The sequence below is a fragment of the Quercus lobata genome, chromosome 5 (genome assembly GCF_001633185.2).
Source record: "Quercus lobata isolate SW786 chromosome 5, ValleyOak3.0 Primary Assembly, whole genome shotgun sequence".
Lineage (NCBI taxonomy): Eukaryota > Viridiplantae > Streptophyta > Magnoliopsida > Fagales > Fagaceae > Quercus > Quercus lobata.
The window spans coordinates 17759173-17826067 of NC_044908.1; the positions used below are offsets into that span (position 1 = coordinate 17759173).

The following is a 66895-nucleotide window of genomic DNA, read 5'->3' on the forward strand; positions in this document are numbered from 1 at the left end:
GTTGGCAAAAGGGATGAAGTTCCCAAACTCCCAGGTGTTTAGGAAGGCTTTGAGGGAGTATGTGATTCAGAATCACATTGATGTCAAGTGGAAGTTGAATGAGAAGAAGAAGATTTCTGTACATTATAAGAACAATTGTGGATGGAGGTGTTATGCCTCAATGGTGACTGGAGAGTGCACATTTGAGATCAAGACACTTTATCCTAAGTGTACCTCCCCCCTATCATTTAAAAATGGGCAAGTTACATCAGCCTATGTGGCAAAGAGGTATTTGGAGGATTTTGGTAAGAATCCTAATTGGGAGGTCTCAGGTGTTAAGCACCATGTGATGCAAAAGATTTTAGTTGATTTAAGTCTTAGTCATGTGTATAGATCAAGGAAGGCAGCTAGGGGGCTGATTACTGGGAATGAAGAGGCTCAGTATGGCCTACTTAGAGATTATGCAGAATTGATATTAAGGACAGATGTAGGAAGTAGGGTGATTTTGCAAACAGAGATGGAAAATAAGAATGCAGAGCCCAAGTTTAAAAGGATCTACATTAGGTACAATGTTTAGAAGGTTGGCTTTCTAGATGGTTGTAGACCTTTTGTTGGGCTGGATGGATGCCACTTGAAGGGTAAGTTTGGTGGGCAATTATTGTCTGCCACTGCCAAGGATGGAAATGACAATATATTCCTAGTGGCAATGGCTGTGGTTGAGCAAGAGAACAAGGATAGCTGGACCTGGTTCTTGGAGCAGTTTGCTGATGACATTGGCAGGCCAAATGAGCTCAATCTGGTATTCATCAGTGACAGGCAGAAGGTATTATCATCTAGCTCATGTTCATGACTTCATTACATGCTTACCTTTTTACATGCTTACTTGCTAACATTGAATGCTTACTTGAATGCAGGGCCTTTTACTTGCAATGGAGACTCTATTCCCAACTGTGGAGCACAGGTATTGTGTGAAGTACATATACAACAACTTCAAGGTTAACCACAAGGGCATGAAGTTGAAGAGTGTACTGTAGAGGTGTGCTGGCACAACATCAGCCAGGGAATTTGAGAGAGGGATGGACCATCTTAAGAGTCTGGATGAAAAAGCTTGGCAGTACCTGGCTGATATAGAGCCTGCACAGTGGACCAGATCCCACTTTTCTTCAAGAGCTTTGACAGATTGAATGGTAAACAATCTGAGTGAGAGTTTTAACTTTATGATTGTGAAGGCTAGAGACAAGCCCATCTTATCAATGCTGGAGTGGATCAGAGTTAGGCTTATGAGCAGGTTGTATATAAAGAAGGCTGGTATAGAAAAGTATGGTGGCAATTTGTGTCCAAGCATACAAAAAAAGTTGGAGCAGTTAAAATTAGAGTGTAAGAGTTTCTGTGCAGTTCCTTCTAAGAGGTTTGTGTATGAGGTTGACAATGAGAGGGAAAGGCATGTGGTGGACTTGGTAAATAGGACAAGCAGTTGTAGAGTATGGGACTTGACAGGAATCCCTTGTAAGCATGGAGTTGCAACCATTATTGTGAATCGTGAGAAACTAGAAGACTACACCCATCCATGCTACTACAAGGATGCTTATGTGGAGACATACAAGACACCCATACCTCCCATGCCTGGCTAGTCTGAGTGGATGTCAAGTGGCCAACCCAAGCTTGTTGCACCTACTGTCTATAAGCCACCAGGCAAGCCACCCATGAAGAGGAAGAGAGATGCTGATGAGCCGAACCCTTATAAGGTGTCTAGAGGAAACAGGCCAGTAAGGTGTGGAAGGTGTCAACAGGAAGGGCACAATGTAAGGCCAATGTCACTGGTGAGACAGCATGGGAGAGGAGGCAGAGATTGCAGAAAGGGAAATCTATAAGTTTTTACAAAATTTTTTTATTCAAATGCAAAATTCCAATAACTGACACTGTAAAAACATGCTCATATTTGGTTGCAGGGAAGTGGAAGACCTTCTACACACAGACAAGGATCCTAGACCCCATCTTCATCATAGACCCAATCCTCAGCTTAGCCCCCACCAACACATCAGCCTTACATTATGGCCTCATCCAACTAGGCAATAGGGTCACAGCCATAAGCTCCAGCTCCACAGCCACAAACTCCATGGTTAGGGCCACCAGCTCCATGGTCACAGAACCCAAGTCAATGGTACTCTTCAGACTTCAGGTACACAGTTAGAGGAGCTCCTTGGTTCTCTTTAAGCCAACCAACACCACACACCCCTGTAGAAACATGGGACAGTAGACCACTATCATCACAGGTATTGTAGTGTTAGGTTTGATGTTTTATTCATAAAACTGTGATGCTGGTAGCTAACATGTGAATTCTTGTACTTTGTAGCCTACAAGACCACCTGCTACCAGAGGAGCTGCTTTGAAAGGAAGGGGTGATGCAGCTAGAGCTCAGAAATGTAGAACAAGAGGTGGAAAGGCCAGCTGTGGTGGGAGAGGCAGGGGCAGTAAATGAAGACTACGTCAAGACACTTTTGTTGCTATGTATAATATATTAGGGTTATGTAGTGTTAGGGTTAGGCAGGGCAGACAATGGCAAGACACTTTTTGATATAGCTGTTCAAACACTTTTTGTATTTTTGTAAGTTTTGTAAACATTGGGCAGCTGCAACTGTTTTGGTTGTTGTACCAAATGCCTTATATTTATTGGTGATTGATGAAAGACTATTCAATGCCACCTTCAAATATGTATACAATTTCCCAACTTAATGACAAGTGTTCAGAATTATTGTTCTAATTATTGCAGTTTGTCATATGCGTTATTATTATATGAGTTTGTTTATGTGTGCAGGGTGTATGTGTTGAATAGCAGGTGTATGTGTTGAATGGCAGGTGTATGTGTTGAATTTGTTGTCTTTTCTTGCAAGTTGACAGATTGTCATGCACTTTAAATTCACTTTTAACACAATTGTCTTCACACAATGCACTTTAAATTCACTTTCAACACAATTGTCTTCACACAATGCACTTTATGCACAAACCAACACAGCTCACAACATCCAACAAAACACCAACACCAACAGCTCACAACTCACAAGTAGCCAATTCACTTTAAACAAAAATACCAACAGCATCTAAGATAAATAACACTTTATCTTAAAAAGGCTTATATTATTAAGTGGCTTCAAGCTTATATTACATAGTTCTCATTCTCACAAAATTCTTTCATAGTTCTATTACAATACAATTGAGGACCAGCTTATATTACAACCCATCAGGCAGACTCAATCTCATCATTCCAACATTTTCACTTGAGCCAAAACATGAAAACAACATAACCAAAACAAAAAAAAACCATGACAGAATTAGTGCAATTCTGCACTTTCTCTCTTGCTTTAAAGCTCTCACTGCTATCTCCTTGGCTTGAACAGAGGAAGCTCGAAACTTTCTCTCCCTCTCAATGGCTTTTGCTGCCCTGTCTTGAGCAATTTTTACCATTTGGGTAGCTTCTGCTGTTGCCTGGGTAGCTTCTGCTGCTGCCTGGGTAGCTTCTCTTTCCCTTTCACATGCAAGTTGTAGCTCACTCCGCAGTAAATCCAACTTTTGTTGCACCAAATGGGCAGCTTCATTCCCACGCACACAAGTGGGATTATCAATCCATCTAAAGAAAGGGCACTTGGGACCAATCTGTTCATAAATTGAATTGAACACATCACATTCCAATCTCATGTGAATAAGCTAGATTAAGCAAAAAGTATACTTACCTTATATCGGTTACAACCCAGAAACCTTCTCCCAAAATTATCCACTGTCAGACTTGTTCTCAGCGCACAAGTCTCATATGTACACAAATGCCCACATGAACCTGAGTAATTTCCACTCGAAGAAGACATCGATTATCAACTTCCTGTGAATCAACGCTATCATCAAAACTTGAAATCCCAGCTCAGAACCATAAAGCAGAAATGTCGTACTTAGTGATGATCTATCTTCGAATATTCAACGACTCAAGACAACCCAAAGTCAGAACCTTACCCTCACACGAAAGCACGATCAGAAAAATCAAAACCCCAGCGTTACAGGGATTTTCGCGTTTGTAGGGCTCATGAGGAAAAGAGAGTGAGTTCGTGTTGTTTGATCCGCGTAATGTTCTAATTTGGCATAAAAGGGTGTTTTTCTAACGTCTGAGGGTGAGGTGGGTAACGGGGGGGTAACGGATTGATGTACAGGTGGGCAAAGTGATAAGTTTTGAACCACAGGTAGGCAACGTGAAAACGGGCCAAATCTCAAGTGGGTTTACTGTAATTATCCAAAAAAAAAAAAGAGATACATAGTCTTAGACAAGATAAAATACATTTTTCAAAGGAATTAAGATACATTTTTTTAAAAGGGGTTAAATTAAGTCTGCTACTTTGTCAAATGATTTAATATGGTCCGTCTATCCAAATCTGTAATCAAACTATACCTATTAAAATTTTTGCAAGATGTACTTGACTTGACCCCTGCAGTATCACACTATATTTGTGCTTTTTTATTTTTTATTTTTTAAGAAACCTATATTTGTGCTACCTAATAGATCAGATCAATGTCTTCAATAAAATCCTAATCAAGAGGTACAAGACTCAAGCTCATTGCTTCTTCCTGCTTTCTACCACACCTGACTATAGCCAAAAATAAAAAATAAAAAAAGCCTTATTTCTTTCTTATGACGAAATCAATGATATATATATATATATATATATATATATATATATGTTACTCAAACTACTGTCGTCATTATAGATAAGTGAAATTATGAGAGGAGGATTATAATTTATATGTTTACATTGTGACGTGTTTAAAGACTCTGAATGGGTAAAATTTTTAAATCGTCCAGCATCAGGTATTTCCAAAGCTAAAATTTTTTTGTTGAAAGTGAATTTTGACAAATTCACAATTGAATTATATTTTCTTTTTATCTCTTTCATATTTCCTAAATTTCTAAAAAATTAAAGATTAATAATTATGTCATTAATAAATTGCTGAAATTGCAAGTTTTTGTAATTTAAAATTATATATAGAATATAAGCTTATTGATCATATATTAAATAATATCTGATTGAAACAAAATTTGACATGTATATTAAGAGTGTAAGCAATCTAAATGTTAGATTTTCAAAATATGTAATAATATTAATTTTTTCAAAGGAAGTTGTAGTTTTAGGTTATAACTAGTTTTGTCGCTAAATTTTATCCACTCCTAAATCTAGTCAACATTTTTGGATATTTTAACCCAATCTTGTAACTAAAAAACCCCAAATTTCAGATACTTATAAATATGCAATCATAATATATCTTAGATACTCATAATATCTTGTAACTCAACCCAACCCGGTAGGTTAGGTTTGTTTTTAGGGGTTGATGAGCTTGGTTGGGTTACCAATTTTTTCTTTTTTTGTTACCGGTCAAGTCAGGTTTGGGTCAAGAGATTTGTGGATCCACTTAATCCAAGTTGACCCACCTATATTTAACATATGTTAAAAATGTATATTATATATTTTTGTTGATTAGTTTTTACCTTTCTCCCTGATATAAAATATAACCATATTTGATCTCTTATAATTGAGTTAGGAAAGAAGTATTTAATATCTTACTAACTAAATGTTATTTCTCATAAAAAAAAAAAAAAAAAACTAAATGTTATTTGGTTTGATAATTTATGTATGATGGTGCTACTATTTACAATTTTCACAAAATGGCAGAGAGCAACAAATAGTTATAATATTGCTGCTATATATTCTATTTTGTTTCTAAACTGTAGACCATATGATTATCACTATCTGGTCCACCATCACAACAACTCTTTTATTTATTTGCATAGCGTAAATTGAAGATCCAACCCTGAATACAAACCACACAAAGGCGGCAATTTGATAACGGGCCATTTGTACGCAACCGCCTATTATTTTTATGCACATATTGCGTACAATTTTCCATGTGAGAATTTTGGTACCTATTTGCTGGTTACTACCTTGCCAAGGGAGTTTTTCCAGTATGCACAAAGTTCATTCCACTGATTTGGTCTAAATCTATCTCAAAGCCCTCATGCATCCGAGCCAATTCCATTGCCAAACATTGCTTTAATTCCATCACTACATAAGTCATAGTTGGCCTTTGGATGGAATTGGGAGACACACAAGCCATTGCCACTTCTATTGCTTTCCAAACAGAATTAATGTCAAGGTCTCCTGCTAACCTTGGATCCACAATATTCTTAACATCCCCTCTTTCAAGCATGGAATTAACCCATTTAATTATATGAAGTTTCTCCGGAGCTTTAGTGATTGCAAGTCGTCCTGTGATTATTTCCAATAGAACAACTCCAAAGCTGAAAACATCACTCTTCTCAGTCAACCAGTTTGTTGCATAGTACCTGTAAGCCAAAGATATTACATAATCCATACCCAAGCAAAAAGATAACCAGGTAATTAAATGATCTAATTCCATGTTTTATGGTTAGTTTTGTAGTTTGAATTAGGTAAACTTAAAAATATTAGTATCTCTGACCAAAATGTGTGTTTGACAATTTCTTCTTCTCTAGTTACTTTAATAGCAACGGGTTTTTTGAAAACTTCAAGAATTGTCGTATATCAACGAAAATTTCTTATGATAACTATGTATGATATTTTAGGGACTTTGAGTAATTGAATTTGTTGGGAAATTGTCTCAAATTTCAATTGTAACTTGGAAAGTTAATTAGGTTTCTTAGTTGAAGAAGAAAAAAATTAATTTGGGTTTTCTTTATATAGAAGGAAAAACTATTCCTTGGTATAGAAGAAAAGTCTATTTTTTGGTGTGGAAAGAAAGTTTATTATTTGTTAAATTTATTCCTTGTTAAAGAAGTAATGTATTCCTAATTCAAGAGGGAATAGAAAAAGAGTTTTATAAATAAACAAAGATGTAAAGAATTTGATGGATTTGGCCCAAGGGTCCTTCCTATGGGGAGATGAGAAATAGAGCGTGAAACCAAAAAAGAAAAAAGAGATTTTCGCTTGGGAGGAACGCAAGAGGAAGGAGAAAACAAAGGGTTGCCACCTTAGAGGAGATAACTAAGGACGAGAGAGTAAAGGGTTGCCGCCTTCTAAAAGATAGTCAAGGAGGACAGAGTAAAGTGTTGTCGCCTTCAAGAAAATAACCAAAGAGGGGAGAGTAAATGGTTGCCTCCTTCAAGAAGATAGCCAAGGAGGAGAGAGTAAATGATTGCCGCCTTCTAGAAGATAAACAAGGAGGAGAGAGTAATGTTTTGCCGCCTTCAAGAAGGAGCGAAGAGAGAGATAGAGAGTAAAGAGTTGTTGCATTTGAGAAGATAGCCAAAAATGAGAGAGTAACTTATTGCTGCCTTTGAGAAGATAACCAAGGAGGAGAGAATAAAGTACCACCTTCGAGGAGATAGATAAAGAGGAGAGAGTAAAGTATTGCTGCCTTTAAGAAAACACAAAGAGAGTATGTGTGAGAGAAAAGAAAAAACAAAATATTGTAATTGATTTGAGAATAGTGAAATTGATTCGGAGTTTCTCCCGTGAATTTGTTCCCTTCAAAGAGAAAGGATTTTTCTTGTAAATATTTATGTTTCTATGTGTGATTACTATTTGAGATTGACAATATTGACGGTAATATCATTCAGGACCCAACAGAATTGATATATAATTTATTTGAATTAAGTTAAGAGAATTCAATAGAAGTTTCAAACAACTATTTCAGAATGCATCGTATGAGGCATGTGAACTTTTCTTTAATTAGTATAAAGTTGTTAGAAATAAATATTTTATATATAAAAATTATTAGTCTTTCTTCGAAAAATTGACAATACAATCTGACAATGTAGTGGACTGGACCATGCCAATATAGGTAAACATTGGCTCAGAAACTAGTTAATTATAGGACTTACCACGTGTTTCTCAGTATTTTGAGCCCAGTCTAGTGGCGGCAATCCATGCAAGCTAGGGTGGTCACAAGACCGCCTGACTTGCAGAAAAATCTATATATACACTTACTTAAAAAAAATATTATATGCTAAACTAATTTATTGTGACTATCCTAATAAAAATTTTGAACACCCTGACTTGAGAATTACAAAAATTTGGGTTTAACAAAAGTAAGAGTTGTACAACTATATTCACAACATTTTCATAATAATTTTACAACAAATCCAATATAGTAAGCTGTTACTAATTCTAATTTGGGCCAAATACTAATATTATTTTTTTACCCACCAATAATAGCTTTTTGCATAAAATTTATTGTAAAAATGTTATGAACATAACATTACTCCAAAATTAATTCTACCTCCAAATATAATTCTTAATCCTTATTTTTTTTATAAATTAAATAACAATAATAAATATTAGCTCAAATAACAACAAATATAAACCAAACAAAAATAAGAAAAGACCAAACAATAACAAGTGAAAATTATTCAACAAAAAGCCTATTATAAAACAAAAAGATAAAATTTGTAACTTGTTCAACCTATTCAATAAAAATAATTTCTAATTTATTTTTCTTTAAAAAATGTTACCAATAAAAATATCGTGGTAATTTAAATTTCTTAGTGACCACCCAAAAAAAAAAAAAACACCATTGGCCCAGTCACGAATATAGAGTGTGACCATAGTCGTATAGATTGCTAGTATATGACCTTAGTATATGTATGAATTTATTTGTTGCTTTATTGAAACTATTGATTTTATTGAGATGATGTTGCTAAGTATATGATTTTTACATTGCTTTGGTAAATTTTTTTTACAGTTTCTTTTATGCTTAATCAAGCTTGTTAGGAAGTTGGTTACTTGTTGAGTAGTCAAGCTCACTCCATTTTTATTTTTAAATTGTGATGGATAATTGTTAAGGTATGGTTTTTCACATAACATTTATGTTGACTTTATTCCATGACAAAAAGTTTTGTAATTGCATTAATTTATTTCCTTATATTTTGTGGGATGTAATTGTAATGAGTTTGGTATTAAGTTGGTAAAGATTGCTTAAGACAGTAAAGTTCGTAACATGCTCGCAACCAAGTCGTGAGTGGACTGGCCCACTAAAGGTCACATGAAAAGCACATGTTGGAAGTTGAAGAGTTAAGTGCCAAGCTGTATTTCGCGAGTCACTTCGCAAATTGGCTAACCCATGAGTGACCCGTGAAACTCTCAGCCTAGATGATTTTAAGTGTGACTCTTATACCTTTCACCCATATTATATATACCCTGATTACCCACAAAATTGTAAGGATTGGAGGCTACATAAAAGAAAACCCTAGAAAGGTTTCTACAACACACCCACCTTGTTAGAGAGAGCTACTCATCCTTAAGTGAGAAATCCTTGTAGTCTCTTCTCCTTCCCTCTCCCATTGATATACCTTGAGAGGAGATTTGTACCCAAACACAACCCACACATATTCAAAGTGTAGAGAGTGTTTTGAAACTTGTGAAGCACTAGGGATTTCCCAAAAGAAGCCGGTGAGGCTTGGCGGATGCAATCGGGTGGTATTGCGAAATCCGGATAACTAGTGAAGACAAGACTCCGAGAAGTCCGTTGGTAGTTGGAACTTAGAGGGCTCAAGTACTTTGGGTAGTTTAAACTTGGAGGGTCTTTTTGATATCCTTGTACTCCAACTTATTCACTAGTGGATCATTTTGACTTAGAGGGTCACAGAGAGGTTTTTCACCAAGTTCCTCAATTTCTTCTTTGATACGTCTCAGTGTTATTTTGTATTTGCATCTCTCATCCCGTACTCTTTAAGCTTTACATTTCTTATTCATTTTATATGCTTATGCCTTAGAATATTATTTTAGTTATTGCGTATCATTTACTCTTATTTAGTACTTAGATAAGTTAGAGTAAAAGCAATTAAGCCGTGTTTTTAAAATTGGGGGTCTAAACAAGTTATAGTGTTTTACACTATTTGAGCTTTCAATTGGTATCAGAGCAGGTACACTTCTTTTGGTTTAAATATCTAAGTATGATCATTGACTCTGTGTGTATTGCCATGGATGGTGCTTTGTGTGCTTCTTTTCATGTTTTGGATTGTTGAATGTAACATGCCATGTGTTTATGAAAATGCCTCTATGACTATTTATCCTCATGCTTGTGATGACATGTTACATGAATCTTTGGGTGTTGTTAAAATTTCCAACGTCAAACTCTTTAAGAAAAAGTCTAAGAAGTTTCATGAGAATTTAAGCAAATTCATTTGTGAAAAGGATGATTTGATTGCTAAGCTCAATGAATCCAACAAATTGGTTGAAAAGTATAAGAAATTTGCTGAACATTCTTGTGAAAAGTTGAAAGAGTTTGAATGTTTGAATATGGACTTGGATGCTAAACTTGTTTTGTTTAACAAACTTGTTGATGATCTTAAATGTGAAAATGAATCTCTTAAAATGCATGCCAAGTTTTTGATTTTCTAAACCTTTTGCTAAAAATGATGAAAATATTTATTGCAATAATTTTGTGAAGCCCGATTTTGTGTCTATTGTGAGTTCTATCTCTAAAGACGAATCGGTGTACCTTCCTCCACACAAAAGAAACCATAAAGTGAAGAGAAAAGCTCTTAAGCCAAAACCTTTGTTTAGGTCTCATCCTAGGGATTTGAATGGTTCTAAGTTTGTTCTTACGTGCCTCTGCTACAGTGTGATTGACCACATAAGACCTCAATGTTTCATGTTAAAGAGAGAACAAAACCATGTTGCTAGCTAGATCCCTCCCTAAAAGCCTAATGGACCTAAACACATTGTTTGTCACCATTATAGTGCCTTTGGTCATCTAAGACCTCATTGCTTTAAGTTTCAAGTTCTTAAAAGAATCAAAAGAAAAGAGAAATTTGAGCTTCTTGGAAGTTGTGCTAAGAAAGAAAAACCGGATTTGAGTGAAAATGGTAAGTTGTTGAAGAAAGTTTTAATGCTCTTAACTCCTTGTCTATGTACATCTCCAGTTCTTGTTCTTCCATCTTTTGTCTCACTTCTCATGAGATACTCACTCTAAACACTTGTTTCGTTTGGGTGAGGAAGGATTCCTATAATTGAGTTTTTGCTCTTTTGGTCCTTAATCTATTTCTTTCGATCTTTGTAGGACTCTTCATGCATAGAATGTTATATCCTCATGCTTTTGTGCATCTTGCATTTCTTTATGTGCATTGTTTTTTGTTTTGATCTTATTTTATTGCTTTTGTTTTGTGTGAGTAAAATCCAAAACCACATAAAAGTGAAAAATTCAAGAAGTTTGATCGAGTTTGTTTGAGCACGTATCTCATGTGAGTTTGGCCTAGTACCTTTGTAACACCCCAGTTATTGAGTATTTTGGAGGAAGATTGAGGGGCAAATTGGTAATTTACTCAAGATATTTTTGGGGCAAATTGGTAATTAAGCTTTTCAACTTAAGTCAGCACCCCCCCCCCTTTTCTTCCTCATTTCACATTGATATCTCTCTCCCTCTTGACCGGCTGCCCCTTCTCTCTATTTCTCTATCCTTCTATCTCACCCACCCACCAAAACACACATAAACACACTCTAGCTCCCATCTCCTTCACCATTTATTTCCCTTCTCTAGTCAAAACCTCCCTATTAGGGAGGATTATGTCTCCATTGATTCTCCTAGTAGAGCCAAAACTCCATGAGATTTTGAAGTGCAAGAGACCCAAAGTAAAAATCTAAGTTTTCTCTTAATTTCTTCCATGAAATCCTTTGGGTTTTGTTAGTTTATGATGTTTATGGTATATACTTGATGGGTTTGGTTAGTATTGGAAGTTTAGAGGGTTATGAGGATTTAGGCAGCAAGAGTTTTTATTAAATCCGAAAATTTCAAACTATTTGGGGGTGTTTGCTTTCGTGGGATGTTTTGGTTGTCTATTTTACTAGTGGGCATTTGAGGTTTGGTTGCCTAGAACAGCTATATGGGTTTTGTTGTTGCATGAGTTGATTCCAAAGTGTTTACTTTGCATTTGAATGGCTTTGACATATGTGAATGTGGGCATGTGCTTATTGCATGCCAAGTATTTGGTAAATTGCCTATATGAGTTAGAGGATCGAATGACTCGTGTTGTGATGACTACTATATGAGGTTATTGGTTGCATTCATAATTGTTATCATGTGCTAAAACATGTAAATTTGAGGTTAATCAAGTTTGAAAGTTTTTGGCATAGTATTAAGATTATAGTAATTTTACTTTGGAATCATAAATTTATCCCTAATAGATTTGAGTCAACTGCAATATATGATTTTTAATAAATTATAGAAAAAAATTTTGAGCTGAATTTTTGGTAGTACATACTAGACACATAAAGGCTTCTCCCTATTTAATTTCAAGTTAATCAAATAACTTTTTGTGGACTAAAATTTTTTTACAAAATGGCTAGCCTGTTGTGTATTGAATCTGAAAGTGCAATGAAAACGCTGAGATTTTGTGGAATTTACTTCAAATCTTTGTTGAATGGATTGATTTGTAAATTCATGTGATTTGTTCGACATGTGTTTTGCTTAGTTAAGTCTATTAATGGTTTGGTTTAATCATTTAGTGCTCTAAAGAGAAACTCATGAGATATGCTACCCCTATTATGAATTGATGTGTTTTATCTTATGTTTATATGTGCACATTGCTTGCAGTAGAGAATTAAAATACTTTGATTTTGTGCTGTGGTACTATGAGTTTGTATGCTTGTTTGGTTCCCATTTGGGAATGGGTACTTGTCTTAGATTGGGCAAGCTAGGCTTTAGTGCATTTGATTTGTTTTAGGAGATCCTATTCGATTTTGGAGACAAAGATGATGATAAACTTTGCGATAGGCCTTGTTATTAATAGGCTTGTTCCTTATGTTTCTAGGTTTTGAGATTCTTGGTGATGGACCTAGTGATGGGATTGGTTGATTTTGTGATGGCCGGTTGAGGTAGAATTGGTTGGCTTTCCAAGGTAAGTAGCTTTAATGGGTTTTTTGGAAAGTAACCATGTTGCATAAATGTTGTTTTTGGGTTAAACACATTTTGGAAAACTATTTGTGGAACTATATCTTTTAAAAAAAAACTTTTGTGTTGTAACCTTAATGTATATGACTATTTATGAAAAGTGCATCATGTTTAATATTGTATATGGGGAAATGCATAAATATTTGGCATGGGAAAGAAAAGCATCTTTGATTAAATTCTTGAGAATGGATTTTATGGATTTATTGCATTATTCGCAAAATTTAAAGATGCTTTGATAATTGGGAGAGTTGATACAAAATCTATTGACAAGAAATGAGTTTGAAGGCTTTGAGAAGCTTGTGAATATCCTTGGATATTAAAAGGTTTTGTGAAACTACTTGGAAATGAACTGTGTTCTGAATTCATGTAATCTGTGAGCTCTTTATGTTTTACCCTTATGCCGTGATGTGTGATTACCCGATAATTACCTAGTTAGATACTATAATCTGTGTGACATTGGTATCTTAGCACCCATCTTTGTGACGGCATATGAGTTCCGTCTTTGTGACGGCGTTGAGTTTCGTCTTTGTGACAGCGTTGTCACATGGCCTTGGGTTGGATTCTCTAGTTTGGAATAGTATTGTTATTACTCATAGTGTATATTATGTAGTTTCATATTGAAATATTTTAAGATAGCTTTTTGCTGCATAATTTTAATCATTCTTGTAATTTTACCAATGGAAATGGATTTGCTAGATTTTCATTGAAATTCCCGAAGTATAACATGTTTTGTAATATGCCCATTACCATGAGACTTGCATTTCCCCCACCTCTATTAATTATGCTACTTACTGGGCTTTAGCTCATCCCACTCTCCAATAGTTTTTCAGATAAATTTGCTATACCTCCGGCATGAAGCTTGTTTTATTGGTGGTGATTGGAGCATTATGCTAATTGAGAGATTTATGCTATGATTGGTTGGTGACTCAACTTTCTGAATTTATTGAGGCCATAGTTAATTCTATCGGAGGTTGGATTCTTGAGGTTTGTTAGCCTTGGGCATGGTAGGCATAGATTCTATCGTTGAGGTTGCCTATCCTAGGAAAGATTGTGATATGATGTTGATCCATTTGGAGTTTTGGAATTTCATGTATATTTGGAGATATTATTTGTAATTTGTATTGTTTGTAAATGTGTTGTAAAGCTCTGACTTGTAATATGAAGATTTTAGTATGGTTATTTATCCTTATCATGTGTTGAGGGGGGGAAAAAAAAAACTCCTACGTTTTTGCTCTTAATGGTTCTTCTCTCACGCTTTGGACCCTTTTGGGTTTGGGGCATGACAACCTTTGTACTAATGGGATAGTATATTTACGAGCTTAGTTTGTTATGTATGCACTTATATTGATTGTGAGTGAAATCTAGAAATCTATGTTTGATTGTTGTAAATAGATCTTCAAGTTTGTCATGAATGTCTAGCTAATAATCTTGATTGATATTGATACATGCGTAGACTTGTTTTTATATATCTCCTCACATTTAATTTTATGTTAAAAAGTTCTTCAAACATCAATCTCTAAAAGGAGAATGTGTTGAAAAATTCTTGCTTTGAAAACTAGTTAGACTAGGAAAACATGGAGTAAAATGTATTCAAAATGTATGATGCCAAAACCAAAGGCTTATTCTTCAAAGAAATATAAAAAATTTCATGGCATCGATGCTCAAAAATTAAGTTGTATTGATCAAAGTATGAAAAATGGAAGTCAAATGAAAAACTTTCTATCAATGTAAACACTTTAGTGAGGAGTCATATACGTTCATTTCTACAAATGAGATAGGTCACTTGACTTCGTGTTATATGTATAACTTGATTGAATTGATCATTAAAACTTCATGCTAGACTATGGACTAATTCATACTTGATACTCACACACAATACACAAGTCTAATGTTCAATGAATATCTAAAAATGTGTGTGTGCTTAACCATATTTGCATTAAACCAGCATTTTTTTTTATCATGTTTGAGTTATGTTTAATTAGTATTTATGCTTTGTTGTCCTGATCACATCATGTTTATATGTTGAACATGCATGCATTCTTATGCTGTTGTGTTTTTTTTTTTTTTTTTTTTTTTAAGCATGTTTGGATGATCATTCGTTTTGCTATGTGATCATTGTAGTCATTTCCATATGACTGTCATGTGTTTGATCAAGTTGCTCATATGTTTCACATCTTGTTTACATGATCACTTTTTGCTTGTTACATTATACTTGTCATCTTATTACTTGCTTTACCTTGAGGGTTTAATGCGTTTTGTGCAAGTGTTTTAGGTTACAAGTATATATATTCTAAATTCATCACATGTTTTAGATTTAGGTGTGAGTGAGTTTTACCATTGTTTACAAACTCACATTTAAATCTAGAGCCTGTTATATGGTGTTTCTGTTACGGCATAGCCAAAAGGGGAGATTGTTAAGTTATGGCTTTTTACATAACATTTATGTTGGTTTTATTTCATGACAAAAAAGTGTTGTAATTGCATTAATTGATTTCCTTATATTTTGTGGGATTTTAATTGTAATGGGTTTAGTATTAAGTTAGTAAAGATTGCTCAAGACTGAGAAGTTCGTGACTTGCTCGCGACTGACTCACTAACTCGTAAGTGGATGACCTGTGAAAGGTCACATGCAAAGCATATGCTAGAAGTTGAAGAGTCAAGTGTCAGGCTGTATTTTGTAAGTCACTTCATGACTTGGCTAACCCGTTAGTGACCCACAAAACTCTCTGCTTGGATGATTTTAAGTGTGATTCTTATAACCTTCACCCATACTATATATACCTTTATTACCCACAAAATTGTAAGGAGGCTATACAGAAGAATATTCTAGAAAGGTTTCTACAAGACACTCACCTTATTAGAGAGAGCTACTCATCCTTAAGTGAGAAATTCTTGTAGTCTCTTCTCCTTTCCTCTCCTATTGATATACCTTGAGAGGAGATTTGTACCCAAACACAACCCACACATATTTAGAGTGTAGAGAGTGTTTTGGAGCTTGGGAAGCATTAGGGATTTGCCAAAAGAAGCCGGTGAGGTTTTGCGGATGCAATCGGACGGTATTGCGGGATCCGGATAATTAGTGATGACAAGACTTTAATAAGTCCGTGAGTAGCTCGAGCTTAGAGGGTTCAAGTAATTTGGGTAGATTAGGCTTGGAGGGTCTTTTTGCTATTCTTCTACTCCAACTTATTCACTAGTGGATCATTTCAACTTGGAGGGTTGCGGAGAGGTTTTTTCCTAAATTCTTCGATTTCCTCTTCGATAACACATCTCAGTGTTATCTTGTGTTTACATCTCTCTTCCTTTTCTCTTATATATGCTTATGCCTTAGAGAGTTGTTTCGGTTATTGTGTATTATTTACTCTTGTTTCGCACTTAGATAAATCAGAGTAAAAGCAATTAAACCATATTTTTAAGTGTGACTTGCTCGCAATTGACTCACGAGTGGATGACCCACGAAAGGTTACATGTAAAGCATGTTGCAAGCTGAAAAGTCAAGTGCCAGGCTATATTTTAAGAGTCACTTCACGACTTGGCTAACGCTAGTGACTCACGAAACTCTCTGCTTGGATGATTTTAAGTGTGACTCTTATACCCTTCACCCATACTATATATACTCTCATTACCCACAATATTGTAAGGAGGTTATACAAAAGAAAATCCTAGAATGGTTTCTACAACACACTCACCTTGTTAGAGAGAGCTACTCATCCTTAAGTAAGAAATCCTTGTAGTCTCTTCTCTTTCCCTCTCCCATTGATACACATTGAGAGGAGATTTGTACGCAAACACAACCCACACATATTCAGAGTGTAGAGAGTGTTTTGGAACTTGGGAAGCATTTGGGATTTGCCAAAAGAAGCTAGTGAGACTTGGCAGATGCAATCAAGCTGTATTACAGGATTCAGATAACTAGTGATGACAAGATTCTAAGAAGTCTATTAGTAGCTCGAGCTTAGAGGGCTCAAGTACTTTTGGGTAGATTAGGATCGGAGGGTCTTTTTGGTATTCACTAGTGGATCATTTTGACTTGGAGGGTTGTGGAGAGATTTTTTTGCAGAGTTTTTCAATTTCTTTTTCGATAACACGTCTCAGTGTTATCTTGTGTTTGCATCTCTCTTCCATTTTTCTTTAAACTTTACATTTATTGTTCATTGTATATGATTGTCTTAGATAGTTGTTTCGGTTATTGTGTATCATTTACTCTTATTTCACAATTAGTTAAATTAGAGTAAAAGCAATTAAGCCATGTTTTAAAAATTGGGGATCTAAATAAGTTATAGTGTTTTACACTATTTGAGCTTTTAGTAACAATTAGTTTTGAGGCTTTCATTAAGGGTTTTATTTTTTATTTTTTGAGAAACAGGCTTTCATTGAGGTTGTCGCATTAAAAGAAATTATGAATTTTGGAATAAGATCAGACTTTTAGTGTTTATTATTTTATGCACTTGAATTTTGGAAATTTTAATTTTTAATATTTGAAGATTAATTCTTTTGACATATGAATTAATTGAGTTTTTTTTTTTTTTTTTTTTTGATGAATAATATTTGAGGTTAAATATTAGTCTTTGAGAAAGGCTTTAAATATTTGTAAAATGAAATCGTATTAAGTGTGCGATCCTTTTTGTATGCTTAGCTCATTCGTTGTGTTGGCTAGCGTGACAAACACGTGTCAAACGATAATTAAAGAATAGAAAAAGATGAACAAGAAATTTTAGTGACCATCAAATATATATATATATATATATATATAGAGAGAGAGAGAGAGAGAGAGAGAGAGAGAGAGAGAGAGAGAAATCTCTTCAAAAGAGCATTAGGTTCTGTCATGTGAAGCATTTATTGAAAAGAGAATTGAAATACTCTTAACTCACGAGATAAGAACAAAAAAATACGGACTTTTGGTTATTTTTGGTTAAATGTTTCAAGACTTTCCAATTAAAGAATAATAATTCTTTGTAAGACTCTGTTTTCTTTGATTCAATGTTATACGATAAACCTCTTTCACTTCTACTCGTTTATATATAGCCCACAACTTTTCATGCCATCTCATCACCAATACATCTCGATCAAGAATAAAGTTATTTATCTCAACGTTTCAATAACATCTACTTAGCTCTAACTTTCTTGTCTCATCTAATCTCAACCAGTATGAGTTGGCTATAACCAAAAAAAATGACTTGCATTTTTGATTGAGTGACGATGGCTTATGGTTTTGATGTTGAGGTTAGATGTTGTGAGTTTTTATTTTTATTAACATCTTTGGTGTGGAAAAGTCATAAATGTATTTTGTTTTAGAACTATAAAAATATAGAAAGAAACTTTCTAGTTGATTATTGATGACATTAGTTTTTTTATTTTTTATTTTTTTATTTTTATATTACATTTTAGAACTCAAAATTTATAGGTTTCTTTGTAGTTTTTTATTTTTATTTTCAAGTGCAATATTAATATGAGCCATGATGATCAAAGTTAAAGTCAATGATGATTTCAGAATGTTTTTTAATATTATTATTTTATGTGGAAGCTTTGCTAAAGGCAACTAAATCTTGATAAATAAATTTTTTTTTTTAACTATTTTTCTTTATTTTATCACATTCTTTGTATGCCGGTACTTACAAATGATTTCTTTTTGTTGAGATAATGAAATGAGTATTTGATATTTGAGTCTTGGTATTTGGTTGTGAAAATGAAGTGGTTGAGGAAGTGATTGGGAAGTTGCTTGAATTTTGTATAATTTTAGCATATGAAAGTATTTTATGCTTTAAATTTAAATTTAAAATTTTCAATTTTCAAATTATAAAATTATTTAATAAATTTTAAAAAAATAAATCCTACAAATAATAAAATATGCTAGTCTCTTACAAATATTGAAAAACTTGACTATTCCAAATTCAAAAAATTAGATTAGCATAGCAAATCCACTCAATATTAGGAAACAAATTCTATTACAAATATTTTTTTTATTATAAAATATGAATTAAGAAAATTGAGTTCCAAAACACTCAGCAATATTGTGGTAAAATATAAATATTATGCAGCAAAATGAGTATTATAAATAGATCTATAAAAATTTAAAAATGATTTCAAACGAATTTACTAAGTTCCCACAAATTGCACGGGAAATTATTTAGTTATTTAATAAATTAAGAGCCTTGTATCTCAGTTGATTGACGTCTCTTAAATTTTTAATGGACTAATTTAGGGTTCAAATCCTCATCTCTCCTTTTATAACTATCGAATTATCAAAAAAAAAAAAAAAAAAAAAAATTATGCAATGCAAATACTTACTCAGGGTCAAGGTATCCTGGGGTGCCAACAACTTTTGTTGAGACATGAGTGCCACCTTCGCTAGAGATAATTCTAGACAACCCTAAATCAGTTAGTTTGGCTTGGAAATTTTCATCCAATAAGATGTTTGTAGACTTCACATCACGGTGGATAATGGGTGGCTTGCAACCATTGTGCAAATACTCTAATCCTTCAAAATTGAAAGTTCAACTTCAAACACAATAGTTCAATTACACCAAAGACACAAACAGAGAGAGAGAGAGAGAGAGAGAGAGAAGCAAATATTTACTTGCTGACCTTGTGCTGAGTCCATTGCTATTTTGAGTCTAGTTTCCCAACTCAAGAAACTTGAATTTTTATCCGCGCTCACAACTCCTAGAAATAAGTCACCGGAGTACAATGACTTCTCGTAAAGAAAAATAGATCCAACTAAATAATTATAGTTCAATGAACTCATAAGCATGATCAATACCTGACAGATGCTGTGCCAAGTTTCCATTTGCCATATACTCATAGATGAGCCCCATATTGGTGTTTTCATGGCAATATCCAACAAAAGAAGTCAAGTTTTTGTGATGAACTTTCATAAGAAAATTGGCCTGCAGATTAAGGTCACATCTTAGTTCATATATCATGTGAACTCAAAAGATTCCATATAATAATTTCTTTTACAAATATACATAAGTGAGTTTCAAGGTTTTTCTTTTATTAAAAAATTTTTTATTTTTAAAATATATTAAGATATAATCATAAATATTTAGGTCAGGATTTGTAGATACCATGGACTATTATGGCTTCTAATATTGGCCTACCATAGTTTTAAAGTTATCTTGCTAAGTTTAATATGGTTGCCTATAACCTATAATTCAATATAGTAAAGATATAATTGTTCTCTTCAGAAAAGAAAATAAAAAATTTAAGAACTTTCTATTGTGAACATAGGTCATTAAGCTGAACTACACCAATTCTCTTGTTTTCGCTCTCTCTAGCTTTCTTTCACTACATTTTCTGCTAAAATCTAGAGCATTCTCATTCTGGCTTAATGGAACTCTTAAATACATAAGGAGTTTCTTGAATCCAAAAGAAAAACCTAAAATTCACCAAATAAAAAAAAAAAAAAAAAAAAGAGAAAAAACCTCTTTTGAAAATATGAGTTCTAAATTTTCATTTTACATAGTATCGGTCTATTTAAAGGCACCGAAAAAAAAGAAAAAAAAGAAGTGTCTCCAAAAAACTTAATATGTAAGTCAAAATATTCCTAAATAAATCATAATTAATATCATACCATAATTGGACTCTAATTTGACTATAAAAGCCTTAAATACATTTAGAATCAAGAAAATTAAATTTTCTTCCTCAAAAAAGAAAATTCAATTTTACATACTAAAATTCTGAAAATTAACTGAAAATAAATAATAATAATAATAATAATAAACGATACAAATTATCCCTCATATGCTCCCTTGTGGATGCACATGACGCTTTCTACTCTACAGACATCCTTCACGTGTTTCATATGTGCTTAGAGCCCTCCTGCTCCAATTTCATCTTAGCAACATGCCTGACTTACTATTTGGCTTCCATGATATGTTCAACTTGGCGACGACATGCCCGAATTACCATAAATACCTTGAAATTTTCAGAGATCTTTAAGCATAATAATCTTTATGATCCAAGATCCAATCCATGAAGTCTTCTTTATATGACACCCCATGAAATTATGGAATATCATTAAAGTTGCAAATATGTCGGTTGATAGATTGACTACAAGCACAGTCCTTGACATGTATAACTCTACCATTGTCGCGATCACTTTTGCCTTTAAAACCAAGATCAATGAGCATATCTCGAATCTCATAGAACCCGCAAGTCATCATCTCATCATGAGCTTGAATCACCACTATAAGCACTCGCATCCTGTTTGTTAATTTGTTTAGACCCCAAACAGATTGTTTAACCTAATGAATTAGTTAAGTAGTTATTTAGCTTAATTCTAAGATCTAGGTTAAATAATAATAAATCATATCATGCAATGCGGAAAAATAAAGAAGACAACAATATGATTACTCAGGAAAACCAATGAAACTAACAGTTTCAAGGTAAAAACTTGAGGATAATTTTACCTAACTATCCTCAAGGTAAACAAAATCACTAAAAAGAGTTGAAGTTTACAAAAGATTTAACTCCTAAACCTAATTCTACCTCTAGAACTTATTGACAGGATCATGTGCAGCTCGGACTTTACGGACTATTCTCTCTTGAATTTGCTAAATACAAGCTCCCATGCTTATGACTTTGAAATCCCCCTCAAAGGTTTTAGATCAACAGTCATTGTTGATCTTGTAGCAGTAACTTGATTCCACCAGTTGTTGTAGATCTCTTGATTTGGTAGATACTTGTTGAGTTAGAAGGTACAAAACTCACAAGACTTTCAAGAACCTCTAAAATGTAGTTAGGGTTATTCTTTTATACCAAGAAGTGTTTCACTTAAAACCCCAAACATTTTTGTAGTGTCTGGACTGAAATAGAATTCTGCAGAAAAAATTCTGACTCGGTCAAACCTTAATTTCGATTGGTCGAACCTCACTGAAATTGACTTCTCTTTTCTGTAGCTTGTAAGTTCTTGAATCCTGATTTGTGCTATCATGAGCAATGTCTAATACATAATCTAGACATGTTTTGATCTCGCTTTGCCGACATACATAAAAATAAAAATAAAAATATTTAATCCTAAACAATTAGAGCCTAACACACCCCACGACCATCGTCAATAGGATGGTTGTTTCTATCTTCACTTTTTGCCATACTAGGATTCTAACGAGCTCTCATAGGACGGAAAGCGTGACACATAACAGAAACATGAAAGGGCTAGAAACTAATATACTAAAGAAGCTTTGATTCTAATTGACGTATAACAGAAATGTAGTAAAGGCTTAGATCTAGTGCTAGCTTAACAAACCATAAGGTATCACTTGAATCTACAAGGAAAACTTGGAATCCTTGGAATCCACTTAGGGAAAAGACCCTCTTAAGAAAATTTTAATGTACATTCAAATTCTAAATTTTTGTTTTACATATTGCAGGCCTATTTAAAGGCTCCAGAAAAACCTATTTGCAAGTTGTTGAGGACATTTTGGCGACATGGACCAAAAATGCAAGAATTGTCTGGTGACACAACTAATTACACAACTTTGTGCACCTTGGGTTCTTTGCAGTTGTGTCAGTAGAATTTTCCCATAACAGAAACATGAAAGGGCTAGAAACCAATATACTAAAGAAGCTTTGATTCTAATTGACGTATAACAGAAATGTAGTAAAGGCTTAGATCTAGTGCTAGCTTAACAAACCATAAGGTATCACTTGAATCCACAAGGAAAACTTGGAATCCTTGGAATCCACTTAGGGAAAAGACCCTATTAAGAAAATTTTAATGTACATTCAAATTCTAAATTTTTGTTTTACATATTGCAGGCCTATTTAAAGGCTCCAGAAAAACCTATTTGCAAGTTGTTGAGGACATTTTGGCGACATGGGCCAAAAATGCAAGAACTGTCTAAATCTCACCTTGGGTTCTTTAGAAGTGATTATATGTGGAGAGTATAAAGCCCAAAATTCCAATCTTTAGTAAATAAAGGCTAATGGTTCTTTAACAAGAAAGAAATCAACATGCCATAACTGAAATACAAGAAAATGCAAAAAAAGTACACAGTTATGAAACTTCAACCCACAGTCAGCAAGAAGAGGAAATTAAGAGAGGTTTTGAGGAAGAGAGGAAAGATTCCATTATACCTGTATTTCCACTCCTAAACATCAGAATTGTGAGTATGTTGGTTGGGTGAATGGGCTTTTACTTTAATGTTTTAGCAATGTGGGTAAAACGTAGGTTGGTTCCTTTTGAATCTAATTGGAGCCTTTTGTATTGAGTATGGGTTACTCTAAGTGATTTTTTTTTGGTCAATAAAAAAGGGTTTGAACCCCAAGGTCTCAATCAAAGAAGTTATGGTTAGATTTGCTTTAAGTGGGTGAGAGAGTTGATTTGCTTTTTGCATAATTTGAGAAATGAAGTGGCCTAAATTGATGGGTTGATGTTTCCTAGACATGGTAGGCCCTTAGAGTCTGCATTTGGTTGCTATAGCAAACAAGGTTAGCCACTTAGGGTCAGCTATGTGTTTTAGGCAAAAAAAAAGTGTAGAGCTAAAAAGTTAAGTCATAGTCAGCTAGAGCGTAAAAATTCTTTTGAGGTGGAATTTTAGGATACAAGACCTCCTCCATGAGCCTGAGGTATTGCCAATGTTCCTTGCCCACTTGATAGCACACATGGATTGGGTTCAAGCAAAAGGTCCGAAAGAAATCTATCCATACCCAAGGTTTTGAAACCCAGACTGGATCGTATGGTCTGACCGGGTTAACCGGAAACTGCTCCTTGAAACAGTTCTTTAAACACAAAAAACCAGAAATTATATTTTTACTGTGAACCTCTCAAATCACGGTCAAACCGCATGGTTTTCTGAACCGGACACGGGTTTTTGGGTTTCTTCCTCAGAAAATATCTTCGTGAAGAGCAGTTTCAGGTTGGCCTGATATGTTCTTTAGGAAGAATGAGTGAGATGAGGATAGAAAGAGGGAAAGTGTGTAAAGGATGAAGCTGTGAAAGAGATACTTACCTTAAAATCTGTTATAATTTGCTTGAGAACTAAGGAAGACCGAAGATGAGAGACTAAGAAGTAAGGAAGAGAAAGACACAAAATTTCAAATATGAGAAGTAGATGCTGGAAAGAAAAGTAAAAGTGTAGAAGAAGTTATCAGATTGCTTGGGAAATGTGATTGTGCGGATGAGTTGTCCTTTTTATTATTATTGAAAAAAAAAATTTTAACTTAAAAGTTAAAATGGAAAGCCCAAGACTTGGCTGGGTGACGTGCTCAGTGAGGTAAATCTCATGAGTTGGCAATTTTATTTTAAAACAAAATAGACATTTTTTATATAATATTGATATCATATTTAGCTGAAACTATCGTGTGTGTGTGTGTGTGTGTATATATATATATATATATATATATATAAAGAGGTAAATAAGACGTGCCTATCAAGTATTTTAATACTATTTTATATTTCTCATTATAACTTATACTTGAATTGTTAATTATAATTGTGATGTATTGTTTTATGCTTTATCATTTATCATTTTTTCTTATTTAAAAGTTGTAATAATGTATTGGAAAATTATTTAATTTTTTCATGTTTTTAAAATTAATATTGCTCTTTTTTATAAAAAAATTTATCTATTATTTGTATTTTATATAATTATTAAATGATTTATGACGTCATCACGGTTTGACCTTGGTTGAACCTCGGTCTGACCTTAAAAACCTTGAACCTCCCTCTTTTCAAGTTCTATGAATGGTCCGGGTTTCAAAACCTTGCCTATACCCTCCAAACCAAACTTTTCAATTTCCCCCAATATATAACATGAGCTAGGGCCATGTTTAAAAGAATAAAATATAATATACATATGAATTAGGCCCACAACAAGGTCGGGCTTGTAGACAATGTGTCACGTAAATGGTTATCAACACAAGTCAAAAAATGACAATAGAATCTTCTCTATAAACATTGTTCTCGACAGGGGGTAGTGCCTACACTCTCTCTACCGTAGTAGTAAGTTTTCCTTCACTTGCGAAGGATGGTGAGGTCCCTCTAGTAACTTCATTTACTAGGAGGGTTTTGTTTTTTGTTCTCTATATTGTCTTTTGGAGTTGGGGTGGTTAGTGTATTTGGATGGAGGACCTAACATCTAGATGGATGAATCTCTCACTGATTGAGGTAGAAGGGTTGAAGGTGGATCTAACGAGAAACAAAAAGAAGGTGGGCACCATCTTGGCAGTGAAATTTTGCACTGTCGGAATGTAAACATGGAAGTGGTGGCTAAGACTTTCCGACCCATCTGGCGAACTAAGGGAAATTTTGAGGTCTGATGGCAAAGATAATGTTCTACTGATCGCCTTTGAGATGGAAGTGGATGCAGAGAAGGTACTTCAAGGGCAACCATGGGCTTTTGATAGACATTTAGTGGCATTGCAGCGATAAGATGGGGCGGAACCAGTCCATTACTTGGCTTTTATGTTAGCCACCTTTTCGGTTCAGAACCATAATCTCCCTTTTCAACTATTAACGGTCGAAGCAGCGCTTAGTATTAGAGAAACAATTGGAAAGGTGAGCCGGCCAAAGGATATTGGGGAAATGAAGGGAGGAAACTTTATGAGAGTTAGAGTCGAGATCGATATTACGAAATAGAGGTAGGAAAATCTCAATCAGGTAATGGTTGGGCAGCGTTCATATATGAGCGTCTGCCAAATATATGTTACTGGTGTGGACTTGTCTCGCAACACAAGGATTGTGATTTATGGCAACAGTCAAGGTTTGCTACATAGAGGTCAACAGTTTGGGTCATGGATTAGAGCCCCTCAGTTCAACCATGTGAAGAAAACAGTTGACGAAGGAAAGGCCAGGATGGATGCAAGTTTTTGACTCTATTATAGTGGTGCCGATGGAGGTGAATGGCAAAGGAAGAGAGTTAGTGGACGACAGACAGAGGCATGAGCTTGAAGGCCGTGAATGACGGAACAAGATCCCAGATTTTGAGGAGATTTCTCAAGACATTGATGATGCTATCCATAATGGGCCTATAATCCCGATTTCAAAGCACGTTGATCCCGAAATCTCAGCAAATCAGAGTGTTAGTTGCTACAATCTGATAGATATTGCAGTTATGGAGGCTGATCGTGTTTGGGAAAATCAAACTCAAGATTTGAATGGAAAGTTGAAGAATATGGATGGTGGCGCTGTGAACAAGAACGTAGCATTTAAAGTGGGCTGGGTTGAAATGGGCTTGGAAGGGGTGAAAAATAAAACCAAACCCAACAAGAGTTGAAGTAAAGGAAAACAAAAAATAAGGCCCATATGTGGACCGGTGTTGTCTCAAAATAAAGAAGCATATAAAGGAGAAATGGGCTTAAGTGAGGGCACGTGGAAAAGAGTTGTGACCCATAGCCCATGCAACTATGCAAGCCCTTCTTTGGACATGGAGATTGGTTCGAAGAGAAAGTCTGAAAGTTTAAACATTGAGATAGCTGAGGTGGTAACAATTGAAAAGAAGACGAAGGTGGATACGGAGAATGACTGTTTAGAAACGGTGAAGGTTGCTAGGCAACCCCGTTGAGACCAATGAGTCTCTTAAGCTGGAACTGCCAGGGGTTTGGGAACCTCCAGACAGTTAAAGCATTAGAGAAGGAGGTTAATAAAGAAGAACCCAACATTGTCTTCTTGATGGAGACGAAATCGAACAAGGAGTGGATGGAGCAAGTGAAGGATCGATGTAAGATGAAGCATGGATTAATCATCCCTAGTGATGGAAGTAAAGGTGGTCTGGCCATGTTGTGGAAGGAAGGGATCAAAGTGGAGGTCAAGACATATTCTCAGGAACATATAGACGTTTGGGTAGAAGGGGGATGGAATGGGAGTCACTAGCACCTCATGGGTTTCTATGGTAACCCTGACACAACGAAAAGACTGGAGTCATGGGCTAAGTTAAAATTTCTCAAGGGTACGTCATCACTTCCTTGGCTCGTTATTGGTGATTTCAATGAGATTACCGGTCTATCGGAGAAGGAAGGAGGGCAGACTAAGGAGGCAGATGGACATTTTTAATGATGTCATAAACCATTGTGGCTTTCAGGAGGTGGATTTCATAGGGCCAAGGTTTGATACAGAGAATGACTGTTTAGAAACGGTGAAGGTTGCTAGGCAACCCCGTTGAGACCAATGAGTCTCTTAAGCTGGAACTGCCAGGGGTTTAGAAACCTCCAGACAGTTAAAGCATTAGAGAAGGCGGTTAATAAAGAAGAGCCCAACATTGTCTTCTTGATGGAGACGAAATCAAACAAGGAGTGGATGGAGCAAGTGAAGGATCGATGTAAGATGAAGCATGGATTAATCATCCCTAGTGATGGAAGTAAAGGTGGTCTGGCCATGTTGTGGAAGGAAGGGATCAAAGTGGAGGTCAAGACATATTCTTAGGAACATATAGATGTTTGGGTAGAAGGGGGATGGAATGGGAGTCACTGGCACCTCATGGGTTTCTATGGTAACCCTGACACAACGAAAAGACCGGAGTCATGGGCTAAGTTAAAATTTCTCAAGGGTACGTCATCACTTCCTTGGCTCGTTATTGGTGATTTCAATGAGATTACCGGTCTATCGGAGAAGGAAGGAGGGCAGACTAAACCAAGGAGGCAGATGGACATTTTTAATGATGCCATAAACCATTGTGGCTTTCAGGAGGTGGATTTCATAGGGCCAAGGTTCACATGGCTGTATCGAGGGCAAATGGTACTCAAATTCGGGAAAGACTTAATAAGGCGCTAGCTACCAAGGAGTGGATGGATGTATTTCCCACAACAAAGCTTTACCACCTTTCGTCGTTGGCATCAGACCACTCACCACTTTCACTTCATTTGGTGAAAAAGAGGAGGCAAAAGAAAATAAAGAAATCTTTCCGTTTCGAATCGATGAAGCTAAAGGATAGTAGATGTGAGGATATTGTCAAAGCTGCATGGGAAGAGGGATTACAAACAGGGACATGTGGTTTCTTGAGGAGTTGCCTAGAGCAATGTAAACACGACCTAGATGCATGGAACAAAGAGGAATTTGGCCACGTGGGAAGAAAAATTGCTGAACTACAACGTAGGTTGGAATGGTTGGAACTACAACCAGCAAGTCCAAACATGATCAGTGATATGAGGACTACTAGAGCTGACTTGAACTATTGGTTAAAGAAAGAAGATGAGATGTGGCGCCAAAGATCAAGGTTGAATTTTTTTCAGGAGGGAGACAGAAACACTAGTTTTTTTCATGCAAAAGCCTCTGCGAGATACCAAAAGAATTTCATTGAAAGTCTGGTGGATGAGCATGGAAGGTAGCAGGATGATGAGGTAAAGGTGGGGGATATTGCGATAGACTATTTCGAGAAGCTTTTCACTTTAAGCAGTCCTGAGGATTTCTCTGACATCCTTAGTGCTATCCAACCAAAAGTGATGATAGCCATGAATGAAGAGCTCACCCGAATGTTCATAGCATAGGAAATTAGAGTGGCCCTGAAGCAGATGTATCCCCTCAAAGCCTCTGGACCTGATGGCATGCCCCCTATATTTTTCTAACATTTCTGGAGTATTTGTGGTGAGGTTGTGACGTCGACAGTATTGGATTTCCTCAACCATGGTATGTCTCCACCTAATTTTAATGAAACACATTGTTCTTATTCCAAAAATAAAGGAACCAAAAAAAGTTTCTGATTATAGGCCCATTAGTCTCTATAATGTTGTTTATAAGCTTGCCTTTAAAGCCATAGCAAACAGGTTGAAAAAAGTTCTACCGTCCATTATTTGTGAAACCCAAAGTGACTTCATGCATGGAAGTTAATCACTGATAATATATTGATAGCTTTTGAGACCATGCATCACATTAGTAAGAAAAAAGGAGGTAAAGTAGGTGAGATGGCAATAAAACTTGATATGAGCAAAACTTATGATAGAGTGGAATGGACTTGTTTGGAAAAAATAATGGAAAAATTGGGCTTTGTTGATAAATGGCGAAAGCTAATCATGCAATGTGTCACTACTATTACTTACGCCATAAAGATCAATGGTAGCCCTAGGGGTCATATTATTCCTTTGAGGGGTATCTGTCAAGGAGATCCCCTATCACCCTACTTGTTCCTGTTGTGTGTAGAGGGACTATCAACCTTGATTAAAGCCTCAGTGTGCAATGGTAGCATGGAGGGGATTGCAATATGCCGTGGGGGTCCAAAGCTGTCCCACTTATTTTTTGTAGATGACAGCCTCATTTTCTGCAAAGCATCCCTAGCAAAATGTGACACGCTTCAAAGAGTTCTGGAAGTGTATGAAAAAGCTTCAGGCCAGCAGTTGAACAAAGCAAAAACCTCCCTATTTTTTAGTAGCAACACTCCTAAGAAGATCCAAGATGAGATCAAAAGAAGATTTGGTGGCCAAGTAATTAAATAGCATGAAAAGTACTTAGGTTTGCCTTCCCTTGTGGGAAGAAATAAAAGAAGTACTTTCAATGACATAAACAAGAAGCTAGGTAGGAAATTATTCGGATGAAAGGAGAAGATGTTATCTAAAGTTAGGAAAGAAGTTTTGATCAAGGCAGTGGCCCTAGCTATACCAACCTACACAATGAGTTGTTTCAAGTTACCGGACTCCCTTTGTGATGAGTTGATAGCCATGATAAGGAAATTTGGGTGGGGACAAAGGAAGGATGAAAATAAAATCCCTTGGTTGAGTTGGGAGAAGATGTGCGAACCTAAGTCAAAAGGAGGCATGGGTTTCAAGAACCTAAAACTATTTAATTTGGCTTTGTTGGCAAAACAAGGATGGAGACTCCGGGTAGGCCATGACTCTTTAGTTTATCGAGTTTTAAAGGCCAAATATTTCTCAATGTGTGATTTTATAGATGTTACAATTGGCAAGAACCCATCATACATGTGGCGTAGCATTATGGCGGCTCAACAACAAGTCCAAGATGGCTTGAGGTGGAGAGTTGGAAATGGAGCTAACATTCGTGTATGGGAGGACAAGTGGTTACCAGTCCATCCACATATAGGATAAGCTCTCCAAGATTGTTCCTGCACTCTGACACTCGAGTACAAGATTTGATAAATGCTACTACAGTGGAATGGAAAGCCACGATCATTGATTCATTATTCCTACCCCACGAGGCTGAAGTTATAAAGAGCATACCCATTAGTTCTCGCTTGCCACCTGATAAAATCATTTGGACAGAGACATAAAATGGGCTGTTTTTGGTGTGTAGCGCTTATAAACTAGCTGTGAATCAGCTTTACTTAGTAAACAAGGGCGCTAGCTCAGACACAAGCAACCTAAGGCATTTCTGGAGGAAGATTTGGAGCATGCAGGTTCCGCATAAAATCCGCCACTTTGTTTGGCGAGCATGTCGTGATGCTTTGCCAACGAAACAAAACTTGCTGAAACGGAAGATAATTTCGGAGGAAGTTTGTGAAGGGTGCAAGGAGGCGCCAGAGACAGTGGGTCATGTTCTTTGGGAGTGTCCGAGAGCTAGAGAGGCGTGGGAATGCTCTAAACTGGTGATTCGACCAACTGATGGAGCGAACTTGTCCTTCCAAGACATTATGTGGACTATGCTATTGAGCGATGTTGGAGATGACCACGTAGCGCTGATAGCCACCATTGCATGGGCACTGTGGCATAATCGGAATGAGACTAGATATGGTGGAGTTCAAAAGTTTGGGCAACACCTATCACGATGGGCGTCGAATTATCTGTTGGAGTACAAGGCTGCGGTAGCTCAAAATAATCCAGCCGCACCCTTACCTCAGCATGGTGTCGCATGGTCTCCTCCAAGGGGTGGCCACTTCAAAATTAACGTGGATGTGGCTATTTTTTTGAAGCAAAAATCAGTGGGAGTTGGAGTGGTGATCAAAGATGAGGAAGGGAGACTTGAAGCAGCACTAAGCAAAAAGATCCATGCACCGTTAGGGGCTGTTGAGGCAGAGGCCAGGGCTTTTGAAATGGGTCTACTGTTTGCTAGGGATATTGGAGTGCGTAATGTTGTGTTGGAAGGGGATTCACTGGTAGTTTACAATGCACTTTGCAATATTTCCTCACCCCATCCTCTATTGATACGGTGGTCCAAGGCATACAAGACATTTGTGGGGACTTCAAGAGTTTGGGCTTTTCACATGTTAGAAGACAGGGCAATGTTCCAGCCCATTTACTAGCAAAGCATGTGTCTAGCATCAATGATTATGTAGTATGATTGAAGAGGACCCTTGCTATATTGTGCAAGCTCTTATCCATGATGTAACCTCTTTTTCTCATATGCAATAAAACAACTTCTACCTTTTCTATCAAAAAAAAAAAAAAAAAAAAACACTAGTCAAAATATTTCTAAATTGATTTTAATTAATTCCCTACCATAACATAGCTCTAATTTGACTATAGAACCCTTGAAAAACCTAAAATGAAGCAAATAAAATCCTAAATACTAAAATTATGAATATAATATAATAAAAAAATTAATAAATGATACAAATTATCCCCCAAATTTTTTCCTACATCACAAAGCCCTAATGTCGACATTATAGTTCACACCTGAGATCTAATTGACCGAGATCCCATTTATACCTAAACTTCTCAGATCTACATTCATGTCCTCAGATTTGTAGTGTCAAGGTGGCAAATACCTTCATGGATTATTTTAGTCTTTATATGATGTAGAATAGATAGCACAGACTTTCATGAAGTAGTGAGAGTGCTGAAAATCACAAATCAAAATCTATGTGTGCTAGTAGAACTCATCAAGGTGATGATATTGAAATTGCATAAAATTTGGATGGCTGAAGGAAAGCGACATTCTGATCAAGACTCATCACTATGCCACGAGGTTCTTCTAATTTTGGCAAATTCCCACGTTATGCCCAAAAAAAAATAGTAATTTTGTCATTTTTATAATTTTTTTATAATAATTTTTAGTTTAAAAGTCAAAATAAGATCTCGTTTATTTCAAGATGTCTCTTAGTAACAGTAATTTCAATTTCCACAATTATATCAATTTTGCCTTTTTTGGTAAAAATTACTATTTTACCACCTAATTACGTTATTAGCATGAATTAGGGTTTTGTAGGAGTTTCCTAGTTGCTTTAGGTTTTTTACTATTTAAACTCATTGTAGCCTCCAAGGAAATTTAGTTACCAAATGAATAAAAACACAAATTTTTATCTATTGTTTTTCTCTAGTAGATTCTAGAACCTCTCACCTTGTAGATTCAAGGAACCTCTCATAGATTCAAGGTTAATATTCAAAAGCTAACTTGTTTAGCTTCTTTTCCATTCAAAAATTAATGTATTTGTTTTCTTGTGACTTCCGCTACATTGTGATCATATGCTCCCTTGTGGATTCATGCACCACTTTCTACTCTATAGACATCCTTCACGTGTCTCACATGTGCTTGGAGCCCTCATGCTCTAGTTTCATCCTAGCGACATGTTTGACTTACTATTTGACTTCCATGATATGTTCCTTCCATACAATACACATGTTGGAGACTGGTCTATTTGTGCTCGCACATATTAGAGGCCTTTCCTCGTCTTTCATGTGCATGCATCACATGCTTCATGAGTTTCTTCATCTTCGATAAATTTTTAGTCATTTCTTTGTGTGACCCGATTCATTCAATTGGCATTTTAGATTTCTAGACTAGAGTTTTAGGGGATGCTAGAATATATTTGGATATTGCCATAAATATTTAAACCATAGCTTTATAATAGCATGAGTTATTTTGGTTTTCAACGTTTGCATACTAAGTCAATATATATATATATATATATATATGTATATATTTTGGGTTCATTATAAGTTATAACATACAGTTCAATATGATAAATATATAGCCATTAAGAATTTTCTGCCTTAGACGTCAGACGTAGGCCATTGTGATTATCTTTCATCAAAATCAAGTTATTTATCACTCTCACAGTTAAAAATAGTTGTTACCTACCTCTGCCTGAAATTCCTTATACCCTTGAACTGATGAAGGTGAAAGCATCTTCACAGCAACTTGAAGGCCATCAAAGTAGCCATGATAAACTGTTCCAAAGCCTCCTTTCGCGATAACGCTTGCAAAATTATTGGTAATACGCAGGACCTCTGAGTATGTGAACTGCTGTTTCTTAGACTCTAACACCCTTCCTTGTTCATTGGATACAAAGATCACCTCCCCTGCTGGCACATCTGCTAAGATCAGGACAATTTAATAAAGCATATGATATCCTTGTCCCTTTTGCTTCCACACAAAATTGACATTTTGGTGATCTAAAACTGGGATACCCAAAAATGTCCAAGCTTTAAGAATAAAACAATGGAAAATTATTAGTTTACATTGTACTGTCAATGTAAACAAATAATTGTCCTAATAGTTAGTTCTACCTTTTTTCCTCCTTTTCAGGTGCCACAAGAGAGCAATTCCACATAATGAGAGGATGGCAAATCCAACAACTGCTGTTACTACTGGAACAACAACATTCTTTTTCTTTTTGCATGGACTGGACACACAAGAATTTGGATTTGTATTTCCCCCATCACTAGCAAGATTTGGATTTCCTCCAACACTAGTATCAACAATGAAAGTAAAACTTTAAACTGCAGCTGATACCAAGAACCTCTTGATCTTCTATCTTATACTAGTGGTAGCTATAGAACTCTTAATGACTTGGCTAAAGATTGGATATATGATAGAACTACTTTATAGAAAAAATAATTTAATCAAGGGAAAAATGATTAAAACTGAAATAACGAGAAATCCTCCAGTAAATAACAAACCTGAGCAAAAGTAATCCCTTATTTGATCTTTCAATGAGTTCCATGGGAATGGATCCTGAGAGGCTGTTATTTTGAAGGTTTCTGTAAAGATAGATAAGTACGATTTCTATATTCTTACAAATATAAACTAACTGTGTAACTTGAATCTTGAGTAACTTACAGAACTTGCAAGAGTAGCAGTTGTGATAGAAAAGTGGGAATCGTTCCTTTTAAGCTATTGTTTGATAGATCCCTGAAATAAGCAAACTATCATGTTAAATATCAGTCACAATTATAATAATGAAGAAGAAGAAGAAGAAGGAAGAGCTATTCAGTTTTAATAAGCAAAAAATTGACATTTTCTGGTTCTTGTGAAATACTTACAGATATTGTATCATTGTGAGATTTGAAATGAAAGGAGCTATCTCCCCAGTCAATCCACTTGAGGATAAGTTCCTAATTTCATGATCAACAAATTGCGGTTTGGAATCTGACTGAAAGGTTAGGATATATGATTACTTTTGAAGGCATAAACTTACAATGATATGATGCTGGCTGGATCAAAATTACTGTAGCTGCAATTAAGACCGTCCCACGAGTAATCTCTAGGGGCACAAGGATCTCCTTGCCAGTTTCTTTTTATTCCATACATTGACTTGATATTCTTGATAGAATCAACTAGTTGTATCATAGGTGCCAAATGAGATGAAAGAAGTTAAGAAAACAAATGATGGTGTAACGAACATTTTTACAAAGCTACTTCACTGTGTAAATATCGATAATGATTCATGTGATAAGAACATACCATCTTTTTGGTCTGTTTGTGCTTGTAAAAGCTGATTCACTGTGTATATCTCGATAGCGTTGAGAATGGGTGGAAGGGTTGAAGTCTCGGTTTTATTGATCCAAATCTTAAATTTAGTTTCACTGTCTGGTTTTGTTCTGTATGTTGGGCTGTATATTGTAGTAGCGACCAGGTATCTTGGAGAAAGAGCTTTATACCACAAATCCCCATTCAGAAAGATGTTGAATTCTCTAGACTGATTTGCTTGAAGATTTTCAATTTCAGCAAAGTGCATGTAAAAATAATATTGGGAGGTTGCATTGTTGGGAGACCAATACAAGCCTATGGAATCATTTGTAGTGAATGGCGTGACTGCAGTACTCATGACAACAGATGGTAATTGGTAAGAATTGCCGCTTGAGACCGGTTGAATGGTACTAATGTTTCTCCACTGACTTGCGCCAAAGGGTGACCATATGCGGTCAAAAACATCATCTTTGTACCTAATAGAAACGAATGATAGGGGAGCCCATTTGATTGAAAATGACTGTACTAAGTCTTACCAGAAGGATGCTAAATCTAAATGGCTTACCTGTAAGTTTGATTGACTAAGCCGCAATTCGCCCGATCAAAGAGCTCCAGCGATCCTGATTTAGGTATGTAGGTATCGTTCGGCAAAGGTCTTAGCTCTAATACTGATATGAAAGGTGTCCCAAAGCCTGTGTTTACAAGACAAACATAGATGTCTTCTGATGAGGACAAATGAATAATTTCCTTGGGTATTGTACTTGATGCATCTGACACTGCAACTGTATCCCACCTGTTTACTCCAAGATACAAATCAAATGTTGGGGTTTTGCCTTCGCCATCATAGTTCCCATACATGAATTTCGCTCGGATCAAATAGTTCCTGTCTTTGCCTGATGAAGGGCTTAAGGTGTAACAATTTTTAGTTCCTTCAGGAAAGCTGTGGACAGTCCAAAACTGTTGTTCAAGAGAATTGGTCCTGTATTCGGGTGAAATATTCCCATTTACACCAGTGTCTGTGAAGGTTGAGTCTGAAGTGTAATTGATATCTGTTATTCCATCTTTATAGCTTGAGTCATCTGGTATCCCACAGTCTATGCTGATAAAGCCTGAAAAAGAAAAGGATTAACTCTATGGTTAGAGTGCAACAATAGATATATAACGGTGCTCAAAAGATTTAGATTGTCAAACCTAATTGATCCTGGGAATGAACAAGGACAGTGAGAGCGAAAGCACCATGAAGCATTATTGCGAAACGAAAATGCTTGGTCATTTCCAACATTGTTTGGACTAAGGACTCCCTGGCGTGCCTTTTCAGATTTCGATCCTATTAATAGTGCTTTGCTCTAAGTTGGATGTTGAGCAAGTCTTACATTGATGAAATTAAAGTATTTTAGTTACAAATTCTGTCTTTGTCAAAAGACGCACTAACAACCTATCAAAAAAAAAAAGACGCACTAACATTTCTTTACTCTCAAAAAATAAAATAAAATAAAATAAAATTCCTTTTATACCCATCCGTCTCTAGAATACTTGAATCAAAAAGTCCATGACAATGAAGGCATATACATTAGGGCCCGCGTTTCATATGTGAGTTCAAACTACAGTTTTTAAAATGATTTACTATGGTTTAAACTTTAAAAAATGTTGTGATAACAAATGTTTAAAGTACTCATGATATAAAAAAGAAAAAATTGACACCATGTTAGATATACATGTATAAGTGAAGTTTTACAATGAATAATAAAAAGGATAAGAGGTTAATATAATATTATTGGGCCAAACAAATAAACTGAAATCTTTTAGGTCAAGTGGTATCTTTACATATTATATTAACTATTCATTTGAAGACTGTATGTTTTCTCCTTAACAAGCTAGTGCTATCAAAGCTCTAGGTGGTGTGCAATGATGGTGCGAGATGTTCAGCATCCATTTCCTAGTGGTAACAGGGCAAGTCTAATGGGTACATACAAACAATCCTAGAGAAAGACTCAACAAATGAGTATTGCCAATTGTGCTAATTAAATCACTTTCAATGGACATGAATGTATTGGATAGTTCTTATATATGGATGAGCATGCAGGTTGACAGGTTTCCATAGATGTCGTAGGAAAAGCCCACAAATGACGTGTCAGTGATAGACAAAGCCCCTAAAATCTTCATTTTCCGTCACTACTCAATTGGAGGGTCCAAATTTCAGCCAATTTTAATTTTAGCCTTATATTAGCTACTCAATTGGATCTTCCCAAAATGTTCTCTCTTCAATATCATTGTATTGACAGCTAGCCAAACAAATCCTAATAGCTGTTCCAAAACATAAATGGCTGAGTAATACAATTTGTACACTTTGTTTTCAGATTGCCATCCTTGAAGCCGATTGTACGTTAAGTCATTATATATATAGACACACACATAATCGTAAGTCATTATTACAAGTCCTTTCAGGATAAAACAGTACAAATGGACTCAGATTTATATATATGCATATGCCATGACGAAGCATTAGAATATCTAAAAAAAAAAAATAAATGAAAATAAAAGGTTTGATTTCTTCAACTAGTCCAATAGCTTTGAGACTTATTCAGTTCTAATAGATAGAACAGCAATCTGACGTACTTCAATTGAGTACGGCAATTGTATGAAAATATCAGCAATCGTAGACTCAAAGTGGTCCAAAGTCAGCGTTTTGTTTTCTAATTGTTCTGGCAAAATCAAGTGACATCTTTGATGGCACGCCATCATTCATGATGTCTCAGTTATCAAATTTAATTTTTTATGGTCGCGAAATGGCTACTTGCAAATTTATGAATTCATATATTGCACATTCAAATAACTAATAATGCCATCATATAGCATCAAGTGAATGTGGTACATTCTGTTTTAGAGCAAAAAAAATCTTTACTAGCGTGAAAATTATAAGCTGTAACTAGAACTCCATGTTTAGGAATTTAAACCAACCATTTAAATTTCAAAAAAGAAAAGAAAAAGAAGAAGTATATTATGAGTATTAAAGCTACAAGTTTAACTTATAATAATTTGACTACTTGCTAAACGAAATGACATGTAAGAAAATGATCCAAATTTTTTATTTTTTATTTTACTATCTTTATCTTGTACCTGATTGGCCTTGGGAGTGAAAAGAAAGCAGTAAGAGCAAACCCTGCTAGGAAAACTACGTGGAAATGCTTAAACTTCCCCATCTCTTCTTGCTTACGGTAGCACAACAATCATCCGATTATTAATGTTTCCATAATAGTAAACGAAATATAAAATACTAACAACTTAGTCAATATCTATCTTTTCTCTCAAAAAAATAAATAATAAATAACTTAGGACCTGTTTGGATTGAGAGGGGAAAGATAGGAAGTGAAGAGGAGTACAGTAAAGTTTGCTAAAAATAGACTAATTTTGAGTCAATTTTATTCTACTCTATTCTACTCCCCTCCCGTCCCTTCAATCCAAACATACCATTGGTAAATAGGTCATTGTGGATTTTTTATTTCATTTTTTCTGTTCCAAATTTTCTAAGGATAGAAAGATGAAATTGTCACATTAGGATAAATTATTAAGAGATGCGTCCTACATGAATCTTAAAAAATAATATATATATATATATATATATATATATATATATATATAAAGAGATGCTAGGTCAAACATACATTTCACTAAGGGGTGAGACTTTGTCAATAAAGTTTGATTCCTCAACAGGATAAATTAATGTTCATATTTAATGCAATGCATCTCATCCTTCTCACATATGTATATATATATATATATATATATATATATATTTCTTTGTATTCATTTTAATAAAATAAAAAAAATAAAACAGAAAAATGCCGAAATAAATAATAAAAGTTGTGCTTCTGTTTTTGTTTTTGTTTCTTTAATTATTAAGTTTTCCTTGTCAGGTTCAAATTTTCTAGGGATAGAAGGATGGAATTGTCTAAGGAAGTTAGGATTTGAGCAACTTCTTGAGTCACCACCAAATTATTAAGGACAAATTACTAAGAGATGGCTCGGGGTTTTGGTCAAAACAGGTTAGACAGAGAGTAAGTTAGATTTTTGCTAGACGTGGCTTGGTATACTATTTTTAAATGACATCTCTCTCTCTCTCTCTCTCTCTCTCTCTCTCTCTCTCTCTCTCTCTCTCTCTCTCTCTCTCTCTCTCTCTCTCTCTCTCTTCTCTCTATATATATATATATATATATATATAAGTTACACTTTGTGTAACTCTAATGAATGTTACACCACATATCGCCGAATTTCTTCTTATCTTTTATTATATTTATCTTATATATTATCTTATATATTAATCTCATTGACGGCTCTATGAATTTTTTTTAGAATGGTCACTAAAAAATTTAATTAAGAGACAATTTGAATATATCAACATTACCAAAAAAAAAAAAAAATACATGAAATATTACAATTTTTTGTACTAAAAAAGAGAATAAGAAAAAAAAAAGACTAATAAGAGATAAAGTACAAATTGAAAATGTTGATATGAGAATAATAAAGTGACCACAACAATTTCATAACAAATTATAAGGTTGAATTTATTCAATCATGTGTTGACTTTATTTCGTGAAAAATTTACTTGTATTTCAGCAATTAGAGAACCTGTATTTAGGTGGGAATAATGTAAGTGTTGTGTATGAGAGAGTGTGAAGAAATTCAAGTGTGTGAGCATTTAGAGGATTCTCGCGACTAGATCTCGTGAGTGACTTGTGACTGGCAACTTGCCAAAATATCACACGTGTGAAGCATGCAGGAAGCAAAAGGATCATGACAGCTAGATCATTACAGGAAAAAAAGTACAGTCTAGCCTAGCAATTATCTCGCGACTCAAACTTGAATTAGAATTAGTAACAACTTACCACAAAAGATTTATTGTGAAATTACTATGAAAATATTGTGGATGTAGCATTACTCTTATATTTATTGAACACAAATTCTTATAATTCTCAAATAAAGGTGTTCAAAATTTTTATTAGGGCGGTCAAAATAGGTTAATTTAGTATATAATATTTTTTTCTAAGTGTGTATATATATATATATATATTTTAAGTCAGGGTGGTCACAAAACATATTAGTTTAAAATAATTATTTATATATAAAATATATATATTTATATATTTTTGCATGTATAATTATTTTTTCTTTTTAGAGGGTGGTATTAGGAGCATCCTCACATACAAGTACAGTCGCCAGTGATTAGTCTTTTTATTAATTTTAATTTTCTTTTTAAAATTTATAAATTTATAAGAATTTATATTATCTTTAGCTTTTATTTCACTTTGAATTTTCTTCATTTCCATCAAGATAAGAACTTTCATAAATCGGTCTATTTTAACAAGTTTGTTAATTAAAGTGTTAGGTTTTAGACCCCTTAACACAATATGTTTAACCTAATATTAAGCCAAGTTGATTAACAAGTTTGTTAATTAAATCTAGGTTAAACAAATATGTGTAAAACAAATATAATGCGGAAAGTAAAGAACACATAGATCTGATGACCTAGGAAAACCAAACCGGTAAAAACCTAGGGAGGATTTAGTCTAGCTATCCTCAAGGTAAAAACAGATCCACTATGAAATGATTGAAGTTTGAACAGTAAGACTTAGACCACTAACATCCTATTGCTACCTTGTGTAAAAAACTTACCACCATGACCACGTGACAGCTCCGAGTCCACGAACTACTTCTTTTCTTGATTTGCAGCAACCACAAGTTCTCCTACTTGTGACTTTGAAACTCTACTCAAAGGTTTTAAATCTTCATAAAAGTTCTTTATGCAGCAAATGAAACAACCATCAAGTGCTTGATATGATTCTTGATCTTGATAGTCCTATGTGTGTGTTTGAAGGTAAATACCTCTCAGATCTCACAAAAGATTCAACACACAACTCAACAAAGACTTCTAAAATATAGCTAGGGTTTTTCCTTTTATACTTGGAGTGAAACACTTAACCTTACACACCATATGGGCTTGGGCTGGTTTGAGAATTCTGCAGAAAATTGTTGATCCACGATTCTCGATCGATCGAGCCTTGCAAAAATTGAATAGTAATTTCCTGCAATTACTTGATTCCAAACTTACATTAAACCAAACTTTGAGCATGTCTAAACCTAGACTAAATGTTTTGATCATGGTTTGCCTACATATACAAAGTGAAGTTCTAATACATTAGTTCCGAAAATCTTAGAACCTAACAATCTCTCCCTTTGGCAATTCATGACAAAACACATCACACGAAACAAAATGCTCAAAGTAAAAAAAAAAAAAACCCAATTATACATTAAAGCCCAAAATACAATTCAACCTAATTACTATCTATCAGTTGCAAAAGTATACAGCAGCTTTGAATGAATCAATTTGTAAATTCCCAAACCATAAATGCATGCGTGGAAAATACAAGTAAACCAAAATAAATTTATTGTTTTCACAAAACATAAAATAAAAGACATATACCATGAATAACCTCATAATATAAGTCATAACCAATGTATCATAGTTTATGAAACAAGAATATAAACATAAATAAAACAAGAAGCATAAAAATACCAAAACTTGAAAAATATGTCTCCCCCTATCATGTACAATCACATCATCAAAACATAACTCATATCTCATTTCTCCCCCTAAAATACAATCTACACCAAAACAAAAACTCATCTCCTCATCTCCCCTTATCACTATGCACTCCCCCTTTTTGTGATGTATTGCCAAAGGGCAATCAAGACTCATTCGAGGGTGGAGCCAGTGGAGAAGCACCTCTAGCATCAGCTACATCTGCTCACAAGGTCGCAACCTCATTGAGCAAATTCAACAAAATCTATCCATGTGCTGCCTAAACGGTGAGACATGTCTCTAGCATAGTACACATAGAAGAAAAAGATGATGTAGACGGTGGAGGATCCACGACAACAGTGGGGTCCACAAAATTTTCAACAGTAGGATCACCAGAAGAAGGGGCCCTAGATGCATCACCTATAGAAGACTCTAGAGCATTTAGAGCTAACTTTTAACTGAGCAACCCTTTGCCTAAGAAAGGTGGCACCTATAGGAGCAATGATATGAACAAGATCTGACGTGGGGAAGTCCTCTAAACCTAAATCTAAAAGAATTGATGCAGGACACAATTTACGATTTAATTATTGTAATTTATTATTTTTTGTATTTTTATGTAAAAAACGTTATTTTAGGTTTAGGTGATTTATTTCCTTATTTTTAGATGCATTTAATGCTTTTTAGGTCAAACTTTATTCTTGATATGGTTAGGTATCAATTAGGAGTTATTTTAGAATATATTTTCTTGTCTGTCAAGTTTTATGGAGCCCTTAAATAGTCATCTAAGTCTGTAAACGTTTTTCATATATTATTGAATAAATAATCAGAAAAGGTAAGGCTTTGCTCTTCTTTTGGTTCTTTAAGAACTGTGAACTTATCAGGGATTCTTCCTTGTGGCGTTCAAACTTTATACCCTTGGTTCATGATTCAATTATAATCATTAGGTCAAGGTGTTACTTATACCTTTGGTTCGCGTTTCACTTATAAACGTTGGGTCAGGGTTTTCTATCAAAATCTGAATTTTAGCTTTCTTGGGCAAGTATTCCAATATTTTTGTTAGGTCTCAAAGTGTGTCGATTGAGGTTCGCAACATATTCCAATATTTTTGTTAGGTCTCAAAGCGTGTCTATTGAGGTTCGCATCACAAGGTCGCAACCTCATTGAGCAAATTCAACAAAATCTATCCATGTGCTGCCTAAACGGTGAGACATGTCTCTAGCATAGTACACATAGAAGAAGAAGATGATGTCGACGGTGGAGGATCCACGACAACAGTGGGGTCCACAAACTTTTCAGCAGTAGGATCACCAGAAGAAGGGGCTCTAGATGCATCACCTATTGAAGACTCGACTCTAGAGCATTTAGAGCTAGCTTTTAACTGAACAACCCTTTGCCTAAGAAAGGTGGCACCTATAGGAGCAATGATATGAACAGGATCTGACGCGGGGAAGTCCTCTAAACCTAAATCTAAAAGAATCCTATGTATAAAAGCCGGAAAAAACAAACCATGAGACTTAGCACAACTCCTATGAACCTCAACAAGAGAACGAATGAAAAGAGTAGGAAAACTGATAGGAGAATCAGTGCTGAAAGCATACAAGAACGCACATCTCTCAATGGGAATGGTATGTATGTGAGAAATAGGCCAAATGCTATGACAAGAAATCATAAAGAACAAATAATTGAGCTCAATAAGCTCATGTGTGGGAACCCTAGGATTAGTATCCCAACTAATGGTAGTACCAGTAAGAAGAGACATAATGTCGTTAATGAGAGGAAACTCTGTGTAAGGATACATAGGTTGCTGCACCAAAGGTAAATCAAGAGTTGAAGCCACTACCTCACGAGTAATGACAAACTTTTCACCCCTTATCCAAGTCTTCACATAGTGAATGTTGGAATCATCGGAGTAAATAGAGAGGTTTGAATAAAATTCTCTAATCAAAGCAGTCGAAGGGGGATGCTCAACATCTAGAAGAGGTAACCAACCTCGACTCTCAAAGTTCCTACGAATCTCAGGATTACCTCATCTAGGATAACTTTCCTCTTTGCCTAAACAGACCTAAAGATATTCAACTTTTCATAGGCTTCTTGATTAGATTTAAACTGAAATCTAGAAGATTAAAAATCAGAAGAGGAGAAGGTAGTGTTTTTCTTAGCTTTAGTTTTCCTAACCATGAGTCTAAGAGTAGAAAGGAAAAATAAAACAAAAAGAAAACACAAAAACCAAGGGCAGACTGCATTAGACAGGGTTAGAGCACAATGTATATCAACAAATAACAAACTATATGATGCATGTAATGAATGCACATATGATGCATGCTCTAATGCACAAAAACTTGTTCAATTTTTCAAAATTTACCAACAATTGACTTGAATAAAAGAGTTTTAACCTAAAACCCCAAATTTTGAAAAATCCACTTTTCAAAACAAAATCAAAATGATTAATTAAACATTATACTAGTTAGAAAACATCATATAATGAATTAATCCATCGATTTCACAAGTTAATTTCATCAATTTAGGCTCAATTCAACAAAAACCCCAATTTTGTAAAATTTCAAGCCCTAGAATTTCAAATCTTTCTCAAATCACAAAATTGATCAAATTAATGCATGATAATCATGTATATATCATCTAAGAACAAAAACCCAATGATTAAATTTGAACAAAAACAACCCAAAAAACAAAAAGCTCCAAAAATTTCTTAGTTTGAAAAAAATAAAGAAAATGCACGAAAAATGTAAATAAATTGAAAAAGGGAGGGTATTTAGGTCTTACCTACACTTGAGGACAAAAACCCCTAGAAGATTTGAGGAGGAAAACGACAAAAAATATTGGATTGGATCAGTCAAGAGAGAAAAGGACGAAAATGAGAGAAAACTATTTGAAAAAGTGATGAGCACATGCTAAGAAAAAGCCTTTAATTTTCTTTCCTTTTGAAACTTGATCGGTCGAGTACCAATCAGGTACGAATCGAACTAGATAGAAGGTTTTCTTTAAAATCACTTAAAATTTTGATCGATTGAAAACTAGTTTTGATCAATCAAAAAATAGATTCGATTGATCGAGTACTAATCGAGGATCAATCAAACCAACCCGAGACCAAGCTTAAAAATTAAGGGATTTTCAATCGGTTGAAAAACACATTCGATCAAGCAAAATTTTGGAAAACGGGTTTTTTTGAAAAAATGCAGAAGATTATGCAGAAAACACTCTACCCAAATAATTTCATGAATGAAATGCATGAAAATGAGTTTAAAAGTTTTTCAAAAAAAATAGTTTTCAACCCAGAATTTCAAAAACAAGATTTTCAAACTTTTTACCCTAACATTTTCAATCCATGAGCATATTTTGTACCAAAATCATAGAATATATAATCTTGGATGGCCAAACCAAATTCACACACAATTTCATGTACTAAGTTTTGCAAATAATAACTTGTGAAGTGTGTGTAACTAATAACAACATGAGATACATGTAAGGTGATATGAAGATAGTAATCAATCATAATTTCTACATTATTAATCATGTAAATTTGAAAGTAACTATCACCTAAAGAGTTACATCATATTACTCCAACATCTCTTAAAAAAGAAGCTTGCAATCATGCTTTTTTTTTTTTTTTAGTTAGCCTTATTGTATACATGTATTTTTATTATTATTTCTTTCTTTGTTTTTATTTTTTATTTTTTAATTTTATTTTTAATTTTATTTTAAGGCTACACCTTATTTTCTTTTTGTGCATGTGCTACACTTTCTTGAGCACAAAATCTTACGATATGCACTAAGGTATTTATGATTGGCTAGTAAACAGTGGTGAGATGGTTATTTATGCCTTTCTCTTGGAATTTTTTAGTCCTTACAATCAAAAGCATATGACTTCAAAATCAAGATCATGTGATCAAAAACTATACACAACTCACACATAACATGCACTACATAGATCAAACTAGAAAAATGCAGAAAAATAAGCTCATCCAAGCTAACCAAGGTACACGAGCATGTTATGTAGAGATAATATGGCCAACCTTAACTACACATCCATTGTATGTAATACAAAACACAACCTTCCACATTCCTCTTACCATTTTTTTTTTTTTTTTTTGTGGAAAAACGAGCAAAAACAACCTAATATGAAATGCATGAATGTAATGCAATGCAAATTCTAGAAACAAAAGAAAACAAAAAGTCAAGAAAATGGTCACAAAAGATTTTGAGATGAAGCACAAGGACCAAGTCAGAAAGACTTAATTAGATTGAGCCTTTTGCATCCATAACCTCTTAGATGCAACTTTGGTTTTGGAGTTATTATTCATATTAGAATGATAAGCAACTCCATAATTGGTATAAAGGTTTAAAGACTTTACCAATTCACCAATAAGTACTATAGGATCTTATGTTTGAGGCACAGGTACTTTTTACTTATTTGCTCACTTTGCAGCTTGCAACTTGAAATAGTTTAGGCGAGTATGCCCAGCTTTTCCACAAAAATGACAAACCCACAAAGGTCTATCATGCTTCTTATCCTTAGGGAAGTTAGGACTCTTAGGCTTAGACTCTTTAAGATCAACCCTAATCTTCCTAGAAACAGAAACATCTTCTTTTGGTTTGACAACCTCTATCTTTGATGGTTCAGAAGAAAGAACAAAGTTTGTAAAATGAGTTTCAAACACAGAGATGCTATCAACAAAACCTAAACTTGATTTGTCTAAGGGAGACTTCTGAATAGTCAACATGTGATCAAGTTTAGAACTAGCAGACCTATTTGTTTGTTCTCTAGCAACAGACAACTCTAGCTCTAGATTCTTAATCTTATCAAGCAACATCATATTTTCAGTCTTCACCTTATTAACCAATTCATTAGCATCAAGCAAATTCAGCAACAAGTTTTCTTTTCTTGTTCAAGAGTGGCTATCTTCTTTAGCCCTAAATTCACACTCATTGCATCCTTTGTAGCAACCTTGCATAGCTTGTTATAAGGTGCTTGCAAGTCAGCACACTCAGAGTGTTCCCTATTAGAAGGTTTCTCTTCAACCAAATCACTTTCATTAACTACAACAGTAGCTGTGAAAGCAAAGAAGTTTCCATCTTCATCACTTCGAGACTCGTGATAAAAAACTTCACCATCACTAAGGGTTACAACCATAGCTTTATCCTTTGATCTCAAGAATGTTGGACATTCTGATTTCACATGACCATAACATTGACAACTAAAATATTGTTGACCTAGAGAATTACTAGAAGATTGACCAACTTTTTCTTTTGATTTTTAAGCATTATTGATTTTAGTTGGTTCATTTTTCTTTAAGTTCTTAGGTTCAGCATTGTTTCTACCCCTTACCATTTTATTGTTATTCCTGAGAAAGTTTCTAAAGTTCTTGGTAAGATAAGCAATCTCTGTAGAAGAGAGTTCATCATTAAATCCATTATCATCAACATCATCAACTAACTTAAGAGCCATTGATTTGGATTTGCCTGTTTTGAGTAGGTATAACTCATTGGACTGAAGAGAACCTACAAGCTCATCAATAGGGATGTAGTCCACATCTTTACTTTCAATAATGATAGTTACTTTGGGTCTAAAGTTCTTAGTAAAGGGTCTAAGAATCTTCCTAATAATCTTAGGTTGATCATAAATTTCACCCAAACTATATGCAGAATTAACAATATCATTAAGTTTAGCATAGAATTCATAAAAACTTTCATCCTCAGATATCCTAATACTTTCAAATCTAGTTGTTAACTGCTGCAACTTGTTTATTTTAACTGTCTTTGTGTCTTCATGCACAATTTGAAGAATTTTCCAAGTAGTGTGAGCAACCTCAACATTTGAGATTCTCCTAAACTCCTCCATAGAAACAGTATTAAAAATAGCATTCATACCTTTACTATTAAAAGTAGCTGCTTCTTTTTGGGACATTGACCATTCACTAATAGGAGTAGTTGGTTTCTCCCATCCATATTCAATAAAGTTCCACACTCTCTCATCTATAGATTTTAGGAAGACTTTCATCCTAACCTTCCAATAGACATAGTTATTCCCATCAAAGTGTGGAGGGATCACAAGAGAGTGACCGTGTTCCATGATAATAGGAGTCAATGATTAACTCTTAAATCAAGAGATCTAACACAAGAGCTAACCTGTTCTGATACCACTAGTTAGGTTTTAGACCCCTTAACACAATATGTTTAACCTAATATTAAGCCAAGTTGATTAACAAGTTTGTTAATTAAATCTAGGTTAAACAAATATAATGCGGAAAGTAAAGAACACATAGATTTGATGACCCAGGAAAACCAAACCGGTAAAAAACCTAGAGAGGATTTAACCTAGTTATCCTCAAGGTAAAAACAGATCCACTATGAAGGAATTAAAGTTTGTACAATAAGACTTAGACCACTAACATCCTATTGCTACCTCATGTAGAAAACTTACTACCATGACCACGTGAAAGCTCTGAGTCCATGGACTACTTCTTTCCTTAATTTGCAGCAACCACAAGTTCTCCGACTTGTGACTTTGAGACTCCACTCAAAGGTTTTAGATCTTTTTGAAAGTTCTTTATCCAACAATTGAAACAACCATCAAGTTCTTGATGTTATTCTTGATCTTAATAGCTCTATGTGTGTGTTTGAAGGTAAACACCTCTCAGATCTTACAAAAGATTCAACACACAACTCAACAATGACTTCTAAAATGTAGTTAGGGTTTTTCCTTTTATACTCAGAGTGAAACACTTAACCCTACACGTCATATGGGCTTGAGCTAGTTTGAGAATTCTACAGAAAATTACTGATCCACAATTCTCAATTGATCAAGTCTAATTTTCGATCGATCGAATCTTGCAGAAATTGAATAGTAATTTCCTGCAATTACTCGATTCCAAACTTATATTAAACCAAACTTTGAGGAAGTCTAAACTTAGACTAAATGTTTTTATCATAATTTGCCAACATATACAAAGTGAAGTTGTGATACATTAGTTCCTAAAGTCTTAGAACCTAACAAAAAGAAAAGAAGAAGGATCTTCGCCTATATTGGCGTTTTTTTAATGGTGTTTTTTAAAAAAATAATAAAACCACCACTATAGGTACCCTATAGTGGTGTTTTTGAAAAATGCTGCCATAAGTTTTCTATAGCAGTGTTTTGAAACTTTTTTAGTAGCGTTTTAAAATACTGGGCCTATAGCAGCATTTCAAAAATGTCACTATAGGTCTTGGTCTTACAAGGACCTATAGGTTGCATTGGCACTAGCTTAAAGAGTCAACTTTTTTTACTATTTAGTTTATTTTTTCTACTATTTAGCTTATTTTTGCTTCTATTCATGGGTTCCACTGCACTTTTTGGTACTATTCATGAGTCTTACTGTATTATTTTAGCTATTTCTTAGCTTTATCTATTATACTTTCAACAAAAAAATTTCAGTTTTAACTAAATAAGCTATTCCTAAACAAACTCATAGTAGCATTTGAAAAGCGCCACAATAGGTCTCTAGCAGGGAAAAAATATTGAAGTACCCATAGTGGTGTTTTTTAAATACTACTATAGGTCCTAGGCCTTACAAGGACCTATAGTGGTGTTTGGAAAGTGCCACTATAGGTCCAGCCCAAATAAATAAATAAATATTTAGGAACTACAGTGGTGTTTTTTAAATGCCACTATAGGTCCTAGGTCTTATAAGGACTTATAGTGGCGTTTGTAAAGCACCATCATAAGTCTAGCCAAAAAAAATTTTAGGGAACTATAGCGGCATTTATTAAACGCCACTATATATCCTGGGTCTTACATGGACCTATAGTGTCGTTTGGAAAGCGCCATCATAGGTCTAGCCAAAAAAAAAAAAAAATAGGGACCTATAGCAGTGCTTTTTAAACACCACTATGGGTCTTAGGTCTTACAAGGACCATAAGTCTAGCCAAAAAAAAAAAAATTAGGGACCTATAGCGGCATTTTTAAAACTCCACTATAAGTTCTAAATCTTACAATGACCTATAATGGCATTTGGAAAGCGCCACCATAGGTCTACTCCTTTCTTTCTTTTCTTTTCTTTTTTTTTAATTTTAATTTTAATTTTTTTAATTTTTAATTTGAGGGATCTATAGCAGCGTTTTTGTAAATGCCACTATAAATCCTAGATCTTACAAGGGCTTTATAACGGCATTTGAAAAGCACCACCATAGCCTATCCTGAGGAAAAACAAATTTAAGGAACTATAGCGGCATTTATCAAACACCCCTATAGGTCCAGCAAATAAAAAAAATAAAAAAATTTATAAAATTATAAAAATTCAAAATATCTCTCACTCTCTCTTAAGAACCAAGCCACCGCCGACCACCTAAGCCATCCACATTGCTACCAACCCAGCCTAGCCCAGCCTCCCTTCCCGACCTGCCAACGTCGATAAGGTCTTGGTCTTCCCTTCCTCTTCTTCTTCTTCTTCTTCTTCTTCTTCTTCTTCTTCTTCTTCTCTCTCAGTAGATCTAGCTTCTTTTTATTTTTTTTTCTTTCCATTTTGTTTTTACTTTTTTCCTCTGGCCCATGGCCGAAAGTTCCCACATATTTTTTGGTTGTGTTTTGATTAATTTTGGTTTTGAGGATATGGAGGTTTTGGTTATGGTTTCAACTTCATTGCTACATGTTTGGATCTCTGGGTAATGGGTTTGTATACTTTCACAAAATTGAAACATGATTGCAACATCCATGAATTTTTATTATCAGATTTAAAATCTGTACATATTGTAACTTTGTTGCATAAAATTAGTTTCTTAAGAAGTGAAACCAGCACCCATAAATTAGATTCGTTTAAAAAAAAAAACAATTTTAATAAATAAATAAATAAACCAAAGTGCAAAGTGCAATTTTTTTTTCCCTTTTTTTAATTTTTTTTATTTATTATTTTTTTTTTGAGAATCAAAAGTGCAATTTTAATGATTCCCACTTAAGGCAATTCGTGGGAGATCAAAACTCCTAAGTTTTAGCCGTGAGTTTGGAATCTCAAAAATTAAGGGAATGAGGATTGGGGGACATAGCATTTCTCACTATCAGATTCAAAAAATACCTATAATTTCAGATACTCCTAACGTAATTGAATTTTCCACCTCTTTTTTTTTTTTTTAATATATATATAGGAATTAAATTCTCTCCTTAAACTCCTATCAGCTGTAATTTTATAGACATAAACAAAGGTTTGTAGTCTTTTTAGAGAAAAATTCTTTGGTAGTCTCAGAGTATAGTAAAATGTTATTCTCTCTTCTCACATTCATGAAGGATTCCACAATGAATTTAAAGAGTGGATCCCACCATGAATGTGAGAGAGGAGAGAGCACTATTTTCCGTACTCGTGCTTTGAGAATACTTAAGAATTACTCATTTTTACATTGGGTAGGTTTATTAAAATATATATATATATATATATATATATATATATATTGAAGTCTGAAGTCTGACCTTAGTCTAGAAAAAAAAATCTATCTACACCAAATGAAGCGAGTGAAAGTTTGTTTCCCTCTTCAAGAACAAGTCAAAGACTCAAAATACAAAACATATTGACACTGACATTATGTCGTTAAAAATGATCAGGCTCCATCAATGTATTGATCGATAGTCCAACAACTACTCAAATAATAAAATGCAGTTTGTTAAAAAATCCACAAAGCGGCATTTGAATATATTTAAGAACTATGAATAATCTATATGCATAATCTATAAGTCTTAGTCAAAATTCAAAGAAAGAATTGCAGCTATGGCCTTTTCACTGTCCAAAGCAAGCTGTTGCGTCTTGCCACCATTTTTGATAACTCGTCATCTCCAGTTGTTGTAAGATTTTTTATTACAGGAACAAAATCATACGCTAAAGAAGACCAAATCTCACTGAATCAGCCATATGCATGTATTTATTTAAGACTTTAAAATTTCAGCTGAACCGATGTGGAAAAGAGAGTATCATCTTCCTATAAAAAATAAATTAACCAACTTGACTTGGGTCTAGGCTGTCTAGTGTCCAATACATTAGACTTGTAAAAATGGTAATGTGTGTTTACTTTTAGTCATGTGTCATAATCTTGGTGGTTCCAATATATTGAGGCATTGGACAAAAAATTTGTCTTAAATAAACTGGCTTGTCATAGAGGTTATTGCCAAAGATTTGGTCTATTAGATAATTTTCCCATTCAACAATCTAGATAAACTAGTAAATAATGTATTTTATATAAAATTTCTCAATTAAATTTTATGTACAAGGAAATAATTAATAGAAAAGGCCAGTCCAAGAAATTCAGGCTGCATCCACCCATGTATTGGAATTTATCTTGAAAAGACCAATGGAAAGAATTTATGAATGGAAAAGGCCACCCAAAAGATTTTTTTATTTTTTTTTGAAACCAAATCCAACTTTTATTGATCCTCATGAACTGTCAAAATACAAAGCTTCCAAAGCAACCGGAGGGGAGTCCTCCATCCATATACAATTTCATCATCAATATTTTTTGCAAACCGAGCAAGAGAATGCGCGACAGAGTGGTTATCCCTGCTGCCATACATTTGACATCCTCATACAGGTGTCCCAACCAAGAAAACTCAGTCCGCGAGCTGAGTATAGCCTTCGTGACCACAGAGTTGTCTCCCTCCATCACTATATCCGTGAACTCCGTATCCACTGCAAACTCTAGTGCTTTCTACATGCGAGGAGTTCGGCCTCCTCAGTATCTGCAACTGATGGTCCTCTAGCTGAAAAAGACGCCATAACTTCACCCCTCTCATTCCGGATTATGGCCCCGAATCCCGACGCATGAATTTCCTGAAAAATGGCTAAATCGAAATTGAGTTTAAACTGGTGTTCAGGCGGCAGTACCCATCTCGAGCTCCACCCAAAAGAATTTATACCATAGTCACCCACTCGAACAGAAAATTTGGAGTTTGAATTTTAGGGATTGAAAGATTAGATCAATTCTCCTCCTACGACTCAACCAGGTTGGTCTGTCGTGATTTTGACCTTTCCCTGATCATTGGTGAATGAAACCTCAGATCCTTAGCCCTATCCTTTGCGATATTTATGATACGTTTCTTATGGTAACTAGGGCTATGAATTATGGTCAATAAACAGTACGAGTTCCAAGTTCTGGAGTTGCAAGTGTATCCGCTGGTTTAGGAATCATTGATTGTTCAAGAACCGCTAAGCCTACAACACATGCAATAGTTCCTAAAATATGATTTTTATGAAACTCTACTGGAATTTGAGCTTCACAGATTTCAACTAGAATTTGAGAGTTCTTATATTACTGATCACTATCGGATTTTGAGTGTTATGGACCCCACCAAAATTTAAGTTTTATGTAACTCTACCAGAATGTGATTTATAAAAAATTATATCAAAATAAAATAAAATCTAGAATGTATGTTGGGTTATAGATTGATTCCAATTAATTAATTAATTCAATTATCCAAGTTAATTAATTAAGTCAAATTACATACAAATTATAGAGACACACACAAATCACTAAATAAACAAAAGTGCAGTGAAAAATAAATTAACACTGTAATTTGCTAGCTAATGGGAAAAACCCCTCGCACAGCAAAAACTCCATTGGATGATTTTCATGTCATCAATTTCGAAAATCACTAATTAAGAATCAAGTGATTATAGATATAAAGAATCTTATTACTACCCTGGACAATCTCAAATTACCAACTTATAGTTGAACTTTCACACCAATCCCTAATTGGACTAAATTTTGTAGAAATTTCTTTCCTTTTACATGGGTCCTAGTATGTGATTAACTTTCCAACAACTGATGTTTGTTGTTGGATGCAAAGTTCTTAACTTCAATACATGTTGAAGATCTAGAAGCATTAGATTACAAAATCCTAAAGCGCACAAGAACACAATAGTTTTTCCAAAAATAATGAGTTCTCTAATTGAGCCTTTGTGTCTTTGATGATGTTAATATAAAGTTTTTATACCCTCTATTATTTTAGTAAACAAAACCCTAGTAATCCAAGTCATCATGAGCCAAAATTTTGATCTGAGAATTCTAGATCTGGATAGCCCGATAGATTGAGAGGTGTTGAGTTAGTGTTAAGGTCCTTTATTTAATCTCAATAGATACTAGTTTCAACACTAGTGTTGAGATTCATTATTTCAGTTTTCTTCACTTATTTCTTGGTTCAATTTTTTTCTAAACGGACACTTAATAATATCACTTTGTTTTGGTTGCTCAACACACTTCATGATATTCTAAGCACATCTTAGATCTACCCAATTATAAATAAAATGCATTTTGTCAAAAGATATGCCAACGCAAAATATATATATATATATATATATATATATTATTAACTCTAACAATATACAAACCTAAAAATCATATAAAAAATAAAAAGTAAAAATAAACAAATGAGAAATTTTAATGTACATTTGTTGTCGGTCAGTCCTACGTCAACAAATTCACTTTTTTCTTCTTCTTCTTCTTCTTCTTCTTTTTTTCTTTTTTTTTTTTTTTTTTTTTTCAATCAATTATGGCAATCGATTGATTTAATTCAATCCCCAAAAGTATTATAACCAAAATTACTAGGGTAAGAACACCAAAATTTCTATGAATAACCTTTCCTTGAAAGAATAACCATGAAACCAGCTCTAAAGAAATACACATTAATAAAATTAATTATAATTTATACATAATTTAAATCCAAAACACGAAATACAGCATTTTTGATCGGTTGAAACTTTGGCTCGATCGATCAAAATGGTTTCGACCGATCAAAATGGTAAGAAAATAATCCTAAAGTTTCTGAATGTCTCGATTGTTGTTCGATTTCTGTTCGACCGATCGAAAAGAGCACTCAATCGATCGAAAATCGTGAAATAGGATTTTGTACAAAATTTTCTATTGACTGTTCAAAAAGGTTAAAGAGGTTTCAAGCCTTGTGAACGGTTTTATAAAACATTTTAACTCTTCATACGTGCCTTTTGATGAAATATAACCTTATGAGTATAAATAGAGGCTTATATTTACTTGAAAATAGTAAATTAGAGAGAAATACAAGAAATCCTATGGTCATTCTCCAGAATTGCTATCTGTAGAACCCAATATCTTAGTTGTATCCTAAGGACAAATTTGTGATAACCCTTTAGCAACAATAGTGTGGGAGGAAAATATTGTCTAAGGAAAACAATATTGTGCCTCCAAGTTATCTATTTTCTATTTGTCTTTTATCTTAACTTTGTTCTTCAATTATTACTTTGTGTAATATTTCCAACACATATTTCAATTCTCTGTATTAGAAACACACCCAAAAAAAAAAAAAAAAACTCTATATAATGAAATTCTATTTTTCTGTGTCTCACGGCTAGCAAAACTCTTTATTTTCTTTGCACTCTTGCATAAGCGTTTATAATTTTTTTTTTCATTTCATTATTTAAATTCATGCCTCACAAATTCTCTTTGATTTGTGTGTTGTACAAAAATCTTAATAGAGAAAACCTTAAACTTCTTGTCTCTCATATTGTTCTCTCTCTCTCTCTCTCTCTCTCTCTCTCTCTCTCTCTCATATAATTTTTCTTCTCTCTCCAAAATGGTGGACCCTTGAGTGAAGCCCTAAAATATTTTGCAACCCTATGTATCATTTGATAAAGAATAATACATCAATGTTCTAACAGTTAATAAAAAATTATTTTTATTCACAAATCATAGACTTTTCTTCTATACCAATGAATATGATTTTTTCTTTTTAACCTTAATGGAGACCTAATGTTAAGAAAGTTAACTTTCTATCTTTCACCTAAAGGCCAAACTTTACAACTAGCGAAATAACCAGGGATGGATCTAGAGGGGGTTCGAGCGCCCCTGGTCTAAATTTTTTTTAATTAGGTATAATTTGCCTATTTTAAGGTTGGGCCTCTTTCTTCCAATGCTATAGCTCAAAATTCATCCTACTAGCCTGAATATTTCTATGGTAACAACATAAGTTCTTCATACATCGGGTGCTTTTTTCTATGGTTGTGGCAAACACCATTACTCTTTGTGAAATGGTGTGGCTTTTACAGTGTCCCTACACTTTCTACTAAATGGGTTATTACTTGTTAGGCCATGGAGTTACTAGACACAGCACACAGCCCTAGGCCTTTGTTGCACATGTAACTAGAGCCTAGAGGCCTTGGAGTCAGAGCTTCCTTGATGGATGGGCTGGGGCCTGTGGGCCCCCATGAGTCCAATTCCATCGGCCTTTGAAGTTCATTACCGTGTAGTATGATTCTTTGATTCCATTGCACTCAATGCCTTGTTGAAGTCAATGGATCTCATTAGGCACTGGGGCTCAAAGCCATATCGTGTAGTGTCTTCTATTTGATGCATTGGGAATGGACTTAGTTAAATAAAGCCCACAAAATAGAGAGCTTCGAAGTTCGAACAACTCATTTTAATGAATGTAACTAAGCTTGGAGCACAAAATCGTGTAGTGCCTCCTAATTGTTATATTGAGCATGGGCTTAGTTAATAAAGCCCACACAAAAGAGGGCTTCTATCACATTCAGCTCACGGGCTTCGAGAATATATTTAGGCTTTGGTAGTAGCCATCCAGTCTTAGATAGACAAATTTTTTGACCCACGACTTAGGTGTAATGTTTGTGAGCATGTTACCTTAATACATTCTATCTCCCCATTTTTTTTTTTTTTAAGAATACTAAGTATTTTTAACACACATACACAGGAAGAGGTGAGAAGATTTTTTTTTAAAAACTTATAATAGTATATATCCAAAAGGACTTAACTCTTGGATACACAGCACAGACTTTAAACCTCTTTAACTCACACTTTAATTGATGACATAGAGAAAGCCCCTTAACTGTCATATTTTAGTTTTTCAATAAAATCATTATTCAAAATTGGTGACAATTTACCCAAAAAAATAGATTTATTTTCAAAGTAAACTAAAAACATTATTTAAAGAAATCAAACCACGTCTTCCAATATAAATAATTATGCATTTTTCTGTAAAATAATTAAATAAGTAGTCTTTTTCGCGAAAAATTATATATTATATCTCCTTAAATTTAAGATACATAATAAAAACATTTTTTTTTTCAATTACAATCAATTTGTACGGTCAAAAGATTAAGATTCATTTTTTTAAAAAGGGCTAAAACAGTAGAATACATAGAGACAATAGAGCACCTGGAATCAGCAAGCCATCTAAGGGGCCGGGGCCGTCCTCCAACCAACTCAAAAATTGCCTATCCAATCGCAACCGCAAAACCCAATGCAAGCCCCGCCCATACCCGCTTATAACAACACCACACTAATGACTAATTATGATCCTCAGTGGCAACAAGGTGCTCAAGTGACCTTAGGGACCTAATAGAGCTCACTACCTGCCATTACCCTTATCCATTCCTACCCTATTCTCCATGATTTACTCACACAGATTCAACTTAGTTTTTTCCTAAAAATGAAAGACTCCTACTAGAAAGGGTGCACGAGCAGAAGTCGAATACAAATCTTTTATACAACTTTAGTATTTCACTTTATACTTTATCAATTATGACATGTTATGTGGGAACCTCCTAAACATTAAGTTATTAATACTTTTGAGAAGATTTAGGCTTGCTTCATCATTAATAACATGTTTTAGCAATAATTAATCAAAGTGAACATGCATGGATCTTTGGATTAATCATGGATCCCACACCCCAAAAGATGACTCTAAGTGACAGTGGTAGCTTTAGAAATTTTTTTCAGGATAATTATTAAGAAACTTAAATTATATGAAATTTGATAAAACTTTAATATTATTAACTTTAATTTGATAAAACTTTCTGTTCTTATAATATTTATTAAATCTGAATTGAGGAATTGGTGGCACCAACTAAAGATTAAACAAAAATTAATATGTATAAAAAAAATTAAGCAATGCTAAAAAAATTGATAAACCAATTGAACATAAAAAAAAATTATAACATATATACTACTATACTAGTAGTATGCCCGGGTGATGCACATATTAATTAAATATTGTATGTAAAAAAAATTATAAGTATTATACAAAATATAATAATAATTAATGAGTCACTTGAAAGTCTGAATTAACTATCTTAGTACATGCATATATTGAGCCACTTGAAGCATATAGTGTATATAGCGTGCAAGTTTTATAATATTAAAATTCAAAATTATGATACATGATTAAAATATTTAAATAAAATATTAATTTTATTTTAAATTTCTTGAAATTTTTGGTAATAGACATTTAGCTGGAATAGAGTTTTAATTTTTGTGAAACTTAAGTAATATAGTTTTATGTGTCAAGGAAAGTATTTCCATTCATGATAGAGCTAATCTTGTGGGCAAGACAGCAAACTGATTTCCTAATATAATCCCAACAGCTATTGCAGAAACTAAGTCAACAAGCACCTCTGTTATGGAAAGCTGAAACAGAGGAAATCAATCTAAGTAGCGTGACCCACGTGCAGACAAACTCCACTAATTTGTCACTGCCTTTCCGGTGCTAATATATTCCTTAATATATGTATATTCCTTGTATATGCTCTATAGTATATATACTCTCCTGGTTGTATCTCATAAACTCAATATAGAGAAATAATTACCTCTTGTATCTTTGAGATTTTACGTTATGTAGAGTAAACTATTGGTAATATAGTTTTAAATAGAGTAAACTTCTGATAATATAATTTACGCTAAGGTTGATTATATCTTAATTAATAAGAGTGTAGACACTTTTTGCATAGTAGAGAATATGGGTAGGACAATCGCGAATGTAGAAAAATTTTATTGTTAAGCACTTGCTAATTTAGAGAATTAAAGGAAGAACATAGCAAGGATTACTTCGAGGGTAATCAGTTCCTAAGCATAGAGGAGAAGAGTTTGTTTTATTTTCTGGATAGATCTTTTATTCATCTCATGGCAGCTTATACAGAATTCCTTCTTAGTACTTTCCGGCCAGCTAACTAACTAATTGTTCAGTAACTAACTCACTAACAATACTGGCAAAAAATGAAATACATGTAGTTTCAATATATCTCATTTGGTACAAATGCATTATAGCTAACATTTTTGTAATATTTAAAAAAAAAAAAAAAAATTATCATACAAATTTAGACAAAAATTTATTACAAACTTCGGATATATGCGAAATATAAAAGATGGAATCTTTATACAGCACACATAGACAGCTATTTTATTCCACTTTGTATGCATACAAATAGTTAAAAAAAAAAAAAATTAAAAATTAAAAATTACACATAAATAATGCCTTCAAACGATAAGAATCAATTTTCTTTTTGTGAAAAATACCCCCTTCACCATGATGTTGCCCCATCTCCTCCAGCAACTTCCTTTTATTTAATAAGCATAAATTGAAGGGATCCAACCCTGAATACAAACCACACAAAGGGGGCAGTGTGATAACACACCATTGGAGCAACCTTTATTATTTTATTTTTTGAAAAGTTTATGTTTAAGCTGGAAAATACCCAGCAATTTCTTCTTTTTTCTCTTTGACAATTACTATCTTGCCAAGGGAGTCTGTTCCGTATGGTCAATTCCACTAATTTGGTCTGAGTCAGACTCAAAGCCTCCATGCCTTCGAGCCAATTCCATTGCTAAACATTGCTTTAACTCCATCACTACATGAGTCATGGTTGGCCTTTCAATTGAAGTGGGAGATACACAAGCTATTGCCGCTTCTATTGCTTTCCAAGAAGAATTAATGTCAAGGTCTCCTTCTAACCTCGGATGCACAATATTCTCAACGTCCCCTTACCCATTTAATTATATGAACTTTCTTAGAATTTTTAGTTATTGCAGGACGGCTTGTGATTATTTCCAATAGAACAACCCCTAAGCTAAAAACATCACTTTTCTCATTCAACTTGTTTGATGCATAGTACCTGTAAGCTAAAGAAGTTTCAAATAAGTATTTGAGAAGTGCTGTTTTTCTTTTTGAAGGAAATTTGAGTGGTTCTAGGACAACAAATTACAATTTTCTCTTATAACTCTGACATGAAAAATTGTGGATAGTTATCTATCCCTTATATATAAACCTATAATTTTTTATTCGTCACTCACACTTTGCTACATCACACAAAGAAGTTGTGTATAATTGTTATGACACTAGATTTTTTAGTATTTGAGTATATACATGGTAAGTGAAATTTTATGTAATTAGGATAAAATTATGCATCATACGTGGCTAGTGAGCTTTTCTGTAATTAGGATAAAAGTTAGAAATATATAGATATATATATATATATATATATTATAAAAATTGTTATTCTTTCTTGCAAAATTTGATTTAATAATTTCAGTTGCTTAATTATAAAATTGCAATTTAGTCCGTACTAAGATATTTTCAACTATAATGTTATAGATTGTTAATATATGAATTTAGCATATGTAAGAATTTTGAATCAAAAAGAAAAAAGAAAGCTATTTATTTCTTCATTGAAACTATTGATTTTATTGAAATGATGTTGCAAAGTCTATGATTTTTACAATGCATGATTTTTATTTTATTTTACATTTTCTTATATGTTTTATCCATATTGTTAGGAAATTGGTTATTTATTGAGTAGTCAAGCTCACTCTATTCCTTCTATTTTCTGTTTCAAATTGTGATGGATGACAATTAGTTTTAAGGCTTTCGTTGAGACTGTATAAATTAGAGAAGAAATTATGAATTTTGAAAAAAAAAAAAAAATAATAGTTCTAGTGTTTAGTATTTTTGTCATTTAATAGTACGTTCACCTGAAGTTTTGGATTTTTGTTTTCTCTAACATGTGAATATTATTTTGGCTTATGAATTATTTGAGCTTCGCTTTGATTGCTTTTTTTATTAATAATATTTGAGGTTAAATATTACCCTTTAGAACGGCTTCAACATACTTGTAAAGAGAAAACTTATTCATTACATGTAAGTGTGCTATCCTTTTTGCAAGCCTAGCTTATTCATTATGTACGTTCATTCGAGGTGTCATAAAAACATAACAAATTTTGTGGAATGCAAATACTGTTGGAAGTGGTAAACTAAAATGTGCCTTTTGATATTTCACAACAATGTGTCTTTTGTTTTTTTATAACTGTTTGTGTTTTTTGTTTTTCCATAACTGTTTGTGTCTATTGTCATTCCATAACATTTTTTGTCTTTAAGTCTTCCGCATTTTAGAATTTTTTATTATGAAACAAAGGGTTATGACAATAATCACAACTCTTGTAACCTCACCCTATAAAAGGGAATAGATGTATAATCTGAAAGTACGTGAGAAAAAAGTTGTAGTGAGCTCTCAAGGTAGTAGTCTAATCTCTTTGTTTGTGAGTTTGAAGTACTCTAATAAAATTTTCATTCCTCTATTTCTTGTGACCGTACTTTATTGAAATTAAAGTCAAGGTTTTGTAAAGAAAATAAAGTGGTATCAGAGCCAAGTTCTTAGAGCCTAGAGTCTTTGTCTACACCATTAGTGAAGATGTCTTCTAACATGGTGCAGCCAAAAATTCCTAAATAGACAAAAGAAAATTATGAGAGCTGGCAGATTGAAATGAAAGTGTTGTTTGGATCACAAGATCTATGGGAGCTCGTCACTGATGGATATGTAGAACCCACAAGTGAGCAAGAATCCACCCACAATGCAGAGCAAAAAAATTTGCTCAAGGATCAGACGAAGAAAGACAAGAAGGCACTATTTCTACTCTATTAAGGGATGGATGAGTCAACTTTGGAGAAAATTGCCAAAGCAAAGTCGAGTAAAGAAACATGGGAGATTCTTGGAATTTTCTTCAATGGTGTCAATCGTGAGAAAAGAGTTCGTTTACAAACTCTTCGTGACGAGTTTAATTTGAAGTTGGTCATATGAAAGATGGTGAGACTATTTCTGATCATTTTTCATGATTACTTGTAATTGTTAATCGCTTGAAAAGTAATGGAGGGAGTATTGAAGATATTCGTGTGGTGGAGAAAATATTAAGATCCCTTGCAAATAAATTTGAGCATGTCGTGGTGCCTATTGAAGAGTCCAAAGATTTGGAGACTCTGTCAATTGAGGAATTATTAGGATTTCTTCAAGTGTATGAGCAACGTATGGAAAAGAATTCTAGCTCTGTTGTCATTGAGCAAGCATTAGATTCAAAATTGAATTTAAGAGAGGAGAGGCCTAATGGCTTCCGTGGAAGATATACTAATAGCAACCATGGCAAAGGTCGTGGAAGAGGAACATTCAAAAGTAGATCTGCTCGCGGACGTGGAGGTAACAGAAATATCCAATGTTTTAATTGCAACAAATTTGAACATTATTCATTAGACTGCTGGTACAATAAATTTGAGGAGCATAATTAACAATCTAATCTTGTTGAGGCATCCAATGTTGAAAAAGAAGAATGTACACTTATTTTTGCACAAGAAGAGGACAATAATTTGCAAGATAAGTGGTATCTTGATTCTGGAGCTAGCAACCACATGAGTGGACAAAGAGCTTGTTGAAGGTGTTCAAGGCGATGTCCGTTTGGGAAGTTCATCCAAATTTCCCATTAAAGGTAAAGGAAAAATTAGAATATGTCAAAGGATTGGTATTTTGCAATTTATCTCCAATGTGTACTATGTGGCAAATTTTAGGTAAATAAAGGAGAGAAGGCATAAAATTAGGCATTAATGAAATAAGTAGACATGTGGCAAATTTTGATTTGTGGAATATAAAGTGAAGCACAAATGGTGGATAGAATATTTGGACTCAATATCAAATACATCAATGCTTGTAGTAGTTTCAACATTTTTCCTATTAGAAAAGGTCTAACACCCATTATATTGACAGTTTAACTACTGGTCGATATTTAAATAATGAATTCTTAAAAACAAATATCAAATATAGCTTGACCTTAAACACAGAAGCTGCATTTTTCCCCCCCTATTAATGAGCTATGAACAATTTTATTTTTTTATCGTCAGTCTCGTGATGAGTTGTGAGTCTTGTGACAATGATTAAGCATAACTTATTCAATATGAATTTTGCAATTTTTTACTTATATTTTTTAGATACAATAGAATTTCAATTATGTTGTCTGCTTTATTAATATTTTTCTTTAATATTAGGTCAAGATATCAACTAGATTTTGTTGCAGGTAGAATTCAATTTTCAAATATCTTCTTAAATATTAATAGAAGACTTTATTAATTAAGATAATTGAAACCCGCAACTTTAACATGGGTTAGGGAGTCACTACAAGAAATCTGGGTTTAGGCGGCGTTTTTTTTAGCGACATTTTTAAATTCGCCACTATAAGCAGTAAATTGTGACGTTTTTAAAAAACGCCGCTAAAGAGTGATCCTTTCGCGACGTTTTTCTTAAAACGTCGTTGTAACCCAAAACAATAGCAGCATTTCTTAAAACGCCGCAAAAAATACTGTTTTAGCGGCGTATTTTTTGTTTATAGCGACGTTTTCTAAAAACGTCGCTATAGTTTTTAAATAACTCCCACCATATTTTCAAAAAAATTTTGGGGAAACAAATAGCGACGTTTTTCATAAACGTCGCTATATGTTTCTCCAAAATTTTTATCCTCCTCCCGTTCAAAATTTCACTGAGTGGGAAAGTTCCCACCGTTTCTTCTTTTTGTTTTGGATAAACATATAGCGACGTTTTCAAAACGTCGCTATATGTTTCCCTTTCAAGATTTCACTAAGTGGGAAAGTTCCCCCCATTTTGTCCTTTTTTTTTTTTTTTGGTCTCCTTTCCTTGCACGTTTTTTTCCTTTTTCTTTCTTATCACTCTTTTTCTTTCTCAAACAAACTTCCCTTCCCACTTCCATATTCTCCCCCCTCCCACCCTTATCACTTCTTCACACTTAGCTATTGCCAGCCATTGCTGCCGCCGCCGTTGCCACTGCCAACCCATTCATGTACGAGTTCTTCCCTCTCTAGCCACCACCTACTGCCACTACCATTCTTTTTCCCCTCTTTTTTGGTGTTCAAGTTTCTTTAAAGTGTAAGTCTTTGTGTTTTGGCTTATGGGTTTGCTTTGATTTGATTTTTCTTTAATGGGTCATGGAGTCTTTGTATTTTGGCTTATGAATATGCTTTGATTTAGTTTTTCTTTAATAGGTCATGGAACTTTTGTGCTAATTTTTTTTGTTTGCTTGTTTTGGTTGGAGTTGTTACAGAAAGCTCTTATTCAAATTTGGATTTTTGAGCAAAAAGTCCTAAGCATCAAAGGCTAAATCATTGTAAGTTTATGTACAAGTTTGTAAATCTTGGTTTTTTTTTTTTTTCCTACAATTTTTCTGTAGTATGTAGATTTTGAATTTTTTTTGTTATTAGTTTTGTGGTTTAGCTAGCTTAAAATTAATTTTTTTAAAATGCTCACTACCCACTAATGTGTAAATAATCTCAACTAAATGCTCTTTATATGTATATATATATATATATTTATATTTATATATTTATTGTTACTAAATTTTCAAGCACCATGATTCATTAACATTGGAAATTTGATATTGTGGAATAATGATGATAGGTCTATTTGATCTATTACAAGCTTATTGCAAGCATATGTTAGTTATTGTTGAATTTTTAGTAGTTTTATATAGCATTTTTAATATTTTAAAAAAAAAAATAATGAGTAGGTTTTGCGACGTTTTAAAAACGTCACTAAAAAGCAAACGGAAAATGCTTTTGTGACGTTTTTGAAACGTCGCTATTGGTGTGATTATTTGCGGCGTTTTATAAACGTCACTAAATGTATTTTCTTATATTATGTACGAAAATGTTATATTATTTAGTGACGTTTTATAAAACGTCACTAAAAGTTTCTGAACGCCAATAAAAGTACCATATAGGGACGTTTTTCAAAACGTCGCAATAGACCTATAGCGACTGCTCTATTGTGACGTTTTCGAACGTCACAAAAAAAAACGTCGCCATAGGCCATTTGTGTCTACAGCGACGTTTTTTGGGTTTTTAGTGACGTTTTACAAACGTCACCTAAACCCAGATTTCTTGTAGTGAGTAGGCATGTTTCCCATTTACCAATCCTTATCCCATATTGGGGTTAGGCCTTAGGAGTTAGGGCCCTAATTCTTCTTAGAGTTCCAGAGATTTGGAAATTGATTAATATTTGCATCAAAATTCAAAAGCCCTAAAGGGAGAGACATAGGCACGCAGCTTATATTTACCTTGTCTTTTGCATTTCAGATTTGTAACTTACTCTTCTTGGTACAATAATAGGTAAATCCATTCTGTCTAACTGTCATGGTTGTTAGTTTCTTGGTCTAATAATAGGTAAAGCCATTCAGTGCATGTAGTGTGCACACACATGCTTGTGAAGGAAGAAGCACGAGCTTTGAATTTTAGCGTAACAAGTCTTTCACTTTGCATTCTTTTCATGTTAATGTTTCTTCGAGGTTGTTACATCGAAGAAAGGTGAGAGAGAATAATTTTAGCTAGGGGCTAAATTTTTTGGAAAGATACCTTCTCTACCGATATGGTAGGGTTGTTGTATATAGTTACATAGATACTAATTATTAAAACATATTGTTGGTTCTAAGAATTTAGGTTTAACTGTATTAGAACTTCAATTTGTAATGTTGGCAAACCATGATCAAAACGTTTAGTCGTGTTTTAGACTTGCTCAAAGTGTATTTAAGTGTAAAGTTGGAATCAAGTGTTCTACAAGATTTACTGTGTAAATCTTCCTAGCTCGATCGATCGAGAATTAGACTCGATCGATCAAAGTTCGTGCAGATTGCTTTTCTACAAAATTTTCCAATTCAGCCCAAGCCCATTTGACGTGTAGGGTTTTATGTTTTGCCTTAAGTATAAAAAGGAAAACCCTAGCCACATTTTGAGGTTGCTCTTTATGCTGTGTGTGTGAATCTTTTGTGAGATCTAGAGGTGTTTGCCTTCATATACACTTAGGGTTTCCAATCTCAAGATTGATGTCAAAAGTTTGGTGATCAATTCAATTGCTGATTCAAGAGCTTAAAGATACACAAGTAGGAGTGCTTGTACTTGCTGTGAATCCAAGAAAGAAGTAGTCCGTGGACTCAAAGCTGTCATGTGATTGTGGTAGTAAGTTTCCTATTTGAGGTAGCAATAGGATATTAGTGGTCTAAGTCGATATTGTGTACTTCAATTCTTTCATAGTGAATTTGTTTTACCTTGAGGATAGTTAGATTAAATCCTTTCCAAGTTTTTACTGGTTTGATTTTCTTGGGTCATCATATCATTGTGTTCTTTATATTTCTGCTGTTTTGCATGATATGATATATTTGTGTTAACCTATATTTGATAATTTGACTAAGTAATTACTTGGCTAATTAACTAGGCTAATTTGGTTGTGTTTTAAGGGGTCTAAAAACGTACACATATTGCAGTTTTGATCCCGAGTTTAATTTTGTCTTTGAATTATCAATTGTATTTATTTAGGTTTTCAAAAATATTAATGTCATCCTTGTTATTACTTTGTTTTTAGGTGAATAATTTAATGACGTTTTCAATGATTTGACATATATACATGTTCATGTCTATTTGGACCAACTAACTCTAAATTTTCAACCTTTTAAAACTGAACATATTTTAAAAAGTGACATTAGAAAAACAAATGGTGTTTGAAATTTTAGTCTAAAAGGTCCAATATGTATCAAAAAAAAAAAAGAAGCCCAATATTAAACCACCCTAACAGGTAAAAAAAATTAATTTAATGGAAAATTACTATTTAGACCCTAACTTTCAGACTTTATGTAAATCTAATCTCTAACATTTCAAATATTTAGTTTATCAACACTAACTAAAACTTCCTAGACTTCCAATAAAGTCCTCTGTTTCTCTATTCAATTATTTGGTTTGCACTGTGAGTCTCTCTTTCTCTCTCTTATAATATCTTCATAGGTCGCTTTGGTTCATTGCTTCTCTCACCCATTTCCTCAAATTTTCTTGTAAATTTTTCATTCCGTGAAGTTTTTTGGGGCCTATTGTCCAATTTGGCTTATTGTGAGTTGAGTTCAGTTTTGATTTCTTAGTATTTATTCTATTCCCAATAAGGCAAAGGAAAAGAAAAGTATAGGGAAAAATAAATTTTCAAATCTTTAGTTTTTGGTAATGAAGATCAAAATAAGCTAAGTTCAAATTTTTTTCAATATTAGGACATGTGGTAGCTTATGTGGCGGAAAATATAAGATATTAATATTACCGTTAGCAATGTCAATATTTCTTATCCACCATTTAGCGATAATGACCAGTTTGACACAATAAAAGGTTAAGGACTAAACAAACATGTTTAAAATGTTAGAGACCAAATTGATAGACAAACTAAAGATTAGGGATCAAATAGCTAATTTACCCTATTAATTTTAAGGGTATGTTAACAAATGCACTAAGAACATTGATATAGAAAATATTTTTTGAACATTTTATAGGAAAAAAAAAAAATAAAGTAACAAACTTTTTTTGATTGCTTTTACATTTCTCATAAAAGTAATATTAAAAATTTATTAAAATGATCTATTAACAAATACCATAAAGGCAATTGTTAACAACACTCTAATTTTAATTCTAGTTAACATAGGAGTTAAGAGTTTGAATAGAGACATGCAATTTTTACAATTTTGAAAATTCATTTAATTAAGAGAAATGCTATGTCCACAACATTTTTATAACACTTTCATAACAAATTCTAAATGACATGTTATTATTAGTTATTACTGGTAGACAAAAAAGTAATTTTATTAGTTAGTTCAAATTAGAACCAATAATAAGTTTCCACTTATGAATTGTTGTGAAAATATTGTTCACCTAGCACTTTCAAATTGAATTTTAACTTTCAAACTGTGTAAAGAGATGTGGTCCTAGCATTGTTTCTGATATGCATTGATAAGAG

General features: G+C 34.0%; 2 protein-coding genes across 2 annotated transcripts in view; one reads left to right on the top strand and one right to left on the bottom strand.

Moving 5' to 3' along the window:
• LOC115990099 overlaps nt 1-1610 on the top strand; it is a 2149-nt gene extending 539 nt beyond the window's left edge. Inside the window, exons 2-5 of the mRNA XM_031113960.1 lie at nt 1-478; nt 560-802; nt 894-1004; nt 1209-1610. The exon at nt 1-478 is cut by the window's left edge and continues 163 nt beyond it. Of these exons, the coding sequence (XP_030969820.1) occupies nt 1-478; nt 560-802; nt 894-1004; nt 1209-1610 (1234 nt within the window). The remainder of the gene's footprint in view (nt 479-559; nt 803-893; nt 1005-1208) is intronic.
• Nucleotides 1611-5949: 4339 nt separating this feature from the next.
• LOC115990100 (probable LRR receptor-like serine/threonine-protein kinase At1g05700) lies at nt 5950-35720 on the bottom strand. The gene is made up of 13 exons (XM_031113961.1): nt 35639-35720; nt 35013-35556; nt 34442-34923; nt 34176-34314; nt 34021-34092; nt 33818-33889; nt 33658-33738; nt 33265-33446; nt 32837-33057; nt 19697-19823; nt 19522-19599; nt 19225-19414; nt 5950-6355 (listed from the first exon to the last, which is right to left on the bottom strand). Exons 1-13 carry the CDS (start codon nt 35718-35720, stop codon nt 5950-5952), a joined length of 2676 nt encoding a protein of 891 aa, XP_030969821.1.
• Between the last annotated feature and the right edge of the window lie 31175 nt (nt 35721-66895).

Bases quoted from the DNA above. Each gene is read 5' to 3' on its own strand.
- LOC115990100 (XM_031113961.1), bottom strand. From the start codon at position 35,720: ATGACCAAGCATTTTCGTTTCGCAATAATGCTTCATGGTGCTTTCGCT. The intron at 33,890-34,020 runs GTAAGTATTTCA...TGCTTATTTCAG, and splicing joins CTCACAATGATACAATATCT to GGATCTATCAAACAATAGCT. The intron at 19,600-19,696 runs GTATTGATCATG...ACTTATTTCTAG, and splicing joins CTTGGCACAGCATCTGTCAG to GAGTTGTGAGCGCGGATAAA.